Source organism: Oryza sativa, chromosome 6 (assembly GCF_034140825.1).
Source record: "Oryza sativa Japonica Group chromosome 6, ASM3414082v1".
NCBI lineage: Eukaryota > Viridiplantae > Streptophyta > Magnoliopsida > Poales > Poaceae > Oryza > Oryza sativa.
Window position 1 is genome coordinate 29,912,081 of NC_089040.1, and position 69,902 is coordinate 29,981,982.

Sequence of the window (69,902 nt, forward strand, 5' to 3'; positions counted from 1 at the left end):
CGTGGCCGCGAAAACGACCTCCTCATCGTCGTGCAAAATCGGGACGGATTGGAAGGCAGGCGTGCTTGCTTGCTTCGCGCGCGTGATGCGCCGCGTTGGTCAATCCGAGGCTGCGGCGAGACGGTTGCGAAGCCAGCAGGCGCCAGCCCAACGATATCGGCGTGGATTCACGGGGAAAACCGGGTGGAATGGGGGCTGGATGCCGGCATAATGCAGGTGCACACCTTACTAGAAGTCTAGAACGTTTTGCGTGGTCCTTGGCTAGAATTGTCCGTGACACGCTAATACGGCGTTGATATCTGCATCTAAGAAATACTACCACTGTGTACTCAAAGCCGATTGTGTACAGGATCCTGTTCTTGTACCAGTGTACTCTTTATCCATGTTACTACTGAAAATGATGAATATAGTGACGTCGTGGTAGACCGAGTATTGTTTTCGTAAAAATAGTACTTCCTTCGTTTCACAATGTACTTTCTAGATTCATTAACATTAATATAAATATGAAAAATACTAAAATGACTTATATTGTGAAACGAAGGGAGCACCGTTTTCGACCATTTACATTTTTTATTATACATAAATTTTGACTTTTCTAGTTTGTATTAACGATGTACTGAGATCGTCGTTAAATTGATAAATATAAAAGATTCTCAATAGATGGAGAACCATTTTTTAGAAATGATAAAGTTCCTGACCGTTTCCATCCCTTAATTCATCACATATGGCCTGACAGATTTATTAAATCTGTTTTTTCAGTACTTAATGTTTGTTGTATATTCATTCATGTAACCTGTTGAATGGATGGGAGTGAAGAACAAGCTGAGACTACCGGCATTTCAGTGTTCTTTTACTTATAAAAGTGATGGAAAATAACAAGTGGAGGGAGACGAGTCACTACCCGCTCCGAAGCCGTTGTCTGTCACTCAGTGGAAGGAGCGGCGTCCAAAGAACTTGTAATCATCATTAACCCTTTGTTAATTAATCATGGCTTACCTGACTTTGCCGTCCAAGTTACGTTTGTGCTGATTATTATCTTGCTTTGTTAGCACAAACCCCTAAGATAATCCCTCCATACTGCTTCCTACCAGGGCTTAAATCTACTCAGAAACACTCGATTAATCATTTCTTTTTGTTCTGTAAGCACGATAAAGTGTTGTGCTTTGCGCTGCAACTGTCAAGCTTTTCCAAAGCAGTTACCGTTCAAGCACAGGATTGTGTACAATTATTATTGCTTCCTACTGACCGGTCTCAGAATTCACTCATATCAGAATTCATCTGCCCTTTCAATCATTCTCCTTTGCACGTACCTGACAAAGCAAAACTTTGTTTCTTTTGTGCAAACACTTTTTTTTTGTGTAGCACATTCCTAGCTGATCAGGTATGGTCAGGTACTCAAAACGGAAATAAACTAGCATTACTTGGTTGGCTAGAAGAGGCATATCCCTGAGCAATCTGTACCGAATTTGCATTGCTTTGTGCCACATGCATCCTCTTCCGTGCATATGAAGTTTGAGATATGTTAATCTAGACACTGAAAGCAGTTTTCTTTGTCCATGAATGCATCCAATAGGTAGGCATGGAAAGTTATACAAACATGTACACAAGCACATGTACCAACCCAATATAATGTTCTATACCAAAATTCAGTACTATTACTATACTAGTATTAACTAACTACAGTGTCTTCCTTACTATAGTACTCCAGTTATAACTTAGATAGAGTAATAACAGAGCTCGAAAGATAACCTAATCAATCGGTCCACTCATGTAATTCGAACTTTCAATTCAAAGCATGAAAGCTAGCCGCTCTTTAAGCTGCAACCACAAAACGTATCGTGCCAATGGGATTTCACAGGTCACAGTTACTTGGCTCCATCCGAGAGACGCACCGGCCACTTCTTCCGAGTGATCACAAGCACTCGCATTAATAACTGCTCGTGATGTTGCGCACGAGTATGTAACTCGGGTTGTTGAGTTCATGAAATCGGACACGAGTAACTTGATGGAGGCAGCATGTGAAGGTGCAAAGAAAGTGAGGTAGTAACTCTTGCTTTTTTGCTCATGCACAGACAAATTCAGAACTTTTGGAGGAGGCATGTGAGGGAATGATCTCCGGTCCTTTTACGTCGATGACATCTCTGTACAAAACTGGCACGGTAGTTACGGCAAATCTGAATATGTCCAGTAATTAACTTGGGAGTACTACTAAGCTCGATCTGTAGTAACACGGCCTGTGAATATTCAGTCATCAAGTCCAGGATAGTACTAGCAGCAAGGAGTAATTAGTAGTAGAACATTTTCTTTAAGAATGTACTAGTACTACTAGTAGCTAGTTTAATGGGTATAACTAGTCACCCTGAATGTAATAGTTTTATGCACATTTCTTCGTCCAGAAGATTATCTCTAGAACATTTGAGTGCCAACAAGGATGTCCTTACTGAAAGAAGTCAAGAAGCGGAGCGCTTTAAACTAGTCTCTTTCTGCATCCGAAAGACTCTGAAAAAGCAAAGATGTCTCTTGCACTATAACGGGTAGTCTGATAGTGGGGTCATTAAACTAAACCAGTATAATCTCTCAAGAATATATGCTCAGACAGAAAAAAGGAAGAAAAAAAAAAGAAGGAAAGACGCGCCCTTTTTGGCTCTCCTGCCGCTGCCGCTTTCTCCCCGTCGATCCTTCCTTCGCCACGAGTACCATCTCTTCTTCTTCTTCTTCTTCTTCTTTGAGTCACTTTTCCATGGGCCCCACGGAGCATATCTAGACAGGAACCTTTTTGTATCGTTGTTGATATGATATGACACAACAGTTAGGCTGATGGAACTATGGAAGCCACATGGGTTGATCGGCCGATTTTTCACATTTTGATTCTTTTGAAAAACTTATTTCGCAAATAGACCCCTAAAAAAACTTATCCCAGAAATGGTCCTTTTTAGGGCGCCAGAGTGGCTGGCGCCGTCATCCAACGGGACGGCGCCAGCCTCTCTGTCGTCGTCCTCCTGCCACCATGGCGCACGCGAACCGACGTGGCAGGAGGAGGGCGCCAGCCATGCTGGCGCCGCCCCAGGGAGGAGGGCGCCAGCATGGCTGGCGCCGCCGCCTCCATTCCTGTTTTTCTGTATGGAGTTGCAACGGTGTTGTTTTTATTTTATTTTGTCGGATGTTTTTTCACACTCAGGATCACGATATAACCAACCACAAAAAAAATTTAAACTCGAACTATCACTTAGCTAAATCTGAAAATAGCTAGCATTCCACTTAGTCTACTTTGCACATTCACTAAAATTAGACCATAACTCCTTTAGTAAAACCCTTTGATCAGCATGTTAAACATAATGCACTCTACCACTATATGAAATTACTTAATCTAATTCAAAATATAACCACATGAAATGACATATATAAGTTAAACAGTACATAGAGATGCAATTTTTTTTATTTTTATTTCATTTTTTTGATACTTTTTTCACACTTAGGAGAACATAGAAACTAACTGTATAAAAAATAAACTCAAACGGACAAAATATATGACATGTAGAATTTTCCAAAACTCTATCGAAACGGACAAAATATGTCATCTATTAAAACAAGCGTAACTTTATCTTACGGACTCGGAATCAGGCAAATAATATATGCACGGACATCTACAGAAAAAGTTATATCTGATTCTCCCCAGCTTTGTCGGGTTCGGCGGCGATATTAAAACCTCCAAATTCCGCTTGCAAGATTGTGTTTTCGAGGAGAGAAGTTTTTCGGTGGAGCTTTGGAAAATTCCACATGCCACATATTTCGTCCGTTTGAGTTTATTTTTTACATGGTTGTTTCCTGTGAGTTTCTAAGTGTGAAAAAAGTATCAAAAAAATAAAATAAAAATAAAAAAGTTGCACATCTCTCTCCTCTGCACTAGTTGGGAGAGAGAGGAGAGGAGAGGAGAGGAAAAATTTTACAGGTCACATATTATGTCCATTTGAGTTCAATTTTTCTATGGTTGGTTCTTGTGTGTCCCTAAGCGTGAAAAAAATATCAAACAAATAAAACAAAAATTAAAAATTTCGGGGGGGGGGGGGCGCCAGCCACTCTGGCGTACTCCCCCTAGCCACCTCAGCATCGCCCCGCCACGTCGACAGGGGGACGGCACTAGAGAGGCTGGCGCCGTCCTGTTGGATGACGGCGCCAGCCACTCTGGCGCCCCAAAAAGGACAATTTTTGGGATAAGTTTTTCTAGGGGTCTATTTGCGAAATAAGTTTTTCAAAAGAACCAAAATGTGAAAAATCCAGGACAAGCTCGTGCCTGATTTCTACTATAATTCGGTGATCTTCTCCTTGTGTCCTCCTGATACCATTTCGGTATTCCCTCCGTTCCAAAATAAGTGTAGTTTTACACTATTCACGTTCAACGTTTGACCGTTCATCTTATTTGAAATTTTTTTATGATTAGTATTTTTATTGCTATTAGATGATAAAACATGAAAAATATTTTATGTGTGACTAAATATTTTTAAATTTTTCACAAAATTTTCAAATAAGATGGACGGCCAAACGTTGGACACGGATATCTACGGCTGCACTTATTTTGGGACGGAGATAGTACTTCCTAACGGACTGCATAATCAATAAGCAGCTGAATGCCACATTGCCACGGTTGTTTTTTTTTTTGAAAGAACACATTGCCACGGTTGTAGCACACAGCTAGAGATAGTGTGACCACGTTGGTCGTCTCCAGTGCAAAAGTACTCAGGCTGCCGAAAACAGTGACCAAGGTTTGATGAACGCGTAAAATGAAATAAATGATCCACTCTTAAGAAATGGACTTAATAAAAAAAGTTAGGACAAATGGTATAAAGAAGGAGTACAATAGTTATAAGAAACATAACTTTTAGAATGCGAAACAAATAATCTACTATAATAATTGATATTGTCTCGGATTATCTACTTAAATATAGGGATAAATTAAACATTTTAATTAAGAAATGATCTTAACAAATAGCTTTGGGTCTGTTATAAAGTGGGGTTGGTTTGGCTGCTTTCTCGATTAGACCGTGTGTTTAGTGTGAAATTTTTCTATATAAAAAATTAGTACTTTGAAAATAAAATTTTAATTTTTTTAATAATAAATGCTTAATTAATCGTATACTAATCACTTTTCTGTGCGGCTAAGAGAGAGAGATTGTACATGGTGTACTACATTCGCATTGATTCAAGCAGTTGCTTCACTTTCTCTGTTTCTCTCTGGAAAGGCAGACGGCGGCATCGGGCATGGCAAGACCGCAAGAGTGAGTGAGCCAGTGAGGTGAGCCTGGCTGCCTGGGAGAGTAGAGGAGGTAAGCTATAGCAGCAGTGCACGTCCTCCAGCTCGTTGCTAGTTGGCGCTTGGGTTTGGGGTTTCGTTTCGTGTCCCAAGGAGGAGGCCCATGCCGGGGCCGGGCCTAATATTCTCCCCTTGTCCCCATCATCGCTTGCAATCGCGACCGGTAGCAGCAGCCGCAGCCAGCAGCCGTAGTAGTAACACGCTCCATCTCTTCTTCCCCGGTGAGTCCAGCCGCGATCGAGCTCGTCTCGTCTCATCTCCTCTATATAAGCAGCCGCTTCTCTCCTCACTTAAAGCACCGAGCTTTAGCGTTGGCAAGGAGAGAGAGAGAAGAGAGAGAGAGAGAGAGAGAGAGAGTAATTAAGGCTGGGAGGATAGGCAGCAGCAGCAGCGAGAGGGAAACGAGCGAGCGAGCTTAGCTGGTGCTTGCCTATAGGTAGCTAAGCAAAATGGGGCAGAGGAGGAGGTCGGGGCCGCGGCGTCAGAGCCAGAGCGTGGTGGTGGTGGTGGTCGCCGTGTTGCTGGCGACGGCGTCCTGCGCGGCGGCGCAGCTGAGCCAGAGCTACTACGCGTCGACGTGCCCCAACGTGGAGACGCTCGTCCGCGGCGCCGTCACGCAGAAGCTCAAGGAGACCTTCAACGCCGCGCCTGGGACGCTCCGCCTCTTCTTCCACGACTGCTTCGTCAGGGTACAGTAGTGACAGACCAGCCCGAGAACTTGATGCCATCGACTCCGTGTTCTTCGTGTTGCTGATCGTGCCGTGTCGTGCTCGTGCGTGTGCAGGGGTGCGACGCGTCGGTGCTGATCGCGGGGCCGGACGACGAGCACAGCGCGGGCGCGGACACGACGCTGTCGCCGGACGCGCTGGACCTCATCACCCGCGCCAAGGCCGCCGTCGACGCCGACGCCCAGTGCGCCAACAAGGTCTCCTGCGCCGACATCCTCGCCCTCGCCGCCCGCGACGTCGTCTCCCAGGTAAACACACCCACACCATCCCCTCTCTCTCTCTCTCTCGGCGTGCGCGCGCGTGCCGCTTCGAGTGCGCTCGCTTGAGAGAAAACTTCGCTTTCGCCCGTAGTTTTTGCCGTTTTTTCACCGTGCGCGCGCGACAGCGATGATGAGGGTGACATGCCATGCCGCCCCGCACGGCGCCGCAGCGTGTTCCCGGCTCGGCACGAGTCCACGCTCTTAGCTGTGCGGCAATTATGCGCCTCTCGCTGTGCGCTTCGTTATATCGATCGGTCCGGTGCTTTGCTACACTAAACAGAAGCCCAAAATACTCCACAGAAGCAAGCCAAGCAGAGAATTCATTCACCTAACCGAATGGAATCGGAAAAATTGGGATTTGGCGCTAAAATTCGCGAGGCCGAGGGAGGTGGTCCCCCCTAGCATGTCCGAATTCAGCTGTCCTATTAATTCAGAGCAGGGTGTCCATGTAACCACCACTGCATAGTGGTCGTCGTCTCGTCAGCGAGAGTTACTGCGATGTCGTTGCTTTGGTCTTTCTTCTTCTCCGATTGGATCCATCAATTCTTTTTTCTCCAGCGTGAAAAACAAGTATAGGCCGAATTTAGTTCCAAAGTTTTTTTTTAAACTTCCAACTTTTCCATCCCATTAAAACTTTTCTACACACAAACTTCCAACTTTTTCATCACTTTATTTCAATTTCAATCAAACCTCTAATTTTAGCGTCAACTAAACACACCGTTCAAATCTACTACTACTCCTACGCGGTATGGGTTGGGGCGCTTAAATGAGCCGCGCGCGTACGTACGGTACGGCGATACAGAAGCAGAGACGCCGGCGTCCAACACGTACCTACCAAACCAGCCACGCTCTCGACAGTCGACAGGCAGGCTGTGGACTCGTAGAGCTACGGAAATCTGCCAATTATTATTAGGCCATGCCGAAAATTCTGCTCGCACACACACACACACTCGTGAGTAGTTGCAGTTGATGGCAAGAACGGCGTGCTGTAGTAGCAGTAAAATTGCTTGGATTTCACTGCAAGGCAAAGGCAAAAGTTGTATGATGTGTCATGTGTGGTGGTAATCACAGTGGTGGTGGTTGTCGTTGATGCAGGCAGGAGGACCCTACTACCAGGTGGAGCTGGGGCGGCTTGACGGCAAGGTCGGGACGCGCGCCGTGGTGAAGCACAGCCTCCCCGGCGCCGCCTTCGACCTCGACCAGCTCAACAAGCTCTTCGCCACCAACGGCCTCACCCAGACCGACATGATCGCCCTCTCAGGTATCAAAAACATGACAAATTTTACAGTACCAAAATTTTGTATTCTGAGTGCCAAATTCTACACTAGAAAATATAACAATCTAAAACCGGATGTGACACTTTATAGTACAACGAATCTGGACAGAAAACATATCTAGATTCGTTATACTATGAAGTGTCTCGTTCGGTACTAGATTGCTATATTATAGGACGGAGAGAGTATCTTCTTAAGAATTATAAAATCACTCTAAATCGCTATAAAATTGGGAATTCTCGGTGTTAAATGTTACAATAGAATAGAATATATGGTATCTTGGAGTATCTTGAGCTATATCTTCTTAAAAATTGTAAAATCACTCTAAAAACGTACTAACACAAATTCCTTTTTATAAAATCAAATTCTAAAACTAATTTATAAAATTCAAATGAACTTTTGGGTGAATCTGTTTTCATCGTCTGCTTGTTAGCTTATCAGTCGTAACGAATGTGGTGCAGGAGGGCACACGATAGGGGTGACGCACTGCGACAAGTTCGTGCGGCGGCTGTACCAGTTCAAGGGGGCGGCGCCGCAGTACAGCCCGCCGATGAACCTGGCGTTCCTGCGGCAGATGAGGCAGACGTGCCCGCTCAGCTACAGCCCGACCACCGTCGCCATGCTCGACGCCGTCTCGCCCAACAAGTTCGACAATGGCTACTTCCAGACGCTGCAGCAGCTCAAGGGCCTCCTCGCCTCCGACCAGGTGCTCTTCGCCGACCGCCGCTCGCGCGCCACCGTCAACTACTTCGCCGCCAACCAGACCGCCTTCTTCGACGCCTTCGTCGCCGCCATCACCAAGCTCGGCCGCGTCGGCGTCAAGACGGCCGCCGGCTCCGACGCCGAGATCCGGCGAGTCTGCACCAAGGTCAACTAATAACGTAGAGCAGTATAGCTCACATTTGGGTGGTAGAGAGGGTAAATTGGTGAATTCTTCTCTGTGTCTCTCTTCTTCTTCTTCCTCTTCTTCTCCATGATGATCTTCGATTCTCACTGTCCATGTTCACAAGTCCACCGCGCACAGTTGTTGTATTTGTTCCCGCCAATTCTTTTCTTGATTCTTATAATCATAAAAAGTGTCATACATTAATTAGGATATATTTTCAGGGCCCCTACCCATGTGATATGATAGAAGGTACACTTACAATGATGTAAACTAGCGTGGTGGCCCACGCAGATTGCGCGGCTAACATTATTATATTTTCTCTCATATAATAGCATATATGTTTTCTCATTATATTATTTAAATATATTAAAATAACAATATAATTTTAAATTTTGTAATAACTTTACAAAACTATTAATGTGTAATATTCATATTATATTTTATATACGTGTTAGTTATTAATTATTTTTAATATCAAATTTTAGTTATTTGTAAATTATATATATTCCTATATGAACTCTAGACTCGTCTTTTAATATTTCTTTTTTTTTAATTTTGAATTTTCTGTAAATTGTATTTCTATATAGACTCTATGCTCTTCTTCTAATATTATTTATTTTTATTTCTGAATTTTTATTATTTATAATTGTATTTCTATGTGCACTCTAAACTCATCTTTCAATATTCTTTAATTTTTAATTTCGAATTTCAGTTACTTCTAAATTGTATTCATATATTGACCTTAAACTCTTCTTCCCATGTTTTTCTTAATTTCGAATTTTAGTTATTTGTAAATTGTATTTTTATATGGACTCTAAACTCTACTTTTAATTTTATTATGTTTATTCCAAATTTTAGTTAGTTTTAAATTCCTATATAGATTCTATACTCTACTTCTAATATTCCTTATTTTTTAATTCCGAATTTCTATTTTTTTTTAAATTGTATTTCTATACGGACTCTAGCCTCCTCTTCTAATATTTCTTATTTTTTAATTCCGAATTTCAATTATTTCTTAATCGTATTTCTATACGGACTCTAGTATCCTCTTTTAATATTCCTTTTTTTTTAATTCCGAATTTCAGTTATTTCCTAATTGTATTTCTATATGGACTCTAGTCTCCTCTTCTAATATTCTTTATTTTTTAATTCTGAATTTCAGCTATTTCTAAATTGTATTTCTATATGGACTCTGTTTTTTCTTTTTCTCCGATTAATGTGAGAATTTCTATGCCATGAGAGCGAACGTGGAGGCTTCTTTTTCTATTCCTTTAATAATATAATAGATGTTTACAGCTGGTCCAGTTAATCAAGTATATCCCATACATATGCCATTCCTTTTTGAAATTTGCAAGTCAGTCACAAAAAAAGGAAGATGGGGTTGAATTTTGTACTACATACATTGAACTCTCATCACATTGGCTACAGGCTGATGAGTGATGACAGAGGATTCAGTATGCATGCATGGTCCAGGTTCTCTCATAAATTCAGCCAGCATGTGAGCTGTGAATGCCCTCCAGAAACCATGTGACATTTTCAGACATGCATAACCAGGCAAACCTAAAATGTTAGAAGAAACTAAAATCTGTAATGAAGCCTACCATTTTTTACCATTACACGACGAGCACACACACCATGCATCATGCCTAGCCCAATTCATACAGGAGATTTTCTTATATTTTTATTTGAATAAATTTCATGAAACTACATACTACAAATAAACTATTGCAAAACTATATATTTAAGATAGTAGATCATAAAACTATAAATTTAACATAAAATGCATCACAAAACTATATATTTAATATGGAGTATCACAAAACAACAAATTTTATAATCAAGTTATCATACAACTACAAATTTACCGCAAATGTAATCACATAACTACAATGTTATGAATTCGAGCATGATAATAGTGCTAAGGATTTAAACTCTAAAATAGTTTTGTGATAATTTAATTTTTAAATCCTTAGTTTTGCGATACTCTACCTTAAATTTTAGAATGATTTTGGTGTAAAAACTATAATTTAAGATACACTATCGTCTTAAATATGTAGTTTTGTGATAGTTTGATCAAGCTATCTATATCTATAGTACTCATTTTATTTTTCTGGGTGCATGTATGGGGTGTTAATCAGCGGCCCTCTTTACTGTTATCTGCATTCTGCAAAAACAATTGAAAAGGAGTGCATAATCTCATAAACCCATGCGCAAGAAATTGGTGACTGGGATGTGACTGTATGACACTACAAAAGCAAGTTCGCCATAAACCACTGCTTTTGTAGGTCAAGTACTCAAATTTCAACCAAGCACATACTTTTGCATAGCATAACTTCATGCGTTGGTTTGGTACCGTCGACAGGTCTCTTCTTTCATCAAAAGATCCGACTTTGCAGTTTCCTAACCTACTGATGTGATACCTGTAAGCAAACTAATTCAATGTTTCTGAATTCAGAACCTGGGTTTGCACTGGTAGTTAACTGAACTCCGTGATGGAGTGTTGTTACATATTCACCTGTATGAGCACTGAATTTGATTTGTCAGATATTCAAATCATTATGTCCAAAATATCAAGTTGTTTTTCTTCAAACAAAAATAGATAAGCATGGACGTAATTAAGTTTGATATGGGATGAACACTGAAGACTGAAAGTTACTCTCAAATTGTTGTCAATACACGTCACATTCTTGTTCATAAGTACATTGTACTTCTCGCCCGGCTATTTTCTTGACAAAGCGATGAACATGCCGTTTCCATGACTAGCCTCCTTTAACAGAAAGATTCAGCATGGTCCAGACCTTCAAATTAAATTTACCACAGCAATAGAAGTATGTACTAGCTGGCTGGAAAATTTAGCAAACCAGCGTTTAGGGCCCCTTTGAATTAAATGATTTATGTAGGAATTTAATAGGATTCAAATCCTATAGGAAATTTTCCTATTTGGCCCTTTGATTCAAAGAATTGAAGCTTTCCAAATCCTATGAAATTCCTATGGAATGGCACATTGCATGTGGATTTTAGAGGAAATTTAGCAAGAGCTCCAACCTCTTGGAAAATTTCCTTTGAGTCTATCTCTCTCATCCGATTCCTGCGTTTTTCCTGTGCACCAATCAAACGACCATTCCTGTGTTTTTCCTGTGTTTTGCAATCCTCTGTTTTACACTTCAATTCCTGTCAGAATCATGTGTTTTTTCTATTCCTCCGTTTTTTCTATCCTGCGATTCAAAGGGGCCCTTAATTTCTGATAGACTTAATATCTCAAACTTCCACATCAGCTTGAATTCTTGGCCATGTCATTCATGGGGGGCAGTTGTGTGCCCAACCTAAACAGCTTTCCTTCCTGAAGTTCGACAATGCTTTTGTTGCATAATTTTGTAACTGACCCATAGATGCATACAGCATCCATCTCTGTCCCTTAAAAAATATTTTTTTGGCTATGAATTTGAAAAAGCTATCAAATTTTAAGCAGTATTTGTTCTTTTTAAAATGGAGGGAGTACTGTATAGAGGTTACAAACTAGTTCTCAGTTTGGTCCCTTGGCTATCTAGAGTGAAATAGGGAACCACAAGTCAATAATAAGCAAACAAGAAAAATAATGGTGATAAAAACGTGACTCTAGAACACAATTCCTTATGCCTTCCACACACCACTGCTTTTCTTTCTAGGTCTACACTCTACAGTATATCCAATTCATTGTCACGTACAACTCCTTTTGGATTGCCATCATAATGTCTTAGTTTGGAGCAAACATGCCATCGCTTTCTGAAGGGAAATCAGCTGTCACAACTCATAAGCACTAAACTGCTTGCTTTACCAACTAACTTAACTGAAGAAAAAAAAAAGTTGGGACTAGTTTTCACTTGGTAAGATAAACAAGAAATTGTCACATGGTGAAACCTCTTTCCATACTTTCAGAAGCACAAGAGATTAACAACATTTTTTACTTTGGTAAAACTGTTGAAGAGACAGTGCTAACGACATGTACGAAAGCTCCCAAAAATTGCTACCAACCTCCTATTTTCATTCTCAATTGTTGTCCCTTCATCTAGCAATGCCAAACTCATAGGAAAGCATCTTGTCCTGTGCAAATCATGCCCATGGCCTAATGAATAGATGATTTGGTGCAACAGAAAAAGGTGCTTCTCGTGTCCATTTGTACCTTTTTGGGGCCCTAAAGCATCTCAAAGAACACAAAACGTTGCTGCTGCAACAGATGGCATGCATGGCCAACCAGTCTGATGATGTGTCACTCTGTCTGCATAAATGCTACAAGCAAACCATTGTATATACTCCCTCTATCCCAGAATATAAGAAGTTTTAGGGGTTATATATATTTATTAAGAAAGTAGATAGAAGTGAATGGTGGAGGGTTGTGATTGGATGAATAGTAGAGGTAGGTGTGAAAAGTGAATGGTGAAGGGTTGTGATTGGTTGGGAAAAGAATGTTGGTGGAAAATTTGTTATATTTTATAACAAATTCTGATGGTTAAAAGATATTATATTTTAGTACAGAGGGAGGGAGTACTTGTTAAGTTTGTTCCTAACTACTGATCTCAAAAGGTAACATACTACTATGTTAAGCTCTCGTGGGAGCATTACTAGTAATTAAGTACAAGACCAAACATAGATTGCTTCACAATGTGACAACAATGTGCATCCCATGGTCACATGAAGCAGAAATCTAATGGCATGTGTTTAGATAAGGAAAGAACAGTGCTTTATGTCCTACAAATCTACGCACACATGCAAGAAAAACAATGTTGACAACCTCTGCACAGAATAGCATAAAACATTGGGAATCCTCCCATGTGATGGTGGCTAATTACGAAATTAATGGTGTCAGATTTCGTACCAAGGTCTTAAAAATATATCATGCAAAAACACTGCATTGCAGAGTTCATATTGAATGGCAACATGATTGTGTAGATACGGCCAATCTGAATAGCTGCATATCTGCCATAAAGTGATAATAAACCTGCCGGTTTCTCACACTGGTCCTTGTCAAGAAAAGATTCTGATCGCTGAATTATATGACCGAGTTGAATAGTATCCATTTATTTTGTTATTGTGATATGGGCATAGGTGCCTTAAAAAAATATGGGATCATAATAATAGTGGCATTAAAAAAAAGAGAAAGTACATCCGGAACAAAACCTCTTGAAATGATAAGACGAGCACCCCCTCCATTCTTGCATTTATTCACGCTGGTCTACCAAGAAATATGAAGGAATAGCTATGTAGTAATATGGTGCAGCATTGAAAACCAGAGACTTAACAGATATATGGAATAAAAGTAGGCATCAATTGAAAGAAGAGAGAAAAGCTGCATCATGTTTAAATTTAATGAACCCAGAGAACTGTTATCCATGCTTAATCTACAAAAGATGAGGGGATTGGTTGTGCCATTGTGGGCTGCAATTAGAAAGGCACTCATGGGCCTTACAAGTTGGGATGAATAACCCTCTTATTGCAGTAAAGCTACCTCAGGATTTTTTGGAGACTGCGGTTTCAAAAAGTATCAAGAAAAGCTTTAAACTTTCAGAAGGCTGGACCTGAAATGCAGAAGGCTCCACTTTGGAATTATTTGCCTAAAATCATAGCATAACAACGTAGTCTTAATGTCCTGGCAATTAAAATTTCACACCCTATCACCATCACCTCGTTTCACTGGTATGTTCCAGGTTGATACTTCCTCCGTCTCAAAATATGTATGAGTAAGAGTGATAATACAGGCCTATAAAAACATGTTCTGTCCTTCAGTGATGTCAATGATGAAATAAATAGCAAGAAATTATCCATGTTTCATATTTCAGAGGTCATCAGTAATTGCAAATCTTTTTTTGCCGGGTCGGCGAAAGGGTGCTGACCAAATTTCATTAAGATCAAGGAAATTGCAAATCCTTTTTTTGAGACAAAGGCAAAAGCTTTGCCTTATTACATTGATACCCAAGGAAGAGTACACATCCGAGTACCAACCCAACAGATAACACCTTACGAACACTCCAAACTCAAACCAGGCTACAAAGCACCTGAAACACTGGACACCAAATCAGTAATTGCAAATCTAATATGTGGTTGGGGGCCAAAGTGAATGAATTTTTACTAACACTCCAATCGAGCAGAATTTTAATTATTGTAACCATAAGTCCAATCAAGCAGGAATTTTTCCCAAGGGTCCTCTGGTCTCATTATCTGATGGCAGGTGATGTGTAATTTGGACCGGATACCGAAACAAAAATGTACAGGAGTTTCCAAGAAGAAAGCAATCTATCATATTCACAAATTTGAGTGAATTGAGTCAGTGTCTAGCATGTCTAACACTGTTTCATTATAAATTTATAATATTTACGAGCTTGAACAACCTATATTCATGTGCCCCCCTTGTCCATCTCTGAAGGTATTGCTGAAGTTTTGCATATTGGACACCAGTTCTTCTGTCTAAGCCATTCATGAATGCAGGACACATGGTATTGATGCTCACACTGCATCCTACCAACTTCTTCGCCCTCAATGTATTCCTCCTGTAGCATAACGTTAATATCAAACAGTGCCAATTAGAAGCATAAGCAACACAAGGAAATAGTTGTCTAACGTAAAATAAGTACAGCATGTGCATTAAAATGGCTAATGAACGGGACATATAGAAAACAAAATAAGAAAAATTGTAGAGCTGAGAAAACATGAAGCTAAACATAATTTTCCTCAACATAATACTCCTATTTTCCTTTGCTTTATTGTGCACCCTAAGTAATCATGAATTATATTAATTAACATCGTGTGCAACAGAGATGACAATCTCTGAGTAATACCTGACATATGCTGCACTTGGCGTCATCTAGTACAGCTCTGTTCGCTTCAAGATCTGAATTTGGTAACTTATACACATTTCGCTTGAGACACTTCACAAGCTGCTCATCAGATAGGGCAGTGCTGACAGAACCGATTCGCTCCTCTAGTGCTAATAGTTCCTGAGCAAATGAAAAGCAGAAGAAAATACATAACCTTCTGATGTCAGAATCAGATGAGCCGATGACACTTCTTTGTTAAGGAAAGAGATATTCTAATTGAACCTTTGAGGAAGAATCAACATGGTGAAAGCAATACCTCATAAGACATGTTGTCAATATCCATTCTCATATCTCTGTGCTGGTCATGCAGGCCAAGGCCGCTAAGAAACAAGTTAGTTTCTAGCACCAGCAATTGCTGCCAATATTTTCATCCAGAAGGCCAGAGCACATTTCAGTACCATGTTAGCAATAAAATTGAAAAAAGGGAATCAAGTCAAAGAACTAACCTCATAAGTCAATTCATCATCTTGTTCAATCCTGTCCAATGCTAGCAACACCTGAAAACAGGAATCACACCAAATATCAAGAAACTGTAGCAGCCAATAGAATACAGTATATTGCAAATATATGATATTTAGTAAATTTCATCCCAAACAAAATGTAGGCACAGTATGACAACTCAGACAAGTATGTTACAAGTTTCTGGAAAACAACCTCAGCGATGCCTTCCATGTTTATACGCCTGTAGTTCTCTCTCTCCACCAGCAAACCATGAAACATTTGTGGAGGGCTTTCGTCAGGGCGGTAACTTGATCTGCTCCTTGCTGTCTGATTACTTGAGCCTTGACGACTAGATGAGTATATCTCATGTGGTAATTCCATAGAAAAAGGCCTCATCGATCTCCGTGGGGCAGCTTCACCCAAGGAGAAATGAGCCCATTCTGGTTGGCGATCCCTTGCAAGAGTTTCACGAAGAGCAAACACGCTATCCTCCCTTTCATTTGGCACCCTTACTCTGGCATGCTGAGTAGAAGGTCGCCTAATCCTTGAAGAATCTGCAGACTCCTGAATACTTCTGCTACTAGTCCGTGTTTGCTGAGAAGCTGATTGTTCAGCAGTTCTGACTCTAGGACCAGTGATACCAGAATACATGGCAGGTGAATGGCCTAAACTAGAGTGTCCATTTAAGCCCCTTGGTCTAGAAGAACTCTCTCCGTCAAATGCCCTGTTTCTCATAACCTCAGCCCTCTTATTATGAATAGAATTAGCTGAAGAACAGCCAGAAGGCAAAACATCAGATATTGATGTGCAGCCAAGGTTTTTTAGAGTACGTCTCTGTACCCCAGGGCCAGCAGCATTTGATGATTTCACACCATTGGTAGAATTTCGAGGTATAGTGGACCGATTAACAAAAGCAGAAGCAGTTTGAGGTCTAATCTGACACAATTCTTCTTTACCCTTCTGCTGACGTGATTTAGATCTCAAAGCAGCATTTCTGACTACAGAACCAATTGCATGTGCAGACACCCCTGAAGAAACAGAAGAATCTAATAGTTCAGGATCAAGTTCTGCAGGCTGATCTTCAGTAGTTGATGTGGACAACAAATCTTCTGGCTCATCCTGCTGACCATATGGATGCACATCCTCCTCAACAACAGCTTTCTTGCTACACTGCAGACGGTTGGCCTCAGTTCTTCTGCTACTACTTTCTGCATTATCTGCCTCTCCTAAAAATGTCCGTCCTTGTTTTTCCTCGAAATATTTTCTGACGGGAGCTTTTGAAGAGCTTGGACATGCAGCCTTAGTGCCTGATGAACGAAATGGCTCACGTAAATATCTTGGCTTCTCCTTACTGTCAGCCCACCTGGCATTCATTGGGTTGAGTTTTGTCTTGTTTGGCCTCTCCTCATTGCCTTGATCTTTTAAGGAGACACTAGAGCCTCTTCTAAGAAAACCAGTTGTTGATATTGATCTACCAGAATCTTCCTCCATACCAAAACAGAGTACAGCACAAGGAGATGTATATCTTCTCTAGTACAACTTGTGCTAAAGTTCTGCAACCACAAGTTTTTAAAGGTTAGGAAACCAACAACACCACAGAACTAATGTTTCCGCAAAATAATAAGAATGGAAACCTAGACATACATGAAAGCAGCGTATCTAGAAGTGATACAGTTGAGGTGAGAAAATGTGAAGAAGGTTATATCACCTTCACACCTACTGTTAGTTATTGTCAACATTTTACTCCACTCCATGCATGAGAGCCATAGTTACATTCCCTCTTCTGAATTTCTAAAATTGCATTGCATTGCTATTGCTACAAGGTCTGTCTCCACAATTTCATTTCTTTCTTTCTTTTTTAGCTTATCAAAAAGGGAAAAAAAAGTGACGCGTATACTTGTTATAATAATATTATTTTTGTTTCCCACAATGAGGAACAGTGAAAAAAAGTGCCAATTGCCTTGCGACTTATATCATCCAGCCAATTAAAATTATCACAGAATGACACAGTTATACTGACCAAAAATTGTATAGCAGCATCGATTGCCATATTATGACTCGGAATTTAGCTGATCATAACACCATAAAATGGAGGTTCAATTCAGTTGAACCCCAAAAATTTTTTTGGGGGAAACAAACTGTTACTTGTATTAAGGTTAAGGCTCTGAAATTAAGAGAAAAAAACTTCTCCCAGATCTAGAAGCGAAGCAGCTAGGGTTAACGCACGCAAGCAAAAATTCAAGACAAAAGTGGGTGGTGGGACAGAGTCACGGAGAGATGAATGAGAGAAAGAGAGGATGCGGATGCTCACCGGGACTCAGCCCGACGACGGCGCCCCCCTCCCCTGCTCCTGCTCCCTACTCCTGCTCTGCTCGTGAGATGGATATCGGCGCAGCCGCCGCAGAGACGACGGGACCCGTAAGGAGGCCGGCCGCGTCGGCGTCGGCCCTCCAAACCTGCTCGTCGTCGTCGGCCGTGTGGCGCGTGCGCGCGCGAGGAGGGAGAAGGGCTAGTGCGGGTGGTCCGGAAGGCGACGAGACCAAACGGCGGCGAAGGCGGCGGCGGCGGCGGCGACGACCTTTGCCCTCTCTCTCTCTCTTCTTCCTCGCGAGGCGGAAATGGAGACGACGATTTGGTCAGATCCCAAGTGATTTATTTCAGCCTCCGTGCCGTTAACGGGTCCCTACCCACCGTGACCCGACCCGTTTACCACGTAACGGAGCCCCGTCTTCACACGTGGCGCGCTGATCCCCCGCACGTGTCCACCCCCACGAAGGCAGATCCGGCCGTTGGCGCCGCGTCGAGATTCGTGCGCGGCGTGGGACTCGTCCACGTCGGCGCCACGTGTTAAACGCCCCCCGCCGCCGTGGAAGGTTCGGCGCAGCTGCCGCTTTCTCACGCCGCGGGTTTCCATCTGAAGACAACAAAGCAGCAGGAGCTAGAAGGAGCTTTCTGCATTTTTTTTTAATCCTTCCAAACTCCTAATCCCAGCAGGATTAGAGGGGAAAGTGAGATAATTTTTTAGAGCCAATTTGGTTTTAGCTTTCATATTTATCCGTCATTTTCGCTGTTTTGGAGGGCCTTGCATGTCGGTCCATCATTATCCAAGAATCAATTTCGAGCAGAGAATGTATTGGTCCTTAAGAAATTGTTGAGAGAGATAGCAAGAAAAGGATGTCTACCATTTAGAACTCACCTTATATTAGTACTTTCTCCGTCATAAAATAATTTAGATATAGCTTAGAGCTAGAACTAAATAGGACACATCCGTACATATTTTAGTACGATGAATTTGAATAGATTTTCGTGTTTTATCTAATGCTAGATTATTATATATTAAGGCCAGTGAAATAAGAATTAGCAATGTAACCCGACTTAGCTTACAGCTTTCTCACTTAAACATAGTATGGTCTCTTTTTACATAACATAAGCAATCCTATGGGGAGTAGCAGTTGAACTACAGTGACTTTTAAACCACAAGAAATGGGTACTAAGCGAGGGTGTGAAATATAATACTACTACTCTTGTTCAGGAACATTTGTGTAATTCCGAGTAGTAGTTGATTGTGTCTAATCCATCGTACTGTTCATTGGAGATGCAGGGAATGGGATATATCTCCTGTTAATCTTGGGTGGAAAGGCAATTAGGTAGGAGTTAACACGAGATGAGTTGCTACTTCTCTCTCAAGTGAAACAGATAACTTGCACTGTTGCACAGATCCTAATCTCCCCCTTAATGTTTCCTTAAGAATCTATTTGTCCATGCATGGTAAACTATGCTTGTCAGAATAAATAATAGTGTTTCATATGGTACCAATGCTGGTTTCTTTCTCACTTGGAATTTTCAACTTCAGGGGTGTGTGCTCAATTGATGGACAACTGCTGATCTGGTGATGTAGAGTACTTAACTCTTTTCTCTCCTTTTTTCTTCCATTTTTCTGACTCTGAAACAGAAAAAAATTAGTACTACGAAGTACCAACTGCAAACTGCAAACCGGTTCTTAAATATTGGCAACATCTCGATTTGAACTTTTCAACTGTTGGAATGACTGCCTAACACATATTCTTCTAGTTCAAAGCAAATCAGCAGCGAAGGCAATGAGATGACATCAACAGGAACAGGAGTCAAGTTGATCAAGGCATTTGTGAGTTGGTATGAGAGCTGTAAATGAGACGACATAAAAATGAAACCAAATATGGGGTAGGTAGATCATGCAAATTAGTGGCAGTCAGGGACAAATGTTGGGCCAAATCAGCAATTCAGGCGTGCTCTCTCCTTCCCAAAAAATAACAGGCAAAGTAAAGAAACAGGAGTAAGCAAAGTGCACCCGCTTTGTAATAGTTGCCAAACAGAAAGATCCATTGCTACCTGTGGTACGCGTGTGATCTTCTTTGTTAAGCCAAAATTGACGATAAAGTAGAGAGCTAATGGCCGGCCAGAACAAGTGGTACATCATAATGCCAAAACTGTTTTGTATAGGATTCAGAGAAGTGGTTGTAAGTTTTTTTTTTTTCAGCTTGTAGCATCATCCTGTATACATCATATAGGTGTTTTATCGTCATGTTGATCGAACGGCTCAATTTGACTGTAAAAATTATTTATGAGAATTTGAACAAGTTATTACTACTTGATATGCGCTGAACAATCCTTCCTACGAAAGAATCTGGGGTGACATAAATTTGCTTCAGCTTTTGTTCTAACTCTGCAATCCTCAGCTGGGGTCAAGCTATCCGCTCCCTTGCCGCCATCTTTGTCATATCCTGTGCCTTTTTGTAGCTTTTGGTTGTGCACTTGTGCCTTCCTTTGATGAAAGTGAGCATCTAGTGCTTACTTCTTTTTCTTCCTTTCGCCATGATTGCTTCTCAAGGACAACAATGGAACAACCAGCTTTAGCATTTGGACCCCCAGCTTCCTTCACTGCCATGAAAAGTTTTGTGGAACCTCCACAACACAACTTGAGTCCCAATTTGCAAGAAATTCCATAGAATTTTCAACCTTCTTTATCCAACCATGTTTAGGTTTTAACAGAAAGAAGTTCGTTGATCAATGCCAAAAGAAAATGGTACGGTTGGAGGTCTGTTCAGATGCCGTTCATCCAAATATTATATCACCGGATTGGCGTGATGATGAGTGATGAGTATGTCATTACTTGTCGTCCGTTAGCATAAGCCCAATTAGATATTGGCAGCTTTTAGACTAACAAATGCATTAAAATTTGGCCCAACCGATCGATCGATCACTAACTACTCCCTCCGTACTTGTAAAGAAAGTCGTTTAGAACAAAGTTTAAGTCAAACATTAGGAATATAAATTATAAATAACTCTTAAGTTGTTGAGTTTGAAAATATAAAAATTATATGAATAGATTTGTCTTGAAAAATATTTTCATAAAAGTATACATATATCACTTTTTAATAAATATTTTTATAGAAATAAGAAGTCAAAGTTGTGTTTTGGAGACCTTGTCGTTGTCCAAAACGATTTCCTTTACGAGTACGGAGGGAGTACTGTTTCTCTTGGCTCAATGGCAGATGGGCCTTGGGAGCTGATTGAGCTTGGTGCTAACCCAAAAAAATGCTTTTATTTTGAAAGTGAAGCTTTATATAATTCAATGCAGCTGGTAGCTTAGCTGCAGATCGATCAATGCGTCCGGTTTCATCAAATGATTGCCGCATTTTCTGTTGATGGCAGACAGCCAGGTGTGAGCTCTCGAACGTGTAAATGACATTGCAGAATGCAGAATGGTTCACACACAAGCCAGATTGTTAATTCTTGAGTCACAAGCTTTCCCATTATTTCACCGTGCATATCATGCATGCACGAGCCAACGACTGTTTATTCACGCACGCACGTACGCGAATCGTGTGGGGGGGGGGGGGGGGGGGCACCGTGTGTTCGCACGAGGAATTCAGAGGCGGTGTGTAGCGTTAGGCGCGCGCGCCCACCGGCCGCGGCCGCGTCCACTCCACGCAGAGGCAGGCGGCTGCTACGCAGCGCGCGCGCACACGCGACGCGTGGGGGAATAGCCGAATACAGCGTATGTGGCGGTGGGGCATGCGGGCAGAATTGAGAATTGACGGGGCACTCGCCGTTCGGTACGGGTGGCTCGCGCGTCGTACGTCCCGCTCGCTCGCTCGCTGAAGAATCAGCCTTGCGATGCAGTGCCAGCTCGAAGATTAGGTCAAACGTACGCACGCTGATTGGCGACTTGGAGTCTTGGAGACCTGGAGTTGGAGCTGTACGACAATACAACGGTGGCGTGCGTGGTTTCCGGGTAGTACGCTCTCCAGGTCCAGGGCATGATTGAGTTTGAGTTTGAGTCCAGGAAGGAAGAAACTGTATACGGGTGATGAATCGTCGCGCAGCTGGCGGCTGGTGTTGGTACGGCGAGGCTTTGCAATTATCGTGCGACTTTGAGACTTGAGATCACGTATCCACGTCGTTCCTGATGACCTGATGATTCCAGTACTCGTGCGAAAAAATTTTCGTTGGGCTGTGTAATTTTTCCGATGTTCAGGTCATTGAGGGTTAGTACAAGGCACTCGAGAAAATACTCAATATGTCCTTGTACCATCGCCATTCGCCGGTTCACCAATCACCATGGCCGTTGGACTTGATGAGAGAGTCAGACGCGTCTGCGACTCTTCGGCGGCGAGACGTGGCGGGCTGTGGGGGAGGAGGGGCACCAGGCTCGATGGGCCTCACTGAATCTAATGACACATAAGTGCCACGTTAGCACTACGTGGTACAACGATAAAATCAATATCGTCACGTAGGTGCTACGTCAGCGAAACCATCCTCCAATACCGTTGAGGGAGTCAAATTGCATCGGTTCTAAGAGAAGAATCAGATTCCATCACTCGAAGGGAGTCAAAGTGAACTTATTCCGCGATCTGCGACCACATTGGTTTCACATGGTAGCCATCTGGGCCATGCAGGACAAGGGTGGCGTTGCATCCGGCCGGCCCACGTGGCCCGTTATAGCTTTTTGTCTGCCCGCTGAGCTTTTCGGGCTGGCCCATACAGCCCATGCCTTCTTTTTTTTTTTAACTCCCGCATGCCTTCTTTTTTTTGTTACTATCAAACTGTCTGTTTGTCTCTGTCAACTGTTAACCATGAGAAATGAAAATGATACACGCACAAAAAAAAAATTCTGACAAACTCTTTACAAAAACTGATTTGGAAAAGTGTTATCAACTGATCATAAGAAAAAAAACATACAGGTAGTACTTCCTACAAAAAAAAAATACAGGTACTCAAACGATACGTTCCTCTTGGTGTCATGCTCTTTGAAGATTTCTGAAAGATAAGCGTTGAAAAAGCATTGGTTAAACCTTTTCTTTCTCTGTGAAGAAGAAGCAGTCCGTGTGCAGACTTTGCAGATATGGCTGTTTAAAAATAGGTGATGGGAGAGAAACGGCAAGAGGTTGGATGTGTCACCAGGTGTCAACTATGGCCTCACAGTTGCAACCATTTGACAAGGTCTGTCTGAGAACATGAGGCCCTTCTATTGCCCGGCTTTCTCTCATCGTGTTGCCTTGTATCCCCTTCTCTCTCCCAAACGCCATTCTTGGCCGTTTCAAGCTTAGAAAAAGGTATCAATCTTCTCTCCTCCTCTTAGTTTGAAGACATGGAAAGCTTTCGTGTGTTCATGTGTTCATGGTTGATGGCGGTCAAGCGGCGATGAATTGATATCACTGGGTTCTAGGTATGCTGTCTGTTCGTCCATGTCCTTTCCTCAAGAAATTCGCTTGCCTTTGTGTTCGTGAAAACTCTTGTTGCTGTAATGATCAATTAAAAGACGATCATGATATATCTGCAGAAACATGAACTAATTAAGTGATTTTGGTTTATATCTTGAGTACTACTATTAGTTTTATCCTTTACATGCCATCCAATTATCAAACAAACAGAGAAACATCCCAAGTCCCAACCTTATTGTTCTTGTATAAACAAAAAGTTCTAGGAGTAGGAGTGCAAAGGTATTGACAGGTGAAAAAGTTTTGCAGCATAAATAGTAATCAACAAGGCCAAAAAAAAAAGATAATAAAAAGGTGGAATCAAATTAGAAAGCCAATGGCTCCAGAACGTGCAAGGAGTGTTTTGTCAGGTCAAACAATTACAAAATCCTGAATATGCCCAGGAAACTGGTTCACAAAAAGAAGGCATAAACATGCAGTTTAACCTTTGCATGTCTAGCTAGGGACATTAAATCAGTGGTGAACATGTTGCCAAAGTGCCAAACAACATCTAAATCTTCGAGGTCAACCACAGAAGATTCAAAACAAAATTAGCACCAGCTCATAAATTCCAAAAGCATGGCTTAAGCATGAAAGCTCCTGAAACTGAAGGATCAATGCTCTGACAAGTCTCCCTGCTGTGTCTCGCAGCAGAAGCTTAAGCAGCCGCCCATGGCGACACGGCCGTCGCCGCGGTCGCGAGACAGCGCGCGGCCGAAAAGCACAAGCGGGAGGCCTCCGTCGAGCCCGCGAAGCTCCGACACCACCCGCCGCTCCTCCTTCACCGCCGCCTCGTCGTCCGACAAGCCGGTGCCGTCCTTCCTCCGCCCCACCGTGAGCTCGTCCCTGCACAGCTCGTCTTCGTCATCGCCGTCGTCGTCGTCGTTGTTGTCGTCGTCTCCCTCCTCCAAGGGCACCGGCACCACGCCGAGGAGGTCCGCGGACAAGGCCCCGTCTGCGTCTGCAGCTTCGTCGCGGCCGATCACGCCCAAGGACAAGGCCCCCGCTGTAGCGACGTCGCGGCCGATCACGCCCAAAGACAAGGCCAAGGCGGCGGCGGCGTCGACGTCGCGATGGTCCGCGGTGTCGCCGAGGCAGCTGATGCAGAAGGCGTCCAATGCCTTTACAAGAGGCAGCAGCAGCAAGTCGCGCGCTGCCAAGAAAGACAAGGAGGCGGCCACCCCGGCGGCGACCTCGGCCGCCGCCAAGGACGCGGCCACTCCGGCGTCGACCTCGGCCGTCCGCAAGAAGGCCGCCACACCGGCGACCTCGGCGGCTGGAAAGGCGGTGGCCGGTGCTTCGCCCGGGCCGACGAGAGCCCAGCCCACGGAGGAGCACCACCAGCAACCCACTGAAGCGCCGCCGGCCGAACCGTCACCTGCCGCCGCCGCGGTGCAAGAAGAGGCGGTGACTTCGAGAGCCCAGCTCACGGAGGAGCACCACCAGCAACCACCTGAAGCGCCCGCCGAGCCGTCACCTGCCGCCGTCGCCGTGCAAGAAGAAGCAGCGGCTGCGGAGACCGAAGCAGAGCAAGAAAAACAACCGGATGAGACGCCGCAAGAAGTCGTCGCGGCAGTGGAGGAGAAAGTTCAAGACGAGCAGGTTAGCACGGAAGCAGCGGAGGAAGCCATCGCCGTCGAGGAGGATGCCGCCGCCGTGAAGACCGATGCGCCGGAGCCGGAAGAGACGCAGACGCAAACCGGTGCCATTGCAGAGTCGGAAACAGAGTTTCAGAGGAGTTCAGAGGATGAGCCGGCATCCGACGCCATTGTCGAAGAAGCGGCGATCGAATCTGCAACGCAGAATGAGCCAGATGAACCAGAATCCACCACGGTTGAAGAGATGGCCGTCGAGGAGGAGATCAAGACCGATGAGAGCCAACAAGAAGAGACGCCAAAACCAGAAGAGAGAATGGAGAACTCTGAAACAAGCGTGATCTCTGAAGATCCAAAAGAAATGGATGCAATCTCTGAAGACCAAAAGGTGGAAGAACCCGTGGTTGCTGAAGAACAAGAGGAACTCTCCGAGGTTGTAAAAATGGCTGTCGAGCCGAGCATCTCGTCAGAGCCAGCAACGCCGCTGGAGGAAGAAGATCGCGACGACGTGGAGACGGAGCAAGCGAACTCGTCGGAGCCCGCAACGACGGTGGAGGAAGAAGAAGATCGCGACGACGTGGAGACGGAGCAAGCGAGCTCGTCAGACCCCGCAACGCCGTTGAACGAAGAAGCTATCAACGAGGAGGGCACGTCGACGGAGACGGGGAAGACGAAGAAGGTGGCGTTCAAGGGGAGCAAGGTGAAGACGGCGATGGAGAGGCGGCCGGAGGGGGAGCAGCCGAGGAAGAAGGACGTGGCGCGGAGCAACGACGTGATCGAGGAGACCAAGAGGACGCTGATGATGAAGAGGAAGAGCAAGGTGAAGGCGCTGGTTGGGGCGTTCGAGACGGTCATGGACACCCCCAGCCCGGGAAAATCGAGCTGATTTTGATTTGGATTTTTTTTTCTTTTTTTTTGGAGGGAAAGCTTCAGCGGTGATGCACGTATTGAGTGGTTTGAATTGAACTGCGAGGTGTGCTTTGTGGTGTGATGTTTCGGTTTCTTGTTCTCTTTGTTGCATTGATCGTTGATTGATTCTTCTGATAACTGAAACAAATGGAAATGTTATTGTCGATTTGTTTGTTTGTTGATCATTCGATCTAGTGTTGTTTACTAGGCTTAGTTGTATGTAACTAAAAAGGGAAATAGCTGTGTGTTCTTGAGAGCTGAGACTGGTGTGGTTGTCAACTTGTGCTACATTGCTGAGTTTTGAGATTTATGCTTGTAAACAATTATTGATGACATGCAATCCATTTTGTACGTTTTTTACATGTTCATGGATATGGATTTCTTTATAGTACATGCCCTCATTTCATACATGAAATTTGAATATTTATTGAAAATAACTAAAGAAATGATGATATCATCTACCCTCTCTGCTCCAAAATATAAACACTAGTTGAAATACCAAAAATATAATAACTTCCAATACTATTGATCTCATCAATCACCTTTCATTTAATTCTTTTTCTGATCTTACCTCTAACCATTCCGATAACAAAGTATTTTTCTTGTTAGGTTTACTCTCAGTTAATTTTTTTTTAATAATGGAATAGAACATCATCCTCAACAAGCTACAACCAATTATTACATCCAAACACTCAAAGTGAGTGTAGTCTCTGTTAAATAACCTAGAGATTATTATATTTTGAAATGAAAGGAAGTACCATTGTATCGTACTCCCTCCGTCCTACAATATAAGGGATTTTGAGTTTTTGCAGCGTTTGACCACTCGTCATATTCAAAAATTTTTTGCAAATATAAAAAACGAAAAAGTTGTGCTTAAAGTACTGTGGATAATAAAATAAGTCACAAATAATAATTTAAAATTTTTTTGAATAAGACAAGTGGTCAAACGTTGCAAGCAAAAACTTAAAATCCCTTATAATCTGGGACGGAGGGAGTACCAAATTTCATTTTAGTAGTGTACCAATATTACAGGCAAAAATACAATGTCGGAGCCTCGGAGGCCACTAGGGTTTAGATAAAAGAATATTTACCAAAATGCATTTTATGGCCAGTAGGGTTGAGATCATCTCACCACAAAATTTCCGACATAGTATACAGGCATAATCTCAACTTCTCAAGATTACAGGTACACATCCGAATCACACAAACGGAAGAAGCGTCATACAGAGGAGGAGGAGATCGTCGTGCCAGTCTTCAGCTGAGCTCGAGGAAGCGCCGTGCCATGGGGTGCTTGGCCTCGGACAGCTCCGACGGCGGGAGCACCTCGACGACCTCGCCGGCGACGAGGAGGCAGACCAGGTCGGCGATCCGCTGGATCTGCTTCACGCTGTGCGACACCATCACCGTGGTGAGCCCCCTCGTCTTCTTCAGCCGCACGATCGCCTCCTCGATGTTCTGCGTCGAGATGGGATCCAACGCGCTCGTCGGCTCATCCAGCAGAAGCACCTGCACACACACTCCAACATCAGAATCCGATCCTGAATCCGAAACACCAAGATGCGTCGCGTTGCAATCAGCGAAAAGGCTGAATAATCCAACATGCCTCCGGATCGTTGGCGAGGGTGCGAGCCAATGCGACGCGCTGCGCCTGGCCGACGGAGAGCTCGGAGGCGGGCTTGGAGCAGAGAGCAGGGTCCAGGTCGGCGAGGCTCAGTAGGCTCTGCACCTCGGCGTCCGTCAGCTTCTTGCCCTGCAGCTGTGGCCCGTATCGCACGTTGTCAGCCACGGTTCCTGGCACAAGTGTCAGACCACTTCAGTTTTTTTGCATGAGAAATATCAAATACTCCTGTCAAATCTGTGTTTGGTGCATTGAGCTTTTGCATCTGGGGGGATATATACTTGAGCCATGTGCCTCAAATGAGAAAAATAGGACTCAATGGGGAAATGGAGTGTGCCAGAGTAGATCGGATCTGTTGAATCAATTTTAACTTGGAATAAAAAATTAAAATTATAGCTTTGGAAAACCTGGCATATTAAGGGTGTGTTCTTAACTACAATTTTTAAGCTGTTCCAATTTTTACTCTCTTTTTTACGTGCACGTTTCCTAAACTGCGAAACGATATGTTTTTTTGTAAAAAAAAATTCTATGGAAAGGTTGCTTTGGAAAATTGCTTTAATTTATTATTCAATTTCTTTAGTTAATACTTAATTAATTAGGTGCTAATGAGTCATTTTGTTGTGTGTGCTATAGAGGAAGTGTTTCCAAAATGCACCTTCAAACACAACCTTAGGGAGCTTCGGGTAGTTGTAGTTTCTCCCACAATAAAAATACTTTTCAAAATAGTTTTTATCTTCAAATTAAAATGAGTTGTAGTTGTAGAATGAAAAAATAAACTAGAGCAGAAGCTAGGTTTTTCCAAATTTCTACATATTCTCACCAGCCGAATCCTTACCTGTTGCTTCTTAGAATTTAAGCTCCCCTAAACAATCCCACGGAGTCTTATGAAATTTGACTTTTTAAAACTTCTTTTTGTCATGAATCATATGAAATTTGACCGTTTTTTACTTTTTTTTTCTAGATAATATATTGAACGCCCTCTGTTATTTTGCTTAGAATAAGTCCCCCTGTCGCATTGAAACGTCAGCCACGAGCTTGGAAGATTCTAGTTACTGTAGGTTACTCATCGCCACGTTGGTAGAGGCGTACCAATTGACATGCATGTCCCACTCAACTGACGTTAGCAAGCAGTGACATCTTCTAAGAAAAAAAATATTTGAAGCAAGATTCCACTTACGTTGGTAGACAAATTAAGCATCCATTTTATCAAGTACATTGCACTAGCTTTAGACCTTGTTTAAGCCTCTAATAATCAGTTGACGAGTAGCGAGTAGATAAGAATTTGGAAAAGTTAAGTTTCACAACTTCTAGTTTCTAGTATTTTTTAAAAATATTTTGTATCTACTACCTCCGTCTCAGAATGTAACAAACTAAGATGGATTTAATCTCATACTAGAAATACGAATGTTCAGATTCACAGTCGTCTCATCCTAGGTTGAAATATTCTGGCAAACTGAGGAGTATCAATTATCAGAATTTAGGTTAGAATCTGAACTATTTAAGGGAGCTATAAAGTCTAGAAGAAGTTACAACTAGCAAAAGCTCTCATGTATTTGGCCTTAGCGTAAAAACTCTTTCAACTAAAAGTACCCGTCCTCTAGTGTAAAAGTTCACTGCAAGTTGAAAATTGATGCGGTTTCTTAGGTAGAAAAAAACTTATCACCCATTTCTAGGAAACAAGACGAGGGCAAAAAAGTGCTCAACTTGGTTTTATCTGTTTATCAAATGCTATAACTCGGCTTTCATTTGTTAGGTTTTGACTGCGACATTGGTACATTTTATCATTATTTCCCCCTTATTATAACTTATTATTGACACAACTAGGCTAATCAATCGTAAGAGTGGCGAATAGTTAATTATTCATATGAAAAATGCCAAACCTAGTTGTCTGTTGATCGTCTAAAACTTACTCGTTACTGTTTTTTTTTTTGGACAGGATCTTGGTAATCTCAAATCAAGTTCTTGTTTATTTTTGAAGGAAAAGCATCTTTTTGCAGAGAAGAACATTTAAATTTGGAAAAGGTACCGCATTCATGGAATCCATGTACAGTTTCTTCCAGGATCGGATCACCGTGCGTATGTGCAGTGTGTGTGGACAGCGGCGGGCGTACGTACTTACCGTCGAACATGGCGGGGAGCTGGAAGAGCATGCCGACCTTCCGGCGGAGCGCGAGGACGTCGATGCCGCAGATGTCGACGCCGTCGAGGAGCACGGCGCCCGGCGCGGGCTCCCAGAGGCGGTTGAGCGCGCGGAGCAGCGTGGACTTGCCGCTGCCGCTGGGGCCGATGACGCCGACGACCACCCCGCGCGGCACGTCCAGGTCGACGCCCCGCAGGATCTCCTCGCCTCTCGCCTCCGACCGCCGCGTCAGCCCCCGCACCCGTATCTTCGGCCCCGCCGCCGCCGCCGCCCCTTCTTCCCCGACGCCGTCCACGTCCAGCAGGTGCTCCCTGACATCATGCTCTTCAAATTCGATCGTTGATCACACGCACATGTCGTCAGCACGTACACTGGAACACGAAGCTGACGCACAAGAGACGACGAGGTGTACTCGCTCACCTGAAGCTGAGCCCATCGGAGAGACAGCGGAGAGGTCGAGAGGAAGACGAAGGTGAGGGGGGATCGAAGTGGGAATCCGGGCAATGCGCATCGTCTTTTTTATTGGCTTTTTGCCAACTTTTCCCGGCTCCAACTGAGGTGGGCGGCTTTTGGAGCACGCGTGAACGGTGCCATTCGGTGGCGGCCGCTGGTTGCAAGCAAGGGCAGCGAAGCTTGGACTCGTGTCGTGGTGAAGGGAAAGTCCCAGACGACGCATGGCTTATCGCCGTGGTCGGTTTGGACCCTTGTCGATCTACACAGTGATCACCAACAATAGATGCAATACACTGATACAGTATCAAGTACTCGCAGCAATGTTGCTGACAGTTGCCGTGGATCTGTGTGGGAAATACAAGATTCGGTTGCTAGCTCTTACCCCAGAAAACACCAGGACCAGATAAGCACATCGGCAACTTGGTGTTGGTGATGAAAAGTTTGGAGAGGTTATATCGCGAGCGGTGTCCGTGGTTATCACCGGTACGACGGAAACGTACGCAGGATTTTCCGCGTGGACCGTGTGCGCGGTCATGGATAGCTACGCCACCAGGCGACGCCCGCACCGAGACGCACATGCAGGTTCCTCTCGTCGTGACACCAAGCGTGTGGGACGTCCGCTATCTCCATATGGGCTTCTGTCAATTCGTGTCCCATGTAAGGCCCGCAAAGAGAACTCCAATTGAACGTTTCTATGGGCTGTACCGGACGGGGCCTTCTGTCCATTCCTTCTCTTTCACATATCTTGACAGATCAGGCCTTCAGGCCCAGTTCTATCCCTTCTCCATGGCCCAAAAGCTAACTGCTAATCTGATGCCCTTGCTGGTCCCCTGTCATTAGCTTTGGCTCCACATACCACAGCACACATGCGCAACCCTAGAAACTGGCAGCTTTGTGTTCCGGAAAAATACAAATGGTTTACGCTGGATTGATTATCCAAGTCACTATCTCTAACTAGGAAAAAGGAAGCGGGATTATCATTATCCAGATGCTATCTTGTCAGCATCACACCGCTATCCAACATGGCACCATTATTGAACGGAATCAGTTGTTAGTAGGTTGAGTCACGATTGGATGGTCAATGCCGTAATTGCTATAGCTAGCTAGTCCTACTCCAGCTCGCTAGTTGAGCTGGCGTCTTTCTTGGCACTGCAGTTTGATGCAATGTTGCACGATGGCTCAACAGTGAAACTAATCAGCAGCCACTAGTATAGTTCTCTCCCATCTCATCAATCATTGAACCGTGCAAACAGTTTCACAGCACAACGTTACATATAGAAACAGACGGCTTGCATGCATGATTTCAGTCCATAGCTAGCTTAGTTATAGCTACTACGAGTAGTAGTACTACTATTGCTACCATCCGGTCCTCCTAGCAAGCTTGATCGGCTGAGAACATCGTCGTCGGTGGTCCTCCAAGTCTCTATCAGAGAAACCCTTACAACTATCACATCGCCAGATTGACGACGGGAGACGTGCATGTTCACCATCGGGTAGTAGTAGCAGCCGATCGTTGAAAGGAACAGTGCACGTGATGTGATGGTCTCTAGCTGAACTCTGAAGATTAGGCAGATATACTGTAGTACATAGGGTGTCAGGGAATGCTTTGCCCGTTTTAAATTCAGATGAAAACGGCAAATGTCAGTAACAACCAATAGTAAGTTGTTTAACCACAAAGGATTATGAGGAGGAGTGTCCTTGACAGTGGCAACGGGTAGTACGCTGCTTTCATCCGAGGCAGGGTGAATAAAAAAGCGAGAGAGAACTCAAGTGCAGAGAAGAACACGATGTACAATCATCCAGTCGGAGAGCCATTGATTGTTCGTCACGAGAAACATGTCGGCTGTACAACAACCTCTGAGGCAGTGAACGCAGCGTTCCCTGTCTACCACCCCAGAAAAAAAAGAGAGAGATACTAGTACTTGAATGCTTCTGCTTCGTGCACACCATACAAAAAGTGCATCCTCTGGCACCGGATACCGTATCGATCCAGTGATCATCACTGGATGTCACGAGGAGACGAACTGTGCCGAATCATGATCAATGTTTTTTTCGTACGTTACCAACACACTTCATCAATTTTTCAGATGGAGAACACGAGTAGCAGTAGTACGTGCAAAATTCTGGTTCACTTCCATGTGCTCACGGGCCGTGATCACAGGGCGCGGTGCTGATGCGAATCAGATCGCTGCTGCCGTGTTTTGCTCGCGCTCGCATACGAGGTACAGCGGCCATCGCCCGCCTAGTAGTGACAAAAAGAGAAGGCGACTGCCACGCCCATACACCTCCGTTGCAGACGCACCGCTGTGCCGCTGTGTGCTCGCCTGCCCGAGAAACGTACTTAAAAAAACGGCACGAAAAACCAGCCGAGTACGATGGAATCAGGGAGCATTCAGCCATGTCAGGAAACCGATTTCGTCACGGCCAAATAAACGGGATGGATGAAAAAACACTCGAGTAAACACACGAAGCGAAATGAACACGGGTTTACCTACGGCACCAATGATAATGTTGGTAGAAACTTTCTTTTTACAGTGGAGTGAGCTCGAGTGATGAGAGAGCAAACAAGAAGAAATGGACGCGTGGTAACCTAGCCGTTGAGGCGTGGGAGTAGTGGTAGGTTGGGGAGAAGCATACGGGCCAGGAGAGCACGAGGCCACGACGGTGTTGCTTTCAATGCCGCAACATGACGGGCAAGTACGAGGCAAGTGTGCGGCCGCCGATTGCTCCTCCCACATGTGCCACTGATAGTACTACTGCCACTACGCTAGAATGCAAAACGGAACCGAGTCTAGCAACACGACGCAACAAAAAAACCAAGAGGATAGTAGATGAGAAATGCGAGATGGGCTTTAGCTGCTTTACTAACTGAGCCATTGCCCGGGAGATGCTTTGCAACAGGTTACACCAAAAAGTTGCAGCGCTTTTCCTCTTACACAGACAAGAATTTTACACGCATACGACCAGCTTTTTTTTTCTTTTTCTCTCTTGTGTAGCATGGGCTGGTTGCCTGGTTCCCTCGTCCCCCGACCCGGCCGACGCGACGCGCCAAAAGCCCTTGTCAGCGCACGGCGCCGCAGAAGATCCACGGCGCATTGGGCTACGACGCCTTCGCCGGCGCCATATGCGGGCCGTAGCCGATCGATCCAGGCCGCCCGAATTCAGGAAGAAACCAGCACCTTTGCCTCGAGATCCCCGCGGAAAGCAACATACCATCACCACCACCATCTTATCTCTCTCTAGCGGCGCGGCTCCCGAGGCGGGCATGGCATGGACTCATCTTGCAGTCTTGTGCCCCAGCTGCGTGTAATTACCATGGTGCCCATCACGTGAGCCACGGGTTCGGGCATAGGGTGCCGTGGTTTACGTGGAAGTGGCGGGGGCAGTATGGGGAGAGAAAAAATTGGGAGCCTTTTTCCGGGCTGCGAAGTGGGCCCCGCGGAACAGCGGCCTAGGTGCTAGGGCCGTTAAGGGCGGGCGGGCCCCGGGCCCACCAGCTCGAGCCCGGCCACCGACGCGCGCCGGCTCGTGGCTCGCCGCTGGCGCGGATGGGAGGGAGCCGGCTCACGCCGGCGAGCTCCGATAGGCTCCTCGCGCTGATTACGCTCCTGCCGTTGCCGGAGTGGACGGCGGCGGAGCAGGAGTACCGGCCGGCCTCCGTCACCAGCATCTCCGACCGGACGAACATCAGATCGGATGGTCGCACCTCGCTCCACCGCTGCTTCGCCGCCGGTGCCGTCTCGTCCTCGCAGCCACCGGCGGTGCTCACCAGGATGCGGTGCCCGAACCGCCGGTCGTAGGCTTCCGGGTCAGGCTCCGCCACCGCGGCCGCCGGCTCCATCAACAGCACCCTGTCCTTGCGAACCTTGGCGGCCTCGAAGCATCCCACCACCGCACCGCCGTCGCCTCCGACGAGATCGGCCGACCGGCGTGAGGCAGGGCCAACCCTCCCTGGCGCCCGTACCGACCCCGTCGAGTGCCGGCCGGAGAAGAAGCCTCTAAACGCTGGAGACGGAGCAGGAGCAGCAGGAGCTAAGCTCGCCTCCTTGTCCTTGGCCGTAGCAGCCGCCGCCGCCGCCGCCACCTTCGTCTCCGGCGGATCAGGGGGCCCCGTGGTGGACGGCTTTGGCGGCTCCGGGAGGAGCAGGACGTCCTCGGGGTCGACGCGGGAGCGGCACAGCGGGCACGTCGAGTGCGCGTCCAGCCACGTATCCACGCACTCGACGTGGAACCCATGGCGGCATTTCGGCAGCAGCCGGAGCGCCTCCGTCGGCTCGAACCGGCCGAGGCACACCGCGCACTCGAGCCCAGCCTTCTGCCCACGGAGCGCGCCGAACCGGAACACCGGCAGCGACTCCACCACGGCGCGGTCGACGCCGGAGTTCCGCCGCTCGCCCGCCCCGCCCCCACCGGACGACCCGAACGCGCCGCCGCTCCCGTACGGGCCCGACGACTCCGCGGCGTTCCGCTTGCAGTGCTTCGCGTACAGCAGCAGCAGGAACGTGATGGAGAACACGCTCGTCAGGATGCCCACGACCACCGCGACGCCCGGCCTGAACGGCGTGGCCGACGACGGCGGCGGCGACGGCAGCGGCGACACGATCGCGCCGTCGTAGTCGGACAGCAGCAGCCGCCGCGACGGCTCCATCGGCGGCAAGCTTAGCAGCGACAAGACGAGGGATTTTAGATGTACTCCACCTCCACTACACGAGACAACCACGAGTGTGATTTGTAACCAAGCGGTAGGGGGTAATAATAGCGGTGGAGACTAGCGCTCTGCGGTGGTGACCGGATCTTCCGGGCGGTGGGGCCCAGTGGCAGTGGCAGCGGGAGAAGGGTGGGGCCACTCGCCGCTGCGCTGCTCCGCCGGTGAGGATAACCAGTTCGACGCCGTGCGGGTTGTCGCGGAGTGGCAGTACACTACGGGTGGCACTGAGCCACTGACAGTTTAGTTGTGGGGATGTGGGCCCATGTGTCAGTAGATGAATGGAGTATTTTTTTTCCCTTTTTTCCCGAAAGAAAAGGGCAAAGGGAGCAGCATGGGCTGGGGAGCAGAGACCCCTGTTTCGAGCTAGTAATGCGCATTTAAGAACGTTAGGACGCGAGATTACTGTTTTGTCCGTCATTAAATAGCCTACTAATGCTGACAGCTCAAGGGCAATATCGGGAATTTTTCAAATAAAAATAAAATTCGTGCGCGCGTTGCGAGGGAATGAATGCTCGTGGGAGGAGGAGGAAAAAAAAAAGGATGAGCGCACAGACGCACACGCGAGGTGATTACCAGTTCAGTCGCTGACATGGCTGTCATGACACGGCGTGGGTCCCACATGGCAGTGAGGAATTACTGTTCCGGATGGGGTAGGTGGCACGTCGATGCTTTGCGAGGCAGCACGGAAAGAGGTGGGGGCTCTGGACTGGATCATCCAAGTTCGGGACACGTGAGGCTCTGGCTAGTGATCTCAGCGAAATTTGAATGTTTGCTCCTGAAAATTTTTAATTTTCCGGAGGTTGCCCGTGCGGCATTCAGGCTCATCAGCAGGCAGCAGGACCAGTACTTCATTCGCGAGTTATTTCTGTGGAATTTTATGGCGTAAATTAATCCAAGTTCATTATCTACGTAAGTACAGTACACTGCTCCAGATCGAGTTCGATTAATACTACAGCATCCACCATATACTTGCCCGCCCCATTCATAATTTCAGAATCTGAAACTCCGAAACGCACATCAGCGAATTGCTCACTGTGAAATGCTTTTACTGTTACCGCGTAGTACAGCTTCCATGGCCATTCGTACTGTACAGGTGAACCTGCGTTAAAACTGAGAGAGGAAATAAGAAGAACAGTACGAATTTATATGCTACTGCTCGGGACATCGCCCACGTTGCATCTCCGTGGATCTGGACGCGGCGGCACTGTGCAAGTACACTCCAATGATAGCTGCGCCATGGCAACTTGCTCCCGGTGAAGCCATCGACGCATCACCATGGCCCATAGAGGCTGCAAACCTGTCGACCTGCCATGCCAAGCCAACCGATACGACGACGTTCGTATACATGTACGCCCCTTGAAACTTCTACGCACGCCCGCATGTACGTACGCTCGCCCCTCGAATCCCCCTGTACAATTCACCGGTGTCGCCGTGCGCCTGCGTCCTAGTAGCAATGTTGAGCAATAGTTGGCGTCGCTGCAGCGCAACAATTTTGCTGGCGATTTTCGGCCCATCTCCCGCGCGGCGCCGGGGATTTTTACGCTTTTTTCAGCCGGTCCCCCGCGGCAACGCGCGACAGGCCGTGCGCTGCAGGCGACATAAGGCTGTTTGAGCCGCCTGCGCGAGCTTCTATTCACGACTGCACCGTGCGTCGTCGATCTGCACGAGCGCGCGGGAGGAGGAGATCCAGCCCGCGCGCAGCAGCAGCTAAACAGGGCGAGGAATAGCGTCAATGCGTCATCTGACGCGCCCTCAAATCTGGACCTGATCTCTGCAGTGGATTGCGCAGGTGTTCATGGCGTCACAGTGGTGGATCGAGCGAGCGGCTTGTCGTCTACGTCTACTCCCTCCGTCTCATAAAATCAACCTAACACCACCAAATATAACACAACATAATACTATAAATTTAGATTTATATTCATCGTACTAGAATATGTCATATATCCGATCCTACTCCGTACATGGGAGTACGATGGCATGCACGAGCCGATTGATCGTCGTAAGCGCACGCACGCGTGACGACTGACGCGTGCATGGGAGGAATATGACATGACACGATCAAAACGAGGATTGATTTATCGTGTTACTCCCTCTGTCCCAAAAAAAGTCAAACCCTAGATTTCCGTGCCAACGTTTTACTGTCCGTCTTATATAATTTTTTTTATAATTAGTATTTTTATTATTGTTAGATAATAAAAAATGATTAATACTTTATGCGTGACTTATCTTTTTAATTTTTTTTATATTTTTTTTAAATAAGACAGACGGTCAAACGTTGGACACGGAAATCAGGGTTTGTTTTTTTTTGGGACGGAGGGAGTACACTGTTAGCTCTGGCAGCCAGTTGGGGCGCCTGAATGACGGTACTGTTAAGAATGGAAGGTATCACATCAATGGAGCTGACAAGAGCTAGCGTGCCATTCATCTGCCGACGCTGTTCTTGTACCCAAAACGGCACTGTTTAATTCAGCCTTTTCGTCGGCTTGCTCCGATTCAGTAGCTCATACAATAATGTAGGGATTTCCGGTGTATTGGGAAACATCCTTCAATAGTTCAATTTCACTGTTTTAATCCATTTTCTAAAAAAAAAGGGTTCAATTTCACAGCATGACGTCTTCTATATCGAAAATGTTGTTCCGTATACTCTCTGTGAGTCTGTGTGCAAGGTACGGGCAAAAGCCGCATGTCTATGCTCCTTATAAGCTTATTGTGTTATTTTTCCGGCCCAAAGCATCGAGCCCAAAATAGATAACAGGGCCATATTCTGGGTATTCTGCCGGCCCACATGAATTCTTCTTATTGAAACCAAAAGGAATAAGTTCACTTTAGGTCCCTTAATTTGTCGCCCAGTTCGATTTTCGTCCTCAGTCCACAAAACCGGATACAACGCATCCCCCAACTTACCAAAACCGTGCAGACGAGATCCCTCGGCAGTATTGTGCCCGGTTTTGGATGACGTGGCGCCTACGTAGCTGGTTTGACTAAGTCTCCGTCCTACGTGGCATTGGCGTGGCGCTTACGTGGCAATTGATCCCAAAAATAATAGAAAACTGTAGGACCCACGTGTCAATTACACATAAAATAATAAAAAAGGTGGGGCCATGTTGCGGCGGTCGCCTCCAGTAGCTGGCTGGGCGCGAAGCGAGTTGCGGCGGCGTTCCCACCGCAGCTCCTCGGCCTTCCGCGGCTGCTGCGGCGTCGGCGACAAGGAGGAGGAGGCAACCCGTCAGTTAGTAGCACACCCCGAGAGTTCAATCTAAGCGGCCGTGGCATGGAGAAGGGCACATTGATGCAGCACACATTACCTTGGAGTGGCGATAGGGCACGCCGGAGGAGGAAGCGGGGCCGGAGGTGGAGGAGGAGGAGACGTGGAGCGCGACGACGAGCAGCGTTGCATCGGCGGTGATGGTGGCGCCTATCGCGGCGAGCGAGAGCAGCCACCACCGCACCGCCGCCCACCGCCCCGCTGCAGCGGCGCCCCTCACCTTTCGCCGCAGTGGCAATGGCGTCGCATCCGCCCTGTCATGGCTACCACACGGGAGGTAGGAAGGTCGATCCAGGCACGGGGGTCGCTCCGTGTCTCACCGATGGGGATCGATCCTCGCCGGCCTCGTCGTCACGGCTGTCTACGCCATCTCCACCGTGTGATCTCGCTCCGGCTTGACGATGACGACCCCGGCAAGCCTATCACTGTCACGCGGTGCCGCACAGTAGTAGGAGGACGATGCCCACGACCAGCTTCGTCTCCAAGTCTGAATTTTTCTCCTTTCCTTTTCTTCAACTGAAGAAACTGTTGATGTTTGATTAATCTGCAGCTTGAATGGAGAATGCATGCGTGCATAGGCCGGGTATTTGTAGCCATTGATTCGGGCAATTTCGCTTGGAAGCAAAGGCTCCGAAAGTGAGAACATTGAGTGTTTGACGAATCATGCGAGGAGGAATGGGAAGATGCGGTGCATGAAAACCCCCTTCTTCGCCAACGGCGCCTTTGGCGGTGACGCGGGGTCGGGCTTTCAGGCGGCGGCCATCGCGGCGGGTGCGGACGGGAAGGTCGCGGTCGACGGGCGGCGGCGAGGCGACTGCTTCTGCGAGCCTAAAATCTCCCCCCCAACCACGCCGCTGGTCTCCTCCAAGAAGATGTCCGCACCCGCCGCCGCGCCGACCACCCCCGCCACCCCGGCCCCCGCCGCGGCGCTGTTAACGACCAAATTTGGTAAATTCTATCACTATTGGCATCGGAGATGAAGATCAGATCGAAGTGGAATCCAAGATGAAGATCGTTGCGGAGACAGAGTAAAAATCGGCTGCAGTCTAAATCGGCTAAGGTCGGGATCGACAGAGTTCGAGTTGGACGGGGCTAGCCGATACAGCCGATTCCGATAATATGACCCGGTGAACGTCATCGGGTTCAAGTTGATGTGCTTCAAGGTGATTGCCATGCTTGGATAGAGTCCTGGGAAGGCAATTATATTTATTAATTAGGATATTCTATGTAATTTCCTTAGAGATATGTTTGGGCAAAAGTCTGCCGTAAAGACTTATGATATCTTAGAGTTTGTTACAGATAATAGTCGTGTCCGTTATGGACGTATCTTGTAATTCTCGGGTATAAATAGACCCGAGCCCTATGTAAAAAAGAGACAACACATCCAATACAATCTCGGCGCATCGCCACCCTTTTTTGCTTTACTTTTATTTCGACGAGTTTGTGCTCTCGGGTTGAGCTGCATCGGTTTCGATCTTCAACAAGAGGTAAAACTTGTCGTGACGACTTATGTTCTCAGGATTAGTGCTTCCATCTTTATGACACTCTAATCTTGTCTATATAATTCATCGAGTTATCATATATCTCACATAGTCTTCGATAATATCTTTATCTAACCTATAATCGGCTAACATTTGCTAATGGAAGGCAGCCGATTAGGTTAGACAATGACGTTAACTTAGATTATGTGATATATCTACCACTCTATGAAACTTCCAGCGGCTTGATTGTCTAGATATTGTTCTTCTTTTCATACTTAATGCTGCATCAGTTGAGTTTGATCTATTAAGTCGTGCTTAGAATTGCAATCTTTAGCCTGCTTTCTGGTTGCCGATAAGGGTAGTATCGGAGTTTCAACCGATCTTACCTGATTTAACTACTTTTATTCTATATGCTTGATTGACACGTTAAATCTGCCCTTTATGTTAAGATTTTATTGCATCTAAGTATATTAAGCTTATGTTTGGTATATTCTACTTGCTTTAATATCTTAGTATAGAGTGGTATCGGAGTATTAGCCGATACATGCTAGATCTACCTGATCAGCTATGTTATGAATGTATATAATCCTACTATTAATATATATTTCGATCTAAGTGATTTATACTATCTCGGCAAGGTGACCGATATATCCCAATCACTTGATTTAAGTATATACCGATATAAGGATTATATATCATTAATGTATACAGTTGATCGAGTAGATTTAGTTCTGAATTGCTTATTGATATTTGCCGATCGATGTACGCATGACATCGGCTTGAAATAAATGATATGTCATCGGCATCTAGTCGATCGGCTATCATTTATAGGATTAATTGCGGTTTCTTTGTTCTATCTCTTGTTGATTGCAGGATCAAATCAACTGGCACGCTCATACATCTGAAGGCGAGCTTTGGACCTGCACTGGAGTTAAGCAGATCTCCCAGGCCTCGTGTTTTCTGTCAACACACTTTTGGCACGCCCGGTGGGACCCATTAGGAGTCAGAAATTAATCTTCCTCATGGCCGAGAAGCTGCCACCGTCGCCATCCTCGGCTAGCCCAGGTACTGTTAAAGAGAAAATCCAAATACTAGGTTTGAGCGAAGTTAATGAAGGGAATATTGTGGCTATTGATCCGGAAAAGCTCACACCTGACCAGAAGAAGGATTTCGAAGCAATGATGCAACAAGAGAACAGTTCTTCAAGTCATTCACACAGACTCGCAAGGCAACATTGTTCAAAAGTACAAGGTAAAGGTGGTTCCCGATGAGCCTGAGACCAGTACCTCTAAGGAGAGAGAAGAAAAAAGAGTTTTAGATGGCTCAGCTCAAGAGAATCAGGGTGACGGCTCTCAGGGGGTACATGCAGTTCAAGGTGATGGTGCTCATGAGCCACAAAGAGGAAATCTTAATCAGAATGGTGAGACAACACAAGATTTTTTCAACAATTTCCAAGATCGAGTGGACTACGCCGTACACAATGCTCTGATCAATCAATCTAGAGTGTTAGTCAACACCTTGTCTAACATGATGAAGACGATAGCCGATGGATCAATAGTCGAGCATCAAGCTGCAGGCCCGGTCTACTTGCAGGGAGGTGTTTTCCCGAATTATCAACCTCTGATCACTGATGTTCAGCCGCCTACTCAAGCAGTTCTTCCGAGTGCACCATCGGCTCAGCCGATGGCACCGCCATTGACTTCTTTGCCTGCTCCATCAGCGTCGACACTAGGCCAGCCGAATAATCCTCGGCTATTGATGAGGGAGCAGCCACAGCATAGCGGGCAGACGGTAAATCGGCCAACACAGGATCAGGTGACTGCTATGTTTCTACCCCTCCAATCTACTGTCAATTCGATTCAGCAGGCGCCGCCAAGGCAACAGGTTGTGCAGCCGATTCAACAGACTCCACCAAGGCAGCAGGTTGTGCAGCCAGTTCAGCCAACACCTCCAGAACAACAAACTGTACAGCCGATTCTGCAGCAGGCTTTGATGAATCAATCGGCTGGGCAATCGGCTGGGCACGTCCTGAATCAGGTTGTTCCAGAACATTTGGTTCACCATATACAGCCAGATGGTACGGTGATGCCTCAGATTATGCCGGAGCATTTGGTGCAAAGTATGCCGGAACATTTGGTGTAAAGTATTCAGCCAAATTACCAGAATTGCCAAGGGGGCAATATAAATTATCAATATCAGCCTCCTTCCCCTCAAGTTCAGTATCAGCAGGGAGGGCTAACCCAACCTCAGTTTGCTTCTCAATATAATCAGTTTGAACCAATACAGCAACAGTCGCAAGGAGTAGCTCAACAACGACCATGGGCCGATGTAATTGCCGATGTAATGAGAGAACAATTTGGGCTTAAGCCGAGAGATACTGGAAAATTGTATCGGCAACCTTACCCTGAGTGGTTTGAGAAAGTCCCTCTTCCCAACCGATTTAAAATCCCAGACTTCTCCAAATTTTCGGGACAAGATGGTGTGTCAACTTATAAACACATTAGCCGATTTTTAGCTCAGTGCGGCGAAGCATCGGCTGTAGACGCTCTCAGAGTTAGATTATTTCAGTTGTCCTTGTCTGGATTGGCTTTTACATGGTTTTCTTCTTTGCCGTATGGATCAGTCAATAGTTGGGCCGATTTGGAGAAGCAGTTTCATAGCTATTTCTACAGTGGAGTTCATGAGATGAAATTATCCGACTTGACGGCAATTAAGCAAAGGCATGATGAACCTGTTCATGAGTATATTCAGAGGTTCAGGGAGATGAGGAACAAGTGCTTTAGCTTAAGTTTGACTGATGCCCAGTTAGCCGATTTGGCTTTTCAAGGCATGATTCCTCTGATTAGGGAGAAATTCTCATCTGAAGATTTTGATAGCCTGTCGCATCTCGTGCAGAAGGTAACATTGCATGAACAAAGGTTTGCAGAGGCCAGGAGAAGCTCTAAGAGGGTTAATCATGTCTGCCCTTACGTGTATGGATCGGATGATGACGACGATGACTCCGAAATAGCTGCAGCCGAATGGGTAAGGAGTAAAAAGGTTATACCTTGTCAGTGGGTAAAGAATTCTGGAAAAGAGGAGAAATATGATTTTGATATTACCAAAGCTGACAAGATTTTTGATCTGCTACTCCGGGAGAAGCAAATTCAACTCCCCGCTGGTCATGTAATTCCATCGGCCAAGGAACTAGGCAAAAGGAGGTATTGCAAATGGCATAATTCTGGATCTCATTCTACTAATGATTGCAAGGTTTTTAGACAGCAGATTCAAGTGGCCATTGAAGGAGGGAAGATTAAGTTTGATGATTCCAAAAAGCCGATGAAGGTTGATGGTAATCCTTTCCCCGTTAACATGGTGCATACCGTTGGTCGGACAGCTGATGTGGGACGAGCGAGAGGTTTTCGCGTGAATTCGGCTAAAATTATAAATAAGTATCAGAAGAAATACGGCAAACAACAAGAGAGGCATTATGAAGAAGATAATGATGGTTTCGATCCTCATTGGAGTTGTGAGTTCTTTCGGTTCTGCTGGAACGAAGGTATGAGGCTACCATCTATTGAAGACTGTCCTGGGTGCAGTGATATTACAGAGAGTTCAAGCTGATCGTACAATAGAGGCAATCGGCTGAAGCAGGCGAGAATTCCTGTTCATCAAAGGTTGGGCCCGGTAAATCAAGACGATTACTTGGAGGAAGACGAGAACGCAAAGACCCAGTGGTATCCTTCTGGTATTTTTTACAAAGAATCAGAAAAGAAGGGTTCAAAGGTTGAGGAGTAGGGAGCGCTTCCAGGAGGTCGAGCAAGAAATTGGTCATCGGCTGAGAAAAGCAAAGCCAAGGAAGGAGTGGTGTGTTAAGAATCAAGATCTTGGAGCCGATGATATTGCAGCCGACGAAGCAAAGAGGTTGGCAAATGGGAAAAGTGTTGTGACGGCGCCAATTAACATGGTCTTTACTTTGCCAGCCGAATTTGGGATTGACCAGGCCGATGTTGACGAATTAGAAGAGGGATCGGCTAAGTTGGTTCTATCACCAGAACGAGCAGTCTTTGAAAAGCCTGAGGGGACAGAAAATCGGCATCTTAAACCATTGTATATAAATGGCTATGTCAATGGGAAGCCGATGTCTAATATGATGGTCGATGATGGGGCTGCGGTGAATTTGATGCCTTATACTACGTTCAGAAAGTTAGCTAGAACTACTGAGGATCTCATCAAGACGAACATGGTGCTTAAATACTTTGGTGACAACCCATCGGAAACAAAGGGTGTTCTGAATGTAGAATTGACAGTCGGCAGTAAAACTATCCCTACCACATTTTTTGTCATCGATGGGAAAGGTTCTTACAGCTTGTTGCTCGGAAGTGATTGGATTCATGCCAATTGTTGCATTCCTTCGACCATGCACCAATGCTTGATTCAATGGCAAGGCGACAAGGTTGAGATTGTGCCAGCCGACAAGTCAGTTAATGTTGCCAGTGCCGATCTAGCTCTTTGGGAGATGGATGACCTTGATTGTTTATCCGGGAAGATTTGGGTTGGAGATTTTCTAAAAGTGTCCGATTCTGATATACAACCGATTGAAGATGAAGAACCCAAGTTATTATTTTGAGGGCGTCGTGGAGGGTTCAAGCGTCTACGCCAAGGACACGGTAGATGATCTCGATGACAAGCAAGGTCAGGGTTTTATGTCAGCCGATGATTTAGAAGAAGTGGATATAGGTCCGGGTGATCGACCAAGGCTGACATTCATTAGTAAGAATTTGTCTTCAGAATTTAGAACCAAGCTGATGGAACTTTTGAAAGAGTTTAGAGATTGCTTTGCTTGGGAGTATTATGAGATGCCAGGACTCAGCCGATCGATCGTCGAGCATCGATTACCTTTAAAACCAGGGATTAGACCACACCAGCAGCCTCCGAGAAGATGTGTCACGTCCCAAAACGACCCTAAAATATATCCTTTAAATTATGCCTAGAATAATTAAAATCCGTGTGAAAGCCTCCAAAAATTAAAATGTGCAAAGTAAAAGTCAAATAAGGCTTAGAGGATTTTTGTATATTTCCTAAAAGCCTAAAATGTATAAATAAATTTTAGTGGAATTTTCAGAGCACAAATAATAATTGTTAAGAAATAAACAAAGTTAAAAAGGTTTTATAAAAAGAAAAACCCAAAAAAGTCCCCTTCCCTCTAATGGGCCGGCTCGGCCCATCTCCCTCCCCCTCTCTCTCCTCTCCCCGCGGCCCACTCGGCCTCTCCCCGCGCGCGCGCCGCTGACGGGCGGGCCCGCCCGCCACCCTCGCTGACGGGTGGGGCCCACCTGTCATCCTCGTCCTCCTGCCGCTCCCGCCTCCCCGCCCGCGCCAAGCGCCGCCGCCGCCGCCGAATCCGCCGCATCCCGCTGTCCCCGCGTGCAATTAAGTGGGGGGAAATATTCCCCGTGATCCCCTCCCCCTGTCCCCCCATTTTTCCCTCTCTCTCTCGCATTCAAACGGGCGGATTTGCTCCCGCAAATCTCGCCGGCGCCATTGATGGCGGCCGGACCTCCCGGCCGGTTTCCTTCCTCTCCAACTTCCAACCCTATTTAAACCCTCCCCGCGCCTCCCTCGCCCGTTTCCGCCCCTTGCCGCACCGTCTCCCCGCCGGAATCGAGCTCGCGCCGTCGCCCTCTCTCTCCTCCATCGCCGACGACCTCCGGCCGGCCTTCTCCACTCGCCGGGACAGTCTCCCGCCCCGGCATCGCCTCCTCCGGCTTCGCCGCACCGCCGTCGACCCCGTCCACCCCCTCGCCGAGCTCGCCGACCGCCGGAACGCCGCCGACCCTATCGACCTAAGCCGCGCCGCCGCCTTCCTCCGCTCCGGCCGCCCTTTTCGTCGTCGCCGTCGACCTAGGGTGAGCCGTGGACCGCCGCCTCTTTTCCCCCTTCCCTTCCCCTCTCTCGGCCGCCGCTCCGCCGTGCCTATGGCCGCCGCCGGCGACCATAGGGGAGCGGGCGCCGCCTCCGGCCGGCTGCGCCGTCGTGGCCGCCTTCGGGCGCGTCGAATGGCCGCCGCGTGGGGCCCGGCTGACGCGTGGGACCCACGGCGCCGGCCGGTGTGAGCCCGGGTGCGCCCGGTCCACCGTGGACCGTGAGGCTGCCGCGTGGGCCCCACTCCCGTGGACCCGGTCCGCGCGCCCCCTCCCCTTGGCTGAAGCAATAAATCCTTTTTAAATTAAAATTTAAATGATGAAATTCGCAAATATTCACTTAAAGAGCATATAAACTTCAAATGTTCATAACTTGGCCATTTGAACTCGGAATTGGACCGTTCAAGTCTCTAATTTTTCCTTAAGAAGTCAAGAACCCATTTTTGTGTTTTGTTCCTGCTTGTTATATGGAGTTTTTTAGAGTAAAAGCCTTTTTCCTTTCCGTTGGTCGTGTAGACGCTGGAGCTTCGGAAGATCCGCTCTACGTGGAGGTTGAAGCTGACGTTTGGGAAAGCGAGCAAGGCAAGTCACATCATCCTTGAACATATTGAATCCCAGTTTATAAAATTATTTTGATTTAAATTATTGCATTACCGCTTTACTTAAATTCCCGCGTTATCATTGTTTTATTTAGCCATGCCTATTTACCTTTGTTATGACCTTATTATTATTGTTATTGTTATTATTACCTTGTTCACCCTAGAATAAACAAAACCCCAACTAGTGGGTACTCTAGTGTGAACTTAGGTAGATGCTTCGCTGGTTAATTAGGCAACATTAGGTGGTTTTACAACTCTAGACTTTGGGAATATTCATATCACCTGGACACTATGGAATGATTGGATTATTGTGGAATTGGATTCACACCTCCCCCTCTATTCAAAACCCTCAAAATGGTTTTATGCTGGGCTCGGGGTGCATGGTTTTGATAGTAGCACCTCGGCCATATAAGGACCGGTCTTCGGGCCTCTGTTGCAAAGCACTACCGTACTTCCACATGTCTAGTGGGTAAGGCTTAGTTTGTGGCTCAGTCTGGTTATAAACAAAAGTACACGGATGGAGATGGACGAAGTCGGGGGTCGATGGACATCTCTAGGGAAAATGAAGGCTACACGAGCTGCGGCCCGGTAGTCGATATGTCATGGCACAGGGCTGGTGTCCTGCTGCTAGGGGCTCAGTCCTGCCTACCTGTCCCGGAGGTTCCGGCCGTAGGTGGGGTTGGGTCGGTACTCTTGTCTATGGCTAGGATGGGTTGGAAACTATGTCATGTCTTCCGTCCGTATGCCGTGGTGGTATGTGGCACGTGGTTACACGTGAGGAAGACATGTCTTGTGGGTAAAGATGTACACCTCTGATCAGAGTATAATCTATTCGAATAGCCGCGCCCTCAGTTATGGGCAAGCCGAGCAATGTACCCAAGTTAGTGTTTTAAATTCTTAAAACTTGCTTAACAACTAAAATGTGGAATGGTTGGCCTGGGTTGGCTTGGGACGAGCTGGGACCCAGGGTCGGGTTGCCAGTTCGGTCTGAATCATCGTAGGCCTTGGGTTAAGACAGGTTCGTGTGGGTTCACGGCCTTGATTAATAATATTGTATAGCTCTAGGATCGTATTTACAAAATAGCTTGAGCAACTAAGTGCCTTTTAATGCTGTTTACTGCAAACCCTAACCCCCTATATTATGACTCCCTTGTACTCCCTTGCATTTATTCTGCACTTGTGGGTGTGTCTTGTTGAGTACGGTGGTTGTACTCAGTCTTGCTCAATTTTTCCCAAACCCAGAAGAGGAGTTCCTGGAAGATGAAGGCTTTGGTGTCTAGCTCGTACCTGCCGTCAAGCGCCTGTGGTCGTCACCCTAGTCTTCCGCTGTTTTTCGTTTGTCTTCATGTGTGCTGGGCCTTCGCCGCCCATGTAATAAATTAATTATTTACGCTTCCGCTTGTTAAACTCTGTATTGTATCAACTTTTGGTGTACCTTGCCTCCTGGGACAAGGAATAATACACGCACGTAAGGAACGCCCGTTGGGTTTTTTCGGTCGTGACAAGATGCAAAGCCGATATGCTTGAACCTGTCAAGGCTGAAATCAAACGTTTGTATGATGCTGGTTTTATTCGTCCTTGCCGATATGCTGAAAGGGTTTCTAGTGTAGTTCCTGTTATCAAGAAAAATGGTAAGGTGAGGGTTTGCATTGATTTCAGGGATTTGAATAAAGCTACCCTGAAGGATGAATATCCGATGCCAATGGCCGATCAGTTGGTTGATGCTGCTTCAGGACATAAGATACTAAGTTTTATGGATGGGAACGCGGGATATAATCAAATCTTTATGGCCGAAGAAGATATCCATAAGACGGCCTTCAGATATCCTGGTGCAATCGGCTTGTTTGAATGGGTTGTAATGACTTTCGGCTCAAAGAGCGCTGGAGCTACGTACCAGAGGGCTATGAATTATATATATCATGATCTGATCGGATGGTTGGTTGAGGTCAATATTGATGATGTGGTTGTTAAATCCAAAGAAATAGAGGACCACATAGCCGATTTGAGAAAGGTTTTCGAGAGGACTAGGAAATATGGTTTGAAGATGAATCCGACAAAATGTGCTTTTGGTGTATCGGCTGGCCAGTTCTTGGGATTTCTTGTTCATGAAAGGGGGATTGAAATACCTCAGAGGAGTATCAATGCGATCAAAAAGATTAAGCCTCCGGGAAACAAGACAGAGTTGCAGGAGATGATCGGCAAAATTAATTTTGTTCGAAGGTTTATTTCTAATTTGTCTGGAAAACTGGAACCTTTTACACCATTGTTAAGATTGAGAGCCGATCAGCAATTCACTTAGGGGGCAGAACAACAGAAAGCTTTGGATAATATTAAAGAATATTTAAGTTCTCCTCCAGTATTGATCCCTCCATAAAAAGGGATTCCTTTCCGATTATATTTGTCGGCCGGTGATAAGTCAATCGGCTCGGTCTTGATTCAGGAGCTTGAAGGAAAAGAGAGGGTTGTGTTTTATTTAAGCCGTCGGCTCTTGGATGCAGAAACAAGGTATTCTCCTGTGGAGAAATTGTGTTTGTGTTTATATTTCTCTTGTACTAAGTTGAGGCATTACTTGTTGTCCAATGAGTGCACTGTGGTGTGTAAAGCCGATGTGATTAAGTACATGCTATCGGCTCCGATTTTAAAATGGAGAGTTGGCAAGTGGATATTTTCTTTAATGGAGTTTGATCTTCGGCATGAATCACCAAAGGCGATTAAGGGACAGGCTGTAGCCGATTTTATTGTGGGTCATCGTGATGATTCAATCGGCTTGGTTGACATTATGCCTTGGGTATTATTCTTTGATGAATCTGTATGCAGTCATGGTTATGGTATCGGCTTGGTTATAATTGCGCCTTGGGGGCAAGTTTTGAATTTGCCTATGCTATTAAACACCGTGTGACTAATAATCAGGCTGAGTATGAGGCAGTGTTAAAAGGGTTACAGTTGCTTCAGGAAGTTGCAGCCGATGCTATTGAAATCATGGGTGATTCGTTGTTGGTGATTAGTCAATTGACAGGAGAGTATGAATGCAAGGATGATACATTGATGGTTTATTACGAAAAGTGCCGAACGTTGATAAGTGAATTTCGGCTGGTGACTTTGAAGCACATATCTCGAGAACAGAATATAGAGGCTAATGATTTGGCTCAAGGAGCGTCGGGATATAAGCTGTCGGTGACATGGGATCAGGAGTATCATGACTAGAGGTTTGAGGCAGACACAATCGCACACGTGGCCTGGTACCCCCGAGGGACGTCGGGCCCGAGGGTGATGCATTCGCCCTCCTCTTAGTCCCCCCGAGGGGGTCGGGCCGCACCCCCCTCGGCCCCGAGGGCCGAGGCGCCCCGACCCCTCGTGGGTTTTTGCTCCGCGTGTATGGGTTAGGTGAGCACAGTGGGGCTCACCTAACACATTTATTGCGGTTTGGCTGAGCGTGTCACGCCGCATGTAACGCAGTGCAGTGCACTCGTTTATCCGGTCTGTGACCAGTCACAGACCGGTCAGATCGCGGGTTAGGTGGCGACAGGCGATCTGACGCACGCCTCGCCCCATCCCGTCAGGACGAGGGCTTCTAGGCGCTCGTCCCCAGCTGGAGCTAGCGTGTTACCTCCCAGAGATGGCACGTTAGTCCTGGTCAGATATATGCCAGGCTTCATCCTAACCATTACAGGCAAGATGTTGTGTGAAGAAGGGCGAGCATGTAGATTGCTAAGCTGACACGTGGTGGACAAGAATGACCGACGTGACTGGTCTGATACCGGTCATGTCGTCAGCAGACAGCCACGATTCCACGTCGCACCTGCTCCCGGCGAAAGTGGAGGTAGTTGTGGGCCGTCTCATCAGAAGGTGACTCGGACGGCAACTATACAAATCTCCGTCCATTTATGAAAAGGGGGGGGGGTAAGTCCCCACAAAAAAGAGAGAAATGGTGCATGTGGTATCCCCTTAAGATATAAAAGGAGGACCTTGCCCACTGAGAGGGGGGACTGGACTTTTCCAGATTAGAAACCCAGAACAAGGGAGAGGCTGGCTGATACTTTGTAGCTCCTTCATACACAGATCTCCCAAAACACAGGAGTAGGGTATTACGCTTCTCAGCGGCCCGAACCTGTATACATCGCCCGTGTCTTGTGTGTTTCCTGTCTTGCGAGCCTTCCACATACAGAGAGCTTAGAATCTCTCCCTGAGTCCCCGGCCGAACCGGCAAAGGGGGGCCTGCGCGGTCTCCCGGTGAGGAGCCCCACGCTCCGTCATCTGGCGCGCCAGGTAGGGGGCTCTGCGAGGGATTTTCTGAGCTCTCGCACTCTTTCGTGTGCGCCAAGCTTTTCCTGTTCAGCCCAATGGCCGAGCCAGCAAAGGCGCACGACCTCTCCCCGAGTATGAGCGGTGACGACGGGGAGCCAAACCCACGCCGTCGAGCTCGTACTCCACTGCCCCCTCCACGCCAAAGTCCTAGGTGGGAGAAGGCGCTCGAGAGGGCCGAAGGATCCGCGACTTCGACACCCACAGGAGGTGGAGAAGGGCGGCGAGATGGGGAGCATCGCCTCCTCGTCTACGGCGACGGCAGCACGCCCCAGGGCGCGCTCCTACGTCACCCGCCCGTCGCCCATGACCCGGAGTCTCCAGCCCAACGTTGGCTGGACGATGTGGCCAAATTGGTCATGACTGCACGGCAGCGCCTAGATGCTGGTGGGCGGTCCTCCGCCACCAAGGCCTCTGGTGCTGCTACCATCGGCTCCGCATCGTCAAGATGGAGGGCGCGGCGAGCGGCAGCCGCTGTTCGCCATTCGGCCGCCACTCCTTCGTGAACGCCTCCGACCCGGGAAGATCTGCGTAGGGAACCGGATGCTCGCATCAGTATCGAGCGTCGGCGTAATGGCCGACGTGCTCCCCACGCAACGGAGGGCGCCTCCTCGTCCGGAGTGTCACCTCACCACGGACGCGGGGATCAGCCCTCCGTGCCCCCGGTTGGTGGTGTCGGCTGTAGAGCCTTTGTGGCGAGCCTTCGGAATGTCCGTTGGCCCCCAAGGTTCCGGCCCACCATCGCCGAAAAATATGACGGGAGCGTCAACCCCGCCGAGTTTCTCCAGGTCTACACGACCGGGATCGAGGCCGCCGGGGGTGACGACAGGGTCATGGCGAATTTCTTTCCCATGGCCCTGAAAGGACAAGCGCGGGGTTGGCTAATGAACTTGCCACCCGCGTCTGTCCACTCTTGGGAGGATTTGTGCCAACAGTTCACCATGAACTTCCAAGGCACATATCCGCGCCCAGGTGAGGAAGCGGACTTGCACGCAGTACAGCGAAGGGATGATGAGTCACTTCGCTCGTACATTCAGCGGTTCTGTCCAAGTCCGCAACACCATACCATGCATCCCTGCGCACGCGGTGATTTACGCGTTCAGGGGGGGTGTGCGGCACAACCGCATGCTTGAAAAGATCGCCTCCAAGGAGCCCCAGACTACCGCAGAGCTTTTTCAGCTCGCGGACCGAGTGGCTCGTAAGGAGGAGGCATGGACCTGGAACCCCTCCGGTTCCGGTGTGGCAGCTTCGGCCGCCCCCGGATCCGCCGCTCAGATAGGGCGGCGTGACAGGAGGAGGAAGAAGAGGTCAGCCCATACCGACGACGAGGGTCATGTCCTCGCCGTCGAGGGCGCTTCGCGGGCCACCCGAAAGGGGAGGCCTGCGGGAGGCAAAAAGAACGAGGCCGGCGCTCCCAACAGGGAGCGCCCAACCGGCAAGTGGTGCACCGTCCACAACACTTCCCTTCACGACCTCGCGGACTGCCGTGCAGTCAAAAGTTTGGCTGAGCGGACGAGGAAGTGGGAGGAGAAGAGGAGGCAGGAGCGCCGAGAGGGCAAATCCCCGGCGGTTCCTTCCGGTAATCGGCGAAGTGAGGCCAAGCAGAAGGCCCCCGCCGAGGACATCGATGACGGCGATGATGACCTAGGTTTCCAAGAGCCTGGGGCCACCATTGCCACCGTCGATGGGGGAGCGTGTGCTCACGTTTCTCGCCGGAGCTTCAAGGCCATGAAGCGAGAGCTTCTGGCCGCGGCCCCTACTCATGAGGCGACGTGTCGGGCGCGGTGGTCGGAGGTTGCCCTCACCTTCGACCAGACCGACCACCCACCGTGCGTTGCCCGGGGAGGGCAGATTGCGATGGTGGTTTCTCCCACCGTTTGCAACGTGAAGTTGGGGCGTGTCCTCATTGATGGGGGAGCGGCCCTCAACATCCTTTCCCCTGCGGCCTTTGACGCCATCAAGGCCCCGGGGATGGTGCTCCGGCCGTCCCAGCCAATTATCGGTGTGACGCCGGGGCACACGTGGCCGTTAGGTCACATCGACCTACCGGTCACCTTCGGTGGATCCGCCAACTTCCGCACGGAGCGGGTGAACTTCGATGTGGCGGACCTCAGTCTGCCCTACAACGCGGTCCTGGGGAGGCCCGCGTTGGTGAAGTTCATGGCGGCGGTCCACTACGCCTACCTACAGATGAAGATGCCGGGCCCCGGTGGCCCCATCTCTGTCCATGGCGACCTCAAAGTCGCGCTCGCTTGTCTGGAGCAGCGCGCGGACCACCTCGTCGCTGCATCCAAGCCCGAGGGTGGCGACGAGAGGCTTGGCGCTTCCGCCCCCGCCACCCCGAGGCAACGGATGATCACAGGCGACGAGGTCCCGGTCAAGGAGGTTGCCCTGGGCGACGGCCCGTCCAAGACCACACGGATCGGTGGTCTTCTGGACGGCAAATAGGAAGACGCGCTCGTCTCCTTCCTGCGGGCAAACGCTGACGTCTTCGCATGGAGACCGGCGGATATGCCCGGGGTCCCCAGGGAGGTGATTGAGCACCGTCTCGCCGTGCGGCCGGGCGCAAGGCCGGTCCGGCAGAAAGTGCGGCGGCAGGCCCCGAAACGTCAAGCCTTCATCCGCGAGGAGGTGGCGCGACTTCTGGAAGCCGGATTCATCCGTGAGGTCATCCATCCGGAGTGGCTGGCGAACCCGGTGGTCGTTCCCAAGGCGAACGGCAAGCTTCGGATGTGCATCGACTACACCGACCTTAACAAGGCATGTCCTAAGGATCCTTACCCCCTGCCTCGCATAGATCAGATTGTCGATTCCACTGCGGGGTGCGACCTTTTGTGTTTTCTAGATGCATACTCTGGTTACCATCAGATTCGCATGGCTAGGGAGGATGAGGAAAAGACTACGTTCATTACCCCCATAGGAACCTATTGTTATACGACAATGCCCTTCGGGTTAAAGAATGCAGGTCCTACTTTTCAACGTACTACTCGAATTTCTTTGGGTAACCAATTAGGACGTAATGTTGAGGCTTATGTCGATGACTTGGTTGTAAAGACGTGCAACTAGGAAATGTTACTCTCAGATCTAGCGGAAACTTTTGAGAGTCTCCGCTCCGCCCGCATAAAACTAAACCCCGATAAGTGTGTGTTCGGTGTACCTGCGGGCAAGCTTCTAGGGTTCTTGGTCTCTGCCCGAGGCATTGAGGCCAACCCTGAGAAGATACGGGCTATAGAGCGGATGCGCCCCCCCAGCAAACTTAGGGATGTGCAATGCGTCACCGGTTGCATGGCCGCCCTAAGTCGGTTCATATCGAGGCTGGGAGAGAAGGCGTTACCCTTATTTAAGCTTCTCAAACGCTCCGGACTGTTTACCTGGACGGAGGAAGCCGAAAATGCCCTCACCCAGTTGAAGGCGTATCTAAGCTCTCCCCCAGTTCTGGTCGCCCCGGAGCCAGACGAGCCCTTGTTACTCTACTTAGCGGCGACCCCGCAAGTAGTTAGTGCGGCATTGGTTGTGGAGCGCGATGAGAACAATTCTCATTTCACGCTTCCCCACCCTGTGCCGACTTGGCCCGGGAGAGAGCAGGGAGGAGAGGCTCCCGAGCCGAACGGTGGCCCAAGGCCCCCGACGACCGGAGTTGGCCCTCTGCCCGCTTGTCAGACGGTGCTAGGAGCCCCCGACCCCCAGGAAGGCCCTGAGGCCACTGTGGGAAGGCCGCACCTATCGCCCTTCGACCCCGAGGCTAACCCTGTGCTGACCCGACCCGGGAAAGAGCAGGGAGAAGAGGCCCCCGAGCCGAACGGAGGCCTAAGGCCCCTGACGACCGGAGTTGGCCCTTTGCCCGCTTTTTCGACGACGCCAGGAGCCCCCGACCCCCAGGACGGCCCCGAAGCCACTGTGGGAAGGCCGCCCCTGTTATCCTCCGACCCCGAGGTCATCAGCACAGAAGATAAGTGCGCCCCGCGAGGCTGCTTGGACGAAGAGTGCCCCAGGGATGCGGCCCCTAGCGAAGAGGATCGGCCCCACCGAAAGGTGCAGCGGCCCGTCTACTTTGTTAGTGAGGCCCTCCGGGACGCCAAAACCCGATACCCTCAGGCCCAGAAGATGCTTTACGCTATTCTGATGGCCTCGAGGAAACTGCGCCATTATTTCCAGGCGCATCGGGTCACAGTAGTTACGTCTTACCCCCTCGGTCAAATCTTGCATAATCGAGAGGGTACAGGACGGGTGGTGAAATGGGCAATCGAATTTTCTGAGTTCGATTTGCACTTTGAACCACGCCACACTATCAAGAGCTAGGCCCTCGCCGATTTTGTGGCAGAGTGGACCCCGGCTCCCGAGCCCGTCTCGATCCCCGAGGCCAGCACGGACCCCTCGCAGCTGCCTCACACCGCCCACTGGGTGATGCAGTTCGACGGCTCCCTGTCTCTTCAGGGCGCCGGTGCGGGGGTCACGTTGACCTCTCCGAGCGGAGACGTCCTCAGATACTTGGTCCGCCTCGACTTTCGAGCGACCAATAATATGGCAGAATACGAGGGACTCCTTGCCGGACTAAGAGTGGCAGCTGGACTGGGGATCCGCCGCCTCCTGGTGTTAGGCGACTCCCAGCTGGTCGTTAACCAAGTCTGTAAGGAGTACCGGTGCTCTGACCCGCAGATGGACGCCTACGTGCGCCAAGTACGGCGTATGGAGCGCCATTTTGACGGGATTGAGCTTCGGCATGTGCCCAGACGGGATAACATGATTGCCGACGAACTCTCACGGCTCGCGTCCTCGCGAGCCCAGACCCCACCGGGCGCCTTTGAAGAAAGGCTTGCCCAGCCGTCGGCGCGACCCGACCCCTTAGGAGAGACGGATGCGCCTGACCGGCCCCCGAGGCCTGTCGGAGTCCAGGCCTCGGGACCCGAGGGGAGTGCTCCCAACTCCCTTAGATTGATTGCTTGGATCGCCGAGATCCAAGCATACCTCACAGATAAGACTCTACCCGAGGACCGCGAAGGGAGTGAACGCGTCCATCGCATCTCCAAACGCTACGTGCTGGTAGAAGGGACCCTCTATCAGCGCGCGGCTAATGGAATCCTCCTGAAGTGCATTCCTCGGGAACAAGGCGTTGTGCTTCTTGCCGATATCCATGAAGGCGAATGCGGAGCCCACTCCGCCTCGCGCATCTTGGTTGGTAAAGCTTTTCGCCAGGGTTTCTATTGGCCGACAGCTCTTAATGATGCGGTCGACCTGGTCCGGCGATGTAGAGCGTGTCAATTCCACGCCAAGCAAATCCATCAGCCGGCCCAGGCCCTGCAGACCATACCACTTTCGTGGCCATTTGCTGTCTGGGGACTCGATATCCTGGGACCGTTTAGGCGGGCCCCGGGCGGGTTTGAGTATCTGTATGTCGCGATCGACAGGTTCACTAAGTGGCCCGAGGCTTATCCGGTCGTCAAGATCGATAAGCACTCCGCACTTAAATTCATTAAGGGCATCACGGCCCGGTTTGGAGTGCCTAACCGTATTATTACGGATAATGGCACCCAATTCACTAGTGAACTCTTCGACGACTACTGCGAAGACATGGGCATCAAGCTCTGCTTCGCCTCACCTGCCCACCCCAGAAGCAATGGCCAAGTGGAGCGCGCCAATGCGGAAATCCTCAAAGGCCTTAAAACCAAGACCTTCAACATACTCAAGAAGCACGGCGATTCATGGATCGAGGAGTTGCCAGCGGTGCTCTGGGCAAACCGAACTACACCAAGCCGAGCAACCGGGGAAACGCCTTTCTTCCTCGTCTACGGCGCGGAAGCGGTTCTCCCATCCGAGCTCACCCTGAGGTCTCCTCGGGCTACCATGTATTGCGAGGCTGATCAAAATCAGCTTCGCAGAGATGACCTCGACTACTTGGAAGAGCGAAGGCGGCGCGCGGCCCTCCGAGCCGCGCGCTACCAGCAGAGCCTGCGGCGCTACCATCAGCGCCACGTCCGGGCCCGATCACTCTGCGTCGACGACCTCGTCCTACGCCGCGTCCAAACGCGTGCTGGATTGAGCAAGCTTTCACCAATGTGGGAGGGTCCGTATCGAGTGGTCGGCGTCCCCCGGCCGGGCTCCATACGGCTGGCCACGGGCGACGGCACTGAGCTGCCTAACCCGTGGAACATCGAACACCTTCGTCGCTTCTACCCCTGAGGGGGGGTCGGGTGTCAGGTTTCGGGCTCGGGCCAACCCCGCACCCCCCTCGGGCGTGCAGGGTTGGCCGGGGGCTACAACATATGCATATTCTTATTTCTCTTATATCTGAATTTCTATAAAAGCAGTTTCAATTTCCTAAAGGCTGTATCTGTGTTGTTTTTTCCTTTTGAAGAATCTTGACTTGAAATAGGTCACTCGTGCTCAATCCTGCCCTCGGGGGCTCGGGTCGGCTAAAATCGCCAAACGGGGCCCAGAACCGAGCCGTGCCCCGAGGCGTGGTGAACTCCCAGGGGGAATCGGCAAAAACCCACAATCGGGTCACCCATAACCCTCGGTCACCACGTTCCCGGCCTGGCCAGTCTCGACATGTGGATCTCCCCAGGCACTAGCCCCGACCCGCGCCTTTTGAGGACCAGAACCTGGGCACAAGCCCTTATTCAAGCTAAGACACAAAAGGACCACGGCACAGATCATCCTCATCTCATACTCACAGCAAGATGAAATTAACACAAAAATTTCTTCATTTTTGATTACAGATTAAGTTGATCTATACAAAAAAGAGGCCCGAAGGCCTTAGAAGAAAGAAAAGAAGAAAAAACTGAAGAATGGCGGGGGTCTGGGGGCTCAATCCGATGCGCCCGGATCGCCGGCCTCGACGTCACTGTCGTCTGCACCACCGGCATTGCCCTCCTCGTCGGAGTTGGGGGCGAACGCAAGCCGAGGGGCCGAGCCCTCGAAGCTGTCGACGATATGGTCGGCGGCATCCCGGACCTGCGCGCGCGCGCGGTCCTCGGTCCCAGGAGGGAACTCATCCAGCGCCATCCATGGAGAGAAATTGGGGTCCCTGGCCTGGTAACTCGCCAGGACGAGCTCCACCGCTCCTTGGGCGAGGTCCCTCGAGGATGACTTAATTGTCTTCTCGAGCTCCTCGGGGAGCCGTTGGAGAGCCCCGGCCATCTTCGAGAGGCGCTGGGCGAGGCCTCCCTGGTTGGCGGCGTACTTTACGGTCCGCCCTCTCCAGAGGCCCACTTGCCGACCGGCGCAATCTAGGCGGGAGACGGCGTCCCAAAGCATGCCGGGCCCTACCTCGCCTGCCAAGCGGAGGGCTTCGACCTCCCCGGCGGACGAGTCCAGCGCGCCCTGCAGATCGGCGATGGTGCGTTCGGCAGCTGCGAGGCGGGCGGCTAAGTCGCTTTCGCCCGTGGCCGCCCCGCCGCTGCGCGCCCTCGCGTCCAGCTCCTTCGCCCGCGCCTCGAGCTCAGCGGCCCGTTGGTTCAGTACGGCCCTCTCGGCGCGGGCACCTTCCAGATTGCGGCGCGCCTGCTCCTCCTGCGCTGCCTCGCGGAGGGACAGGTTGACCGCCAGCTGTTGCGCCGCGGCCTCGGCCCCCTCGAGAGCTCGCTCCCGTTCGGTGAGCGCGTCCTCGCGGAGGCGGAGCGTGAACTCTTCTTCGGCGCAGGCAGCCTCGTGCGCCACCAGCGTTGCTTCCCGGATGGTGACGGCGGCCTCGCGGTCCGCCAGATCCCTCTCCACGACGCAGGCGCGCTCTTCCAGCGCCATGGCGCGCGCCTCAAGGGCCTCTTCGCGCCGCCGGGACGCCGCTTCGGTCTCCGCCGCCCGCTGTTCTCGGGCAGCGGCAGCGTCAAGCACCCCCTGGGCGGCGTCGAGCTTCTTCCCTAGCTCCGCCTCCCAGCTCCCGTATTGAAGGCGGAGGGTGTCCTGCGCCTCGTTCATCATGGTGGTGGCAATGAGGGCAGCCCCCCGCTCCTCCTCCACTTCCTTGGCGATCTCCGCCAGCACCTTCTTACGAGTTTCAAGCTCCGAGACGTGCCGGCGGTGAGCCTTACGGCCCACCTCCACCATGGCCTCCACCGAGCGTCGCCCCTTTTCGACACGCGCCCACGCGGCGTCGAGCTCCGCCCGCTCTGCCTGCAGGACCTCCACCTGGGCACTTAACCCATCCAACACCGTGGTGTTTGCGGCGGCCAAGGCCTGCAGAAGGGGCTTTGCGTTCAGTAGGGCGATAGAAGGCGTGGGGAAGAGCCGCCTTGGAGAGGATGCCACGCGGCTCGGGCCGCCGATGGAAGTGCCGGACTCGGGGATGTCCCCCTGACCCGGTTGGTCCTGAGCGTCGCCCGAGGGAGTGGGCCCAAGCGACGCGCCCGCGGCCTCGTCGCGAGCTGCCTCGGAAGTCGCCATCGCCTCGTCCTGGCGAAATCCGGCCTCCTCCCGAGCGGTTTCCTCGGCCTGGCGAGCCCGGGCGGCCTCCTGGGCGGCCTCCTCAGCTTCCCGTAGGCGATCCGCGGCCTCTCGCCGGTCAGATTCCCGCCTGAGGGCCTCTGCGGCCGCCGGATCCTCGGCCTCAGACTGGCCGGACTTGGAATGGCGGGAGGGACGCGACGGGATCTCGCTGAAACAAAAGAAAAAACCAGAAGACGAACAAGATGGGTGAGTGAAAACTCGCGTTGAGAGAATGAATACAGCCACGATGGGTGAGAGACGAACCTGCGAGGGGGTCGGTTAAACGACCACTTTGGAGGGGAAATGAGGTTTCCCCGAGATGGTTCTGTCTCCCCCATCTTACGGGGCCGCTTCTTCTTGCGCTCCCCCTCGGGCTGCGATGTTGGCGCGGCCCCCTCCGGGCGCCTGTTACTGGCACGCGCCGCCCCGCCCCCTCGGGGAGGAGATGGGGGAGGTGTTCCTCCCTGCTTCCTCTTCCCCCGGGCGTCGGCAGGGCGGCTGCTCCCCGGGCCCCTGTCGCGGGACCCAGAAGCACGACCCCCTCTCGGGGTAGATTGTTCCCCCCTGCGGCTCCCGCCTGCACCGTCGTGGCCCTTTGGAGCTCGCTCCTCTGAGGCCCCGACCGCCATCATAATGGTCAGGATGGAGGCGCGGTCTGGATCGCTGCAGAGGGGGAGGATTCCTTGGGGAATGAGGGCCGCCTCTACGGAGTTGAGATTCAGCACCCGTTGGACCAATATCTTGAAGTCCTCAGGAGCCCAGTCCCATCTCACTCCCTGGTGGGTCCTCGTGAAGTCTTCGGACCCGGTGTACTCCCAGGCGCCCCGAGCACGTCGCTGGAGCGGCGCAATCCGACGACGGAGGTAGTCGCCGTACACCATGGCCCCTGTGAGCCCCTGGGATCGCAGGCCCGCCAGGCGGTCGAGGACGGCGTCATAGCCATCCCCCAGATCTACCGGCGCCCGCCAGCTGGAGGCCTGCGCCGGGGGCTGGCTCGGAAGTCGGAGGCGCGCTTCGTCGGCGAGGGGAGTGTAGAACCAGTCGCTCTTCCAGTCGTCCCACTTCTTGCGGAGGGCGCAGGGGATGTAGCGGTTCAGCACCGGCCCCCGTGGCTGGAAGTAGCAGCCACCGACTACCAATGGCGGCGACACCGACTGCACGGTGAAGAACCACCGGAACAGCCGAAGAGATGGGCGCACCCCAATGAACATCTCGCACAGATGCGCGAAGATGGCCAATGTCATCACCGCGTTGGGGGTGAGGTGCGCCATCTGGAGATCGTAGAACTCCAGAACATCCATGAAGAAAGAAGAAAATGGTGGAACCAGCCCTGCCATTGCAAAGGGGAGAAAGAAGACGGACCGCCCCGGGTAGTCTGGCGCCGGGCGTCCCTCGCCCAGCGTGACTATCTCCCGGCCGGTGGCAGATTCCGGCATGAAGCGGCGCGACAGCCCAGCCTGCCTCTCGCTCACGATCCGGGAAGGCGGCAGCACGCTACCATCGAGCAGAGCGGAACCCCGTGCCATGGCGCCGGAGGAAGAGAAGATTAAGAGCGAGCGCGTGTGGCGAAGGTAGGGCACAGGAAAGAAGGAGTTAGGGTGCAAGCGGCGAAGACAAGGGGAATAATGGCGAAAGGAAGGAAACAGATCCCTTCCTCTGTGCCTTTATACTCTTGCCAACGCTGTGCCCGGCTCCTCGCTTCTCGCGCCCACTATTTCGCCCCCTCGTTTCTCGCGCCCACGCTTCCACTAATCCCATTCGCCCGCTTGCGGCGCATGAGGTGGGTATGCGGTTGTGGCAGTCGAGATAGATCATATCGTGCGCGCGTTAATTACGCTCGCCGACCGAAGCGACGTTACCATATCTTCAGACGAAACGAATCGCCATGTCCAGATTCGTGTGCTACTCAAGTAATGTGGCAGTCTTGAAGAGACCGCTCATTGTTGACAGCCGAGTTACCATTGCCGATGTGCGTGGTTTGTGACCGTTGGGTTTCTGCCCAATTGTGGAGACCGGTCCCACCTGTCACCAGGACTTAGGAGTGGCGTCACGCCCGACCGTTTCCCTTAAAGAGGGCGATCGCCCTGGCATAACGCCGGAGGCTACTGTCGGTGACATGGGATCAGGAGTATCATGACTAGAGGTTTGAGGCAGACACAATCGCACACGTGGCCTTGTACCCCCGAGGGACGTCGGGCCCGAGGGTGATGCGTTCGCCCTCCTCTTAGTCCCCCCGAGGGGGTCGAGCCGCACCCCCCTCGGCCCCGAGGGCCGAGGCGCCCCGACCCCTCGTGGGTTTTTGCTCCGCGTGTATGGGTTAGGTGAGCACAGTGGGGCTCACCTAACCACATTTATTGCGGTTTGGCTGAGCGTGTCACGCCGCATGTAACGCAGTGCAGTGCAGTCGTTGATCCGGTCTGTGACCAGTCACAGACCGGTCAGATCGCGGGTTAGGTGGCGACAGGCGATCTGACGCACGCCTCGCCCCATCCCGTCAGGACGAGGGCTTCTAGGCGCTCGTCCCCAGCTGGAGCTAGCGTGTTACCTCCCAGAGATGGCACGTTAGTCCTGGTCAGATATATGCCAGGCTTCATCCAAACCATTACAGGCAAGATGTTGTGTGAAGAAGGGCGAGCATGTAGATTGCTAAGCTGACACGTGGTGGACAAGAATGACCGACGTGACTGGTCTGATACCGGTCATGTCGTCAGCAGACAGCCACGATTCCACGTCGCACCTGCTCCCGGCGAAAGTGGAGGTAGTTGTGGGCCGTCTCATCAGAAGGTGACTCGGACGGAAACTATACAAATCTCCGTCCATTTATGAAAAGGGGGGGGGTAAGTCCCCACAAAAAAGAGAGAAATGGTGCATGTGGTATCCCCTTAAGATATAAAAGGAGGACCTTGCCCACTGAGAGGGGGGACTGGACTTTTCCAGATTAGAAACCCAGAACAAGGGAGAGGCTGGCTGATACTTTGTAGCTCCTTCATACACAGATCTCCCAAAACACAGGAGTAGGGTATTACGCTTCTCAGCGGCCCGAACCTGTATACATCGCCCGTGTCTTGTGTGTTTCCTGTCTCGCGAGCCTTCCACATACAGAGAGCTTAGAATCTCTCCCTGAGTCCCCGGCCGAACCGGCAAAGGGGGGCCTGCGCGGTCTCCCGGTGAGGAGCCCCACGCTCCGTCATAAGCCAATGATAAAAGATATCGAAATAGAGATTGCTACAATTACAGCCGATGATTGGAGATATGATGTGTTTCAGTATTTACAGAATCCATCTCAATCGGCTTCGCGGAAATTGCGTTATAAAGCTTTGAAATATACTTTATTGGATGATGACTTCTATTATCGGACGATTGATGGAGTGTTGCTTAAATGTTTGAGTGCCGATCAGGCAAAAGTTGCAATCGGCGAAGTTTATGAAGGGATATGTGGTACACATCAGTCGGCTCATAAAATGAGGTGGTTGCTCCGACGTGCTGGATATTTTTGGCCGACAATGCTGGAGGATTGTTTCAGATATTATAAAGGTTGTCAAGATTGTCAGAAGTTTGGAGCGATCCAAAGGGCGCCAGCATCGGCTATGAATCCTATTATTAAACCGTGGCCTTTTAGAGGTTGGGGAATTGATATGATCGGTATGATTAATCCACCCTTGTCACGACCGGAAATAACCCAACGGGCATTCCTTACGTGCGTGCATTAATCCTTGTCCCAGGAGGCAAGGTACACCAAAAGTTGATACAATTCAGAGTTTAACAAGCGGAAGCGTAATTAGATAACTTATTACATGGGCAACGAAGGCCCAGCACACACAGAGACAAACGAGAAACAGCGGAAGACTAGGGCGACGACCACAGGCGCTTGACGGCAGGCACGAGCTAGACACCGAAGCCTTCATCCTCCTGGAATTCCTCTTCTGGGGTTGGGAAAAATTGAGCAAGACTGAGTACAACCACCGTACTCAACAAGACACACCCACAAATGCAGAATAAATGCAAGGGAGTACAAAGGAGTTATACCATAAAGGGGTTAGGGTTGCAGTAAACAGCATTTAAAGATATTTAGTTGCTCAGGGCTATTTTGTAAACACGATTCTAGAACTAAACAATATTATTTATCAAGGCCGTGAACCCACACGAACCTGCCTTAACCCAAGGCCTACGATGATTCAGACCGAACTGGCAACCCGACCCTGGGTCCCAGCTCGTCCCAAGCCAACCCAGGCCAACCATTCCACATTTTAGTTGTTAAGCAGGTTTTAAGAATTAAAACACTAACTTGGGTACATTGCTCGGCTTGCCCATAACCGAGGGCGCGGCTATTCGAATAGATTTTACTCTGATCAGAGGTGTACATCTTTACCCACAAGACACATCTTCCTCACGTGTAACCACGTGCCACATACCACCACGGTATACAGACGGAAGACGTGACATAGTTTCCAACCCATCCTAGCCATAGACAAGAGTACCGACCCAATCCCACCTACGGCCGGAACCCCCGGGACAGGCAGGCAGGACTGAGCCCCTAGCAGCAGGACACCGGCCCTGTGCCATGACATCTCGACTACCGGGCCGCAGCTCGTGTAGCCGTCATTTGCCCTGGAGAATGTCCATCGACCCCCGACTTCATCCACCTCCATCCGTGTACTTTTGTTTATAACTAGACTGAGCCACAAACTAAGCCTTACCCACTAGACATGTGGAAGTACGGTAGTGCTTTGCAACAGAGGCCCGAAGACCGGTCCTTATATGGCCGAGGTGCTACTATCAAAACCATGCACCCCGAGCCCAGCCTAAACCATTTTTGGGGATTTTGAATAGAGGGGGCAGTGTGAATCCAATTCCACAATACTCCAACAATTCCACAGTGTCCAGGTGATATGAATATTCCCAAAGTCTAGAGTTGTAAAACCGCCTAATGTTACCTAATTAAAAGCGAAGCATCTACCTATAATTGTACTAGTGGCACCATGAGTAGAGTGTCCACTAGTTGGGGTTTTGTTTAATCTAGGGTGAACAAAGAAATAATAACGATAACAATAATAAGGTCATAACAAAGGTAAATAGGCATGGCTAAATAAAACAGTGATAACGCGGGAATTTAAATAAAGCGATAATGCAATAATTTAAATCAACATAATTTTACAAACTGGGATTCAATATGTTCAAAGATGATGTGACTTGCCTTGCTCGCTTTCCCAAACGCCGGCTTCAACTTCCACGAAGAGCGGATCTTCCGAAGCTGCAGCGTCTACACGACCAACGGAAAAGAAAAGGCTTTTACTCTACTAAACTCCATATAACAAGCAGAAACAAAGCACAAAAATGGGTTCTTGACTTCTTAAGGAAAAATTAGAGACTTGAACGGTCCAATTCCGAGTTCAAATGGCCAAGATATGGCCATTTGAAGTTTATATGCTCTTTAAATGGATATTTGCGAATTTCTTCATTTAAATTTTAATTTAAAATCGGATTTATTGCGTCAGCCGAGGGGAGGGGCGCGCGGACCGGGTCCACGGGAGTGGGGCCCACGCGGCAGCCTCACGGTCCACGGTGGACCGGGTGCAAGCGGCTTGCGCCGGCCGGCGCCGTGGGTCCCACGCGTCAGCCGCACCCGAGGGCGCAGGCGGCTGACGGCCGGGCCCCACATGGCAGCCGCGGGGCGCGCCCGAAGGCGGCCTCGCCGGCACGGCCGACGGGAGGCGGCGCGCCCGCGCCCCGATGGTCGCCGGCGGCGACCTCCGGCGCGACGGAGCGGCGCCCGAGAGAGGGGAGGGAAGGGGGAAGCGAAATGGCGGTCCTCGGCTCACCCCGGGTCGACGGCGACGACGGGAACGGCGACCGAAGCGGAGAGAGGCGGCGGCGCGGCTCAGGTCGACGAGGACGGCGGCGTTCCGGTGGTCGGCGGGCGAAACGAAGGGGTGGACGAGGTCGACGAGGACGCGGCGAAGCCGAAGGAGGCGATGCCGAAGCAGGAGGAGGTCCGGGGCGACGACGGCGGCGAACCGAAGCTCGGCGGCGACGGCGGAGAGAGAGGACGACGGCGCGAGCTCGATTCCGACGGGGAGAGCGAGCGGCGAACGGCGGAAACGGAGGAGGGAGGCACGGGGAGTGCTTAAATAGTGTTGGGAGGGGGAGAGAGCGGCCGGAGAGGAAGGAAATCGGCGCGGCGATCTCGGGCTCCATTGGTGCGCCGGCGAAGATTTCGGGAGGGATTCCAAACGAATCCGAGGGAGAGAGAGAGGGAAAAGAGGGGGGAAAGAGGGAGGGAATCACGGGGAGTGATTTCCCCCTCTTTATTGCGCGCGGGGACGGCGGGATGCGGCGGAATCCGCGGCGGCGGCGGCGCTAGGGCACGGGCGAGGCGGCAGGCGCGGCGCGAGGTAGGGGATGACGGGTGGGCCCCACCCGTCAGCGAGGGTGGCGGGCGGGCCCGCCCGTCAGCGGCGCGCGCTCGGGGAGGAGGCCGATGGGCCGCGGGGGAGAGGAGAGAGAGGGAGGGAGTTGGGCCGAGCCGGCCCAAGAGAGGAAGGGGGGAAAAGGACTTTTAGGGATTTTTCTTTTTATAAAACCCTTTTAACTTTGTTTATTTCTTCTTAATTATTATTTGTGCTCTGAAAATTCCACTAAAATTTATTTACGCATTTTAGGCTTTTAGGAAATATACAAAAATCCTCCAAGCCTTATTTGACTTTTAGCTTTGCACATTTTAATTGTTGGAGGCTTTCACATGGATTTTACTTATTCTTTGCATAATTTCGAGGATGTATTTTAGAGTCGATTTGGGACGCGACAAACCTACCCCCCTTAAACGGAATCTCGACCCTGAGATTCGGAAGAACTGGCGAAGAGATCTGGATGGGCTGCCTTCAGCTCGTCTTCGCGCTCCCAGGTAGCTTCTTCTTCGGCGTGGTTGCTCCACTGGACCTTGCAAAAACGGATTACCCGGTTCCTGGTCCTGCGCTCCATGGTGTCCAGGATCTTCACTGGCCTCTCCACGTAGGTCAAGTCTTCGCGAACTTCAATTTGCTCTGAGTCGGCCTGCTCGGATGGCACTCGAAGGCATTTCTTGAGTTGCGACACATGGAACACATCATGCACGTTGCCCAAGGAGGCGGGCAGCTCCAATTGGTAAGCGACTTCTCCGCGTCGAGCAACGATACGGAAAGGACCCACATACCGAGGTGCGAGCTTCCCTTTTGTCCGAAACCTGTGTACACCTCGCAATGGCGTGACCCGAAGATATACAAAATCGTCCACTGCGAATTCCAGGTCACGGCGACGGTTATCTGCATAACTTTTCTGCTGGGACTGTGCCACCTTTAGATTATCCCGAATGGTTCTGACTTTAGCTTCAGCTTCTCTCAGGATATCAGTCCCGAACACTTGGCTTTCCCCAACTTGATCCCACATTAGCGGCGTCCGGCATTTGCGCCCATACAACGCTTCATAAGGTGCCATTTGTATGCTGGCTTGATAGCTGTTGTTGTAGGAGAACTCGGCATAGGGGAGACTCTTATCCCAGGTCTTCCCGAAATCCAGGACACATGCGCGAAGCATATCTTCTAGGATCTGATTTAGACGCTCGGTCTGCCCATCTGTCTGCGGGTGATATGCGGTGCTGAAGTTTAATCGGGTACCCAGCTCTTCTTGGAGCTTCTTCCAAAAGTGAGAGGTGAATTGGCTTCCCCTATCAGATATGATTTTCTTAGGAACGCCATGGAGACTTACGATCCTAGCGAAGTAGAGTTCGGCTAGTTTGTTCCCTCCATAGGTGGTCTTCACAGGAATGAATCGAGCTACCTTGGTTAATCGATCCACAACTACCCATATAGAATCATATCCACCTTGGGTTTTTGGAAGTCCGGTGATGAAATCCATCCCAATTTCATCCCATTTCCATTCAGGTACTTGGAGAGGTTGGAGAAGTCCGGCCGGTCGTTGGTGCTCTGCCTTGACACGCTGGCACACATCACAAAGGGCCACGAACTCTGCAATTTCCCGCTTCATACTAACCCACCAGTATTTCTCCCTCAAGTCTAAGTACATCTTCGTGCTGCCAGGGTGGATGGAATAAGGACTTTCGTGAGCTTCCTGAAGTATCAACTGTTTAAGTTCTCTGTTATCTGGAACGCATACTCGATTTCCGTTCCATAGGGTTCCGTGTTCATCCTCTGTGAAACCAGCGGCTTTACCCTGTTTCATATTCTTGAGGAGTCCATGCATGTCTGGATCATTCTTCTGAGCCTCGCGGATTTGATCGAGCAAGGTGGGCTTGGCTTCCAGCGCAGCCAAGAATCCGCGACTAACTATGCTTAGGTTCAGGGCTTCCATCTGTTGATTAAGTTCGGGTGGAATGCCACGGACGTTAAGAGTGTTGCAATGGCTTTTTCGACTTAGAGCGTCGGCAACCACGTTGGCCTTACCAGGATGATAGTGAATTCCCACATCATAATCCTTGATGAGTTCTAACCATCTCCTTTGTCGAAGATTCAGGTCCGACTGAGTGAAGATGTATTTCAAACTCTTATGATCAGTATATATTTCACAGCGATTCCCAATGAGATAGTGCCGCCAGATTTTTAGAGCATGAACCACCGCGGCTAACTCCAAATCATGGGTAGGGTAGTTGCCTTCATGAGGCCGTAGCTGGCGTGAGGCATAGGCCACCACATGACCATCCTGCATGAGCACGCACCCCAATCCTTGGCGCGAAGCATCACAATACACCATGAAGTCCTTGTGAGTATCCGGCAAGATTAACACCGGCGAGGAAACCAGCTTTTCTTTGAGAGTTTGGAACGCCTTCTCGCATTGCGGGCTCCACACAAATTTCTCTTCTTTCTTCAACAATTGTGTCATGGGTCGAGCGATTTTGGAGAAGTTCTCGATGAATCTCCGGTAGTATCCTGCCAAACCTAATAAACTGCGAACTTGAGTGACTGTCTTGGGTTGCTTCCAATCGGTGACGGCGGTCACTGTTTCGGGGTCCACAGCAACTCCTTTAGCAGATATCACGTGCCCTAAGAATTTGACTTCGGACAACCAGAACTCACACTTGCTAAGTTTGGCATACAATTGATGTTCCCGCAGCTTTCCCAATACCAGACGGAGATGGTGCTGATGGTCTTCCTCTGATTGTGAGTATATCAGAATGTCATCAATGAAAACCACCACAAACTTATCCAAGTATTCCATGAACACTTTGTTCATTAAGTTCATGAAGAAGGCAGGAGCATTGGTTAAACCGAACGACATCACCGTGAATTCATACAGTCCGTATCGCGTGGTGAATGCGGTCTTCGGAATATCTTCTTCGCGAATACGTAATTGGTGATATCCGGAACGAAGATCAATCTTGGAGAATACAGTGGCACCTTTAAGCTGATCGAACAGATCATCGATCCGGGGAAGAGGGTACTTGTTTTTGATGGTAACTTCATTGAGAGCTCTGTAGTCAACGCACATCCTCTTCGTCTTGTCTTTCTTCTCCACAAAAATCACAGGAGCACCCCAGGGGGAAGTACTCGGACGTATATACCCCTTTTCTTTCAGCTCTTCCAACTGTTTCTTAACTTCGGCCAGTTCATTTGCTGCCATACGGTAGGGTCGCTTGTACAGAGGAGCGGTTCCTGGAGCAAGATCTATCCGGAACTCAATCTCTCGCTTAGGCGGCATACCAGGTAGTTCTTCCGGAAACACGTCTCCGAACTCTCTGACGATGGGAATTTCTGACAGTTCTATCTGATGAAGTTCTGAACTTCTGACTGAGGTTGGGGGTGCAAAGAAAACAACCGGTTGTTCCGGCCCTCGGTACAGAGTGACAGTGCGTCTCGCGCAATCCACTACTCCTTGGAATTGAGCCAACCAATTCATCCCAAGGATCACATCCAAGTTCTTGGTGTCTAGCAGAATCAGATCCGAGGGAAAAGGAATCCCCTGAATTTCTATAGGGACGGCAGGGCTATAATACTTTGCTGTCATAACCCCTCCAGGGGTGGTGATGAGCAGAGGGTTTCTAAGCCTTTCTACCCCCAACTGATTTCTCCCCACGAATGGCACAGATATAAACGAGTGGGAAGCTCCAGAGTCGAACAAAATGGTAGCAGGGATGGAATGAATAAGGAACGTACCAACGATGACGTCTGGAGTTGTCAGCACGTCCTCGGCCGTCACATGGTTCACACGACCCCGAATGACGTCCTTACCACCGTTGTTGGGGCGGGGAGGCGCTTGGCCTTGCTGACGCCTTGGCTTCGGGCATTTATCCGCAAAGTGCCCGGGCTCGAAGCAGTTGAAGCACAGACGCTGCGGACCTTGAGCGTCCCTGCGGCCTTGACCAGGCTGCACAGTCGGTGGAGGAGGACGGGGCGCACGAGTCCCTTGTTGATTCTGCTGCTGCTGCGGCTGTGGGACGCGCACCACGAATTGAGGTCGAGGCGCGGAGCGAGGTTGCTGCTGCTGTTGTTGCTGCTGCGAGGAGGATCCCCCTGGATAGGGATTGGTGTAGCGGACCCTTTGGTTAGCACCCTGTTGGTTGCGGAAATTCGCCAAGCGGCGCTTGTGCGACTCCAGTTCCTTGTGCTTGGCTTCCAAGCGGATGCTCTTGTCCACCAGACGTTGGAAATCCGGATAATCCCCGGAGACTAGACGGACGGACAGCTCAGGGTCCATTCCTGCCAGGAACTTCTCTTGCTTCTCCTCATCTTCCCGCACATCCTCCGGAGCGTAACGGGCCAGGTTGTTGAACTCGTGCAAATACTCCATCACGGAGCGGTCGCCTTGCTTCAACTCTCGGAATTCCCTTTTCTTAAGGGCCACGACTCCGGCGGGCACATGGGTTCTTCGGAAAGCGGCGGTGAAGCGAGCCCATGTAATAGGCTGTCCCTCTGGCTGCGTAGCCTGGAAATGGTCCCACCATAGAGATGCGGGTCCCTGCAGCTGGTGGGCGGCGAAGATGACTTTCTCCTCATCGCTGCACTGCACAGTGTCTAGCTTTTTCCCCACGGCATGCA

At 49.3% G+C, this 69,902-nt stretch overlaps 5 protein-coding genes across 6 annotated transcripts; 2 read left to right on the forward strand and 3 right to left on the reverse strand.

Annotated features, from left to right (window-relative positions):
* The first annotated feature begins 5,458 nt into the window (after positions 1-5,458).
* On the forward strand, positions 5,459-8,668 carry LOC4341935 (peroxidase 16). Its single transcript, XM_015785443.2, has 4 exons — positions 5,459-5,997; positions 6,093-6,284; positions 7,392-7,557; positions 8,032-8,668. The coding sequence occupies exons 1-4, from the start codon at positions 5,758-5,760 to the stop codon at positions 8,445-8,447; spliced, it is 1,014 nt and encodes a 337-aa protein (XP_015640929.1). The 5' UTR covers positions 5,459-5,757; the 3' UTR covers positions 8,448-8,668.
* A 5,884-nt stretch (positions 8,669-14,552) lies between these two features.
* On the reverse strand, positions 14,553-18,371 carry LOC4341936 (uncharacterized). The gene is made up of 6 exons (XM_015788743.3): positions 18,057-18,371; positions 15,959-17,298; positions 15,751-15,801; positions 15,561-15,659; positions 15,266-15,424; positions 14,553-14,977 (listed from the first exon to the last, which is right to left on the reverse strand). Exons 2-6 carry the CDS (start codon positions 17,234-17,236, stop codon positions 14,825-14,827), a joined length of 1,740 nt encoding a protein of 579 aa, XP_015644229.1. The 5' UTR covers positions 17,237-17,298; positions 18,057-18,371; the 3' UTR covers positions 14,553-14,824.
* A 4,803-nt stretch (positions 18,372-23,174) lies between these two features.
* LOC4341937 (uncharacterized) lies at positions 23,175-26,356 on the forward strand. Of its 2 annotated transcripts, none has more exons than XM_015786388.3 (2): positions 23,175-23,453; positions 24,136-26,356. In XM_015786388.3, exon 2 carries the CDS (start codon positions 24,157-24,159, stop codon positions 25,963-25,965), a length of 1,809 nt encoding a protein of 602 aa, XP_015641874.1. In that variant the 5' UTR covers positions 23,175-23,453; positions 24,136-24,156; the 3' UTR covers positions 25,966-26,356. The 2 variants fall into 2 exon arrangements, with proteins under 2 accessions (XP_015641874.1, XP_015641875.1); XM_015786389.3 differs by having other exon boundaries at positions 23,320-23,453; positions 24,139-26,356.
* Positions 26,357-26,942: 586 nt separating this feature from the next.
* Positions 26,943-30,624, reverse strand: LOC4341938 (protein STAR1-like). The gene is made up of 4 exons (NM_001402929.1): positions 30,167-30,624; positions 29,726-30,070; positions 27,592-27,779; positions 26,943-27,494 (listed from the first exon to the last, which is right to left on the reverse strand). Exons 1-4 carry the CDS (start codon positions 30,420-30,422, stop codon positions 27,243-27,245), a joined length of 1,041 nt encoding a protein of 346 aa, NP_001389858.1. The 5' UTR covers positions 30,423-30,624; the 3' UTR covers positions 26,943-27,242.
* Positions 30,625-33,027: 2,403 nt separating this feature from the next.
* Positions 33,028-34,901, reverse strand: LOC4341939 (RING-H2 finger protein ATL43). Its single transcript, XM_015786564.3, has one exon. It carries the CDS (start codon positions 34,845-34,847, stop codon positions 33,651-33,653), a length of 1,197 nt encoding a protein of 398 aa, XP_015642050.1. The 5' UTR covers positions 34,848-34,901; the 3' UTR covers positions 33,028-33,650.
* Between the last annotated feature and the right edge of the window lie 35,001 nt (positions 34,902-69,902).

What these genes read in the sequence shown, in the direction of transcription:
- LOC4341935 (XM_015785443.2), top strand. Translation starts at nt 5,758, where the DNA reads ATGGGGCAGAGGAGGAGGTCGGGGCCGCGGCGTCAGAGCCAGAGCGTG. An exon ending in CCCGCGACGTCGTCTCCCAG is followed by an intron (nt 6,285 to 7,391) that starts GTAAACACACCC and finishes TCGTTGATGCAG; the next exon opens with GCAGGAGGACCCTACTACCA. An exon ending in CGACATGATCGCCCTCTCAG is followed by an intron (nt 7,558 to 8,031) that starts GTATCAAAAACA and finishes AATGTGGTGCAG; the next exon opens with GAGGGCACACGATAGGGGTG.
- LOC4341936 (XM_015788743.3), bottom strand. Translation starts at nt 17,236, where the DNA reads ATGGAGGAAGATTCTGGTAGATCAATATCAACAACTGGTTTTCTTAGA. An exon ending in ACATGGAAGGCATCGCTGAG is followed by an intron (nt 15,802 to 15,958) that starts GTTGTTTTCCAG and finishes TCCTGTTTTCAG; the next exon opens with GTGTTGCTAGCATTGGACAG. An exon ending in CCAAGTGCAGCATATGTCAG is followed by an intron (nt 14,978 to 15,265) that starts GTATTACTCAGA and finishes GTTATGCTACAG; the next exon opens with GAGGAATACATTGAGGGCGA.
- LOC4341937 (XM_015786388.3), top strand. Translation starts at nt 24,157, where the DNA reads ATGGCGACACGGCCGTCGCCGCGGTCGCGAGACAGCGCGCGGCCGAAA.
- LOC4341938 (NM_001402929.1), bottom strand. Translation starts at nt 30,422, where the DNA reads ATGCGTCGTCTGGGACTTTCCCTTCACCACGACACGAGTCCAAGCTTC. An exon ending in GCTCCCCGCCATGTTCGACG is followed by an intron (nt 27,780 to 29,725) that starts GTAAGTACGTAC and finishes CACTTGTGCCAG; the next exon opens with GAACCGTGGCTGACAACGTG. An exon ending in CCCTCGCCAACGATCCGGAG is followed by an intron (nt 27,495 to 27,591) that starts GCATGTTGGATT and finishes GTGTGTGTGCAG; the next exon opens with GTGCTTCTGCTGGATGAGCC.
- LOC4341939 (XM_015786564.3), bottom strand. Translation starts at nt 34,847, where the DNA reads ATGGAGCCGTCGCGGCGGCTGCTGCTGTCCGACTACGACGGCGCGATC.